General features: G+C 37.2%; 1 protein-coding gene across 1 annotated transcript; it reads left to right on the top strand.

The window, feature by feature from the left end:
* Positions 1-22,563: 22,563 nt before the first annotated feature.
* Crisp1 (cysteine rich secretory protein 1) lies at positions 22,564-51,157 on the top strand. Its single transcript, XM_021174043.2, has 7 exons — positions 22,564-22,626; positions 31,569-31,703; positions 35,133-35,223; positions 36,620-36,768; positions 41,088-41,185; positions 43,104-43,192; positions 51,030-51,157. The coding sequence occupies exons 1-7, from the start codon at positions 22,564-22,566 to the stop codon at positions 51,155-51,157; spliced, it is 753 nt and encodes a 250-aa protein (XP_021029702.2).
* Positions 51,158-72,089: the final 20,932 nt, after the last annotated feature.

Genomic DNA, 72,089 nt, shown 5'->3' with positions numbered 1-72,089 from the left:
TAGCATCTAACTTCTTGAGTTCTCTGTATATATTGGATATTAACCCTCTATCAGATAGAATGTAGGGCTGTTAAAGATCTTTCCCCAATCTGTTGGTTGCAATTTTTTCCTATGACAGTGTCCTTTGCCTTACAGAATTCTTAGGCAAATGGATGGAACTAGAAAATATCATCCTGAGTGAGGTAACCCAATCACAAAAGAACACACATGGTATACACTTACTGATAAGTAGATATCACCCCATCTCAGAAAAGTAAGGTACAATTCACAGACCACGTGAAGCTCAAGAGGATGGAAGACCATAGTGTGAGTGTTCTGGTCCTTCTTAGGAGTAACAAAATACTCACGGGATTTGCAATTCTTATGCAACCCCACAGAACAAACAACAATATCAACCAACCAGACCCCCCTGAGCTCCCAGAGACTAATCCACCAACCAAAGAGTACACATAGAGGGACCCATGGCTCCAGCTGCATATGTAGCAGAGGATGGCCTTGTTGGACATCAATGGGAGGAGAGGCCCTTGGTCCTGGGAAGACTCGATACTATACTGTATAAGAATGCCAGGATGGGAAGCTGGAGTGAGTGAATGGGTGTGGGGACACTGTCAGAAGCAGGGCAAGGAGGGATGGGATAGGGTATTTCCAGAGGGGAAACCAGGAAGGGGGATTACATTTGAAATGTAAATAGAGAAAATACTAATAAAAATGTTAATAAGAAAAGAAAAGAAAAAAGACAGGAGAGGAGAGGAGAGGAGAGGAGAGGAGAGGAGAGGAGAGGAGAGGAGAGGAAGAGGAAGAGGAAGAGGAAGAGGAAGAGGAAGAGGAAGAGGAAGAGGAAGAGGAAGAGGAGAGGAGAGGAGAGGAGAGGAGAGGAGAGGAGAGGAAAGGAAAGGAAAGGAAAGGAAAGGAAAGGAAAGGAAAGGAAAGGAAAGGAAAGGAAAGGAAAGGAAAGGAAAGGAATCAGGATGTTGAATATAAAATACCAAAATATATAACATCAATGCATTTTATATGCTGCTGTAATACCTGTAAGACCCCAAACATAGTAGAATGAAAAAAACAGGATTGTCAATGTTAAGAGTGCATAGATGTATGCATGTTCTGAACTCCAGACTCCTTATAGGCATACTGACAGGAGCCACAAGCAATGAGTGTAACCCACTCATGGTGCCATATATCTCCAATGACTGAAAGGGGCCTTGAAGACATTTAAGAATTACCAAAATAGAGCTGGGCAGTGGTGGTGCTTGACTTTAATCCTACCACCTGGAAGGTAGAGGCTGGAGGATTTCTGAGTTCCAGGCCAGCATAGTCTACAGAGTGAGTTCTAGGACAGCCAGGGCTACACAAAGAAACCCTGTCTGTCTCACAAAAAAAATGAGAGAGAGAGAGAGAGAGAGAGAGAGAGAGAGAGAGAGAGAGAGAGAGAGAGAGAGAGAGAGAGAGAGAGAGAGAATTACTAAAATAATGAGAAATAAGAGAAGATTTGGAAGCAATATTTGTAACTCTCTGACATTCCATGACTTTAAGCACCTACAAAAAGTGATCTGGGGAAACCTGGGTGTATTGTAAAGGTATTTTGAAGAGTACAAAGCAAGCTTTTTTCATTATGAAGTGTTCTAAATTCCACCTTGATTAACAGATGATTTTTAAATATTTATTTATTTTTCTTTTTTTTAGATTTTTTTATTGGATATTTTCTTCATTTACATTTCAAATGCTATCCTGAAAGTACCCTATGCCCTTCCCCGCCCTGCTCCTCAACCCACTTACTCCTGCTTCCTGGCCCTGGCATTCCCCTGTACTGGGGCATATAATCTTCACAAGAGCAAGGGCCTCTCCTCCCAATGATGGCCGTCGAGGCTATCGTCTGCTACATATGCAGCTAGAGACACGAGCTCTGGAGGTACTGGTAAGTTCATATTGTTGTTCCTCCTATAGGGTAGCAGACACCTTTCGCTCCTTGGGTATTTTCTCTAGATCCTTCATTGGGGACCCTATATTCCATCCAATAGATGACTGTGATCATCCACTTCTATATTTGCCAGGCTCTTGCATAGCCTCACAGGAGACAAGTGGGTGAGTTGGGGAGGAGGGTATAGGGACTTTCAGAGAGAAAACTAGGAAAGGGGATAACATTTGAAATGTAAATGAAGAAAATATTTAATTTTTTAAAAAAGAAATTAAGCAGAGCCAGTGAGACTGAAAAATCAGGATTGCAGAATTACCATTCTTGTACCTGACAATTTATAAGATTTATTTAAAAAAAAAGAAAAGTAAATGAAAAGAAAAAATATGTACACTTTCATTGAAGTTCTTTAACTAAAACATTTAAAAGGCAAATAAAATGAAGTAAAATAAGTTGAAAGCATATGTAGAATAAGGACATACAAATGGAAAATTTTCATACTATTCTGAAATACATTTGTGTTCTGAGAGATATGTTACCTTAAAAAGGTTAAAATGTCCAAAATCTTAAAATTATAGAGCAAAAATATAATCATAAACTAGGGTTGATTGTTTTTAAAGAAATAATTACGTTATAAATTTCATGTGTTCCAAATTCCACATTGTATAATTCTACATTAGACACAGTCAGTCAGTCAGTCCTTGACCTTCCCTTTTATTGACTAGCCACAGAGTCACCATGGGAAGGTTCCTGTGATCTTCATTCAGAGTATTCCTCTCTTACAGGTGTAATTGTTTTCTATCTTTTACTCAGCATATTTACTAACATTTTTCTATGTTGAGTTAGGTAAGCACAGTATATTACAGTTGTCTGTTATATTCATTATAATAGTACAGAAAAATGGGTTCTCCTGTGGAGTCTAGGATTACTGCAATGGATCTGCACCATCCTTATCTAAGTGTACTTTTCATGATCATACAAGGCAACTACTTAGTGATATTTCTGAGAGGGGTTCTCCATCACTAAATAATACATGATTGCATTTTGATAGTGTGATTGTATATATTTATATTTATTTGTGGTGTGTGTGTTTTGGCATGGCAGGTGTGTAGAAAATAGAGGATATCGGATATCCTGCAGGAGTCAATTATCTCTAACACATTTGTTCCTGGTATCAGTCTCTGATCTTCAGGCTTGATGGCACACACTTTTACCCAGGTCTATCTAGCCAGTCTAGAGTACCTGCTGCTAACCCACAAGCAACATGGAACTGAGTTGCTGTTGTTTATACTGCAGACTGTGTTCTGGTGTTTTTTCTTTTCTTTTCTCTCTTTTTTTTTTTTTTGGTTTCCTTTTGTTTTTTATTTGCAGATACATTTAAAAAATATTTCCAAACTTGGAAAAAATTACTCAAGGGTCCACTTCGTATTCTTAGTGAAGTATTTATAAATTGGTTAAACATATTACCACCATTGAAAATATGTGTGAGCATCATTATTTTCATTTAATTGTATTCATCCTTTTAAAACCATTAAGTGAAACCCTAGAAAATGAGGGACAACAAATTTTCTAAAACTAAAGAGACTGTATTTCAGTTTATCTGTCTTTAGTTGCTGAGACTTGCAATTAGTTGTCAGAACCATAGTCTAGTTGTTTGTAAAATGTAGGCAACCATAGTTACTATTATTCAAAATATAACTGAATTCAGAAAGTTTACAGATAGGCTAGGTGGCTGAGGCAGTACGGCAGCCTCAATTGTTATTTATTTATTATTAATTGGTTTTGGATAGTTCTTGGAACTGAACATAGGCCTTTTTACCTGTTAAGAATGGACTTTAGCAGCAAACTATAGCACTTAGAAAATTTTAAGGTTTAACTCCAATGTCCTGGCTGACCTCTAAATCTAAGGCTCAAACATTCTTCTGCTTTAGCTTCCTACTTTGTAAGATATACAGGCATGTGCTGTATTGTGGGTTTCTATCAATGTTTGCTGATCTTTAGCATATCTGGAGGCATGCTTTATGTGTCATGAGTTGTAAGTTAAACATTATGTGGATATGTAATTGCTTTGCAATTTGATTATTATTTTGGTTAGCTTTTGTTCTAGCTTTGCTGAAGAAGATGATCCCAAATTGATATTATGGAGAATTTCTTCATTTTGCTTCTCCTATGAATTAAAATTTGCTTGTAGTTATCTTACATCTGCATTTTCAATGAATACATCATTTTAGACAGAATACCTTCTGAAACTACCACAAACTGATATATTCATTGAAAATGCAGACATATTTTGCTTCTGAATTCCTTGGAATTTTTTAACCAGACAACACTATTGAACCTATAGTAAGTAACAGAATAACATGTCCACAACAGGAGAGTAGATTTATCTTTACTGTGTTTCAAAAATATCTGTAAAGACCAAAACCTAAGCAGTGAGTTGAAAAGAGATTTATTCAATCTACATCACATTTAGGCATATACCCATAGGACTCTAAATGAGCACACCACAAAAATACATGCATATTATGCTTAGCATAGTACTACTCAGAGTATCCAGGAATAAAATGAATGTATACACCCATAATCAAAAAAAATAATAAAGACTATACATATGACTCTATCTCCAAGTGATCTACTCTTTCTTCTGATATCTGTGGGTACCTACACACATGTGGCAAATATACTCTAAATACATGTACCTCATATAAATAAAAAATAAAAATAAAGTTTACAAAATATATTTTGTGGGTAGTAGAGTATGAGAGTAGCGTAGATGAGGAACACAGGGATAGTTAACCTACATTAAAGACATTTCAAAAGTCATATAGGAAACTGCTATTGTAGAAACTTCCTAATGTATCACATACATAAAAACAGTTTAAAATTAACTTATTAAATAGTAATGATGCCTTTTCCAGATATGAAGGACAATAAATTAAAGACCTAGGGAAAGAAATGGGTTTCCTCAATTTCTACTGGCTAGCTTTCTTTGGTGCTAGAAGATTCTATGCACATTTTTGGAAAAGCAGTATTGAAAACTCCTAGCAACTTATCCTTATTCCAGTAGATTAGGACATCTCCTAACCCTCATTGGAGAATACTTCTTTTGCTCTAGATAGTGATTATCATGAAAAAAAAAATCACAATCCATCATGGTATAGGAAATAAGAGACTTCAGAATGCTCAGCCTTAAACAGGACATCCATAGCATACGCCTCACCCTCATCTCTCAGGAATCATTGTAAACAGATATAAAAGGAGAAACACAGCCAGAATTGGTCAACAACTTCAAGGAAACTGTTTTCTGAACACAGGAAGCTCCATATATAACACCAGTTGAGGCAGCATTCCTAAGATGTATGCAAACTCAAGCTAGACAAATCCCAGTATGGAGAAGCGAGGATCTGATTTGTTTGCTTGATTGTTGTTGTTGTTTTCTGAAGGTTTCAGACACATATGGGTTGACCAAGCAACAGGGAAAACCACACATCTGAGCATCAAATTTTATATGAACAGTAGCATCTGTCCAAGAGAGAGATAGACAGAGATAGAGAGACTGAGAGACAAAGAGAGACATAGCAACATACAAATACACACACGAAAAGACACACACAAAGGAGGGAGGGAGAGGGAGAATACAAATTGGGTGAGGAGGAAAAGGGCAATGGTTCTGGGAAGCAATGGGTAGTTGAATATGATCAAAACACATTACCAAAAATTCTCAAAAACTTATAAAACAGATAAATAAATCTAGAATATACACATGCTTTTGATATTGATTTAGAGTTATACTTATGTTGATATCATTGGCTTTTGGAGTTCAGTTGCCATTCAACGGATTTCCTGATTCTTGTGTCCCAGGAAAAGAAAACTAACAGAGATACATGGATAGTAATAGAAGCAGATCCAGTTTATTAACAATACATTTCTTAGAAAAAGAAGTGAACCAGGAGGGTTACATAATCAAAGGTAAAATACAAAAGGGTTGGCTTTTATAGGCCATTTGTCTTTTATCAGTTTTCACAAGCACCTTTGAACCATGTAAGGAATGCCGGGTTGTCCAGTCTTTCTTTCTGCTAAGTAGTCTCTTTCATATGCTAATTGTGTAGTCCTTCAGAGATTAACCTCCACATCCAGATTCTTTAATAAAACCTAAAAACAAGTGAGGAAATTTATGATGATTTTAGAATATTACTTATTGATTTGTTTTGTTTGCATTAACTGAACAGATGCAAGCAGCATCTACATTTGTCATTTGAACTAATCTCTTTACTCAGGAGAATTCTGTTAACTGAGTTCATGCCACTCTTTGAAAACATTATTGACTCTGGAAGAAAAATTTTCATTGTGATCTGGATAATATTATGGAAGAAGCCTTGGTTTGTATCAGAGCTCTAACATATAGTAGCTGTACCATGTTAGAACCACCATTAATTATTTCCTGGACAATGGGGTTTGTAAGTATAAGACCTAAGGTTTTAACATTCCATTCCCTCATTAATTTCCTGGCTGAATGACATTGCTTTAAATCTAGGTGGAATAATATTATGGATAATATTATGGAAGAAGCCTTGGTTTGTATCAGAGCTCTAACATATAGTAGCTGTACCATGTTAGAACCACCATTAATTATTTCCTGGACAATGGGGTTTGTAAGTATAAGACCTAAGGTTTTAACATTCCATTCCCTCATTAATTTCCTGGCTGAATGACATTGCTTTAAATCTAGGTGTGTTTTCCCTCTTCTTTGCCATTGAATGAAAAAAGGTATTAATGTTCCTCTATAGTGCCTGTGAAGACATGACAAATATATGTGAAGTTCCTAAATCACACTATATGCCCTTATAGTTCAGTAGAAAGTAGTTATATGTTAATGTTGGCATTTTATTTTCTATATATCATCTAAAATGAATATTATATTACATAATTAATGAATGCATATTATTAAGGTGGGGCAGTGGGTGTGAGGAAGAAGGGGGAGGAAGAGAGCCTGCATCTGGCCAGAGTTCCTGTGCTCTGGGCGGGCGGATGCAGGAGGACTGGTGGACACTTTCCACGCTGCCCTGGGTGGGTATCTGGCTGTGTGAAGCCACTGACCCCACATGGTGTGGGGTGGACAAGGGGCAGCCCCTGGTACCAAATTCTCATTCTCTGGCACCCCACACTGGATACAGCAGAGGAGCTGAGAACAGAATAGGGGCCCCAGGGCGACACTCTCAGCCCTGGAGATACTGGAAGAGGGCAGAGGGAGAGAGGTTCCCATGCAGGCAAGAGTCCTTAGTCGGGGCCTTGATGAACAGTAACAGTCTATGGTTTTAGAGCTTTATTGTAGAAAGGCAGGGGGAAAGAGAAAAGATAGAAAGAGATGCATGGTGGGGCTGGTGGAGACAAGGAGAGGAAATGAGGTCTCCTGGATCTAGAGTTTCTGCGAGCTACTAGTGTGTTCTGGAAACAGAAGTCAGGTCCTCTGGAAAGGCAACAAGCACTCTTACCCACTAAGCTGTTTCTCCAACCTCTTAAAATTTGCTTTAAATTTTACCATAAGACATGCATGTTTGCAAACTGCAATAATCTTCAGTATTCAGTGAAACAATCAAGAATATAACCAAAGGTCCCCACAACAGAACAAAGGAACCATTCAAATTATTAATGAGTTGACTTGGACAAGCACAAAGATGATAAATGACTGTGATCTCTGCTGACACGTGACTTCCCTTGATGAGATACCAGACTCAAATCTGAGTTACCAATACCCAGAAACTGTTGAGTGTGCTTATTGTTTTAAATTGTTAAGAACTTTGAATTATTGTTATAGGAGTAGGCAGGAAATACAATTTCAAAAGAAAGATGGGTGTATGTTAGCAAATGTATAAAGTTTATAAATTATAATTGTATTAGAATTAAATTATAAAAATGCATGCTTCACTCTCTGTGGGAGATATTTAGATATTATAGAATTTAAATTTTATGGGGATAGAACCGATTTCACCAGCTAGGAGGACTTTGGATCATAAAGCAGAATTTCTCTAAGTAGTAGTCAACTCCCAGGAAACTCTCACAAAACAAACAAACAAACAAACAAAAACTAAATTATAATACCAAAAAAGTCAGAAAAAGTTTTTGTTTGTTTGTTTTAAATGATTTTTGTTTTTTCAAGTTGTTTTTCCCATGGCCTCACACTTCTGATTCACTGTCTCAAGATGTGATACCCTTGTCTCTTAACTTCTCTTTTCCTGGCTGAACTCCTTTTTGTGAGAGTTTTGAACACACAAGGCAGCCTCACAGTTCCCAGAGGAGACACCAGTTCCAGGTGCTATAACACACCCACAATCTTAGGATTTCAGGATACCAGGATACCAGGAGCTTAGTCACAACAAGATCTCAGGGTCTCAGAGGAAGCTTGACTGCCAAGAACTCTGACTCACCCAGAATCTCAGGTTCATGGGATCCCAGAATCACAGGATAAAAGAGAAATCTGGACTCTGAAGAGTCCTGAATCAACCGGAATTATAGGATTGACAGGCTCCAATCAGATATATTAAGGGTAACAAGCACTTGAGATAATCAGGTGCCAGGAAGCAGCATAACAGAAGCAACAGAAACCAAGGTTAATTGGCATCATCAGAACCAAACTCCCTCACCATTTTAAATTCTGGATAAACGATCCCACTAGAAAAGCAAGATATGGATATAAAGTCACTCCTCATGATGATGATGATGACTTTAAGAAGGAAATAAATAACTCTCTTAAAGAAATACAGAAAAAAACAGGTAAACAGCTAGAAGCCATTAAAGAGGAAACACAAAAATCCCTTAGAGAGTTAAAGGAAAACACTATCAAATAGGTGAAAGAATTGAATAAAACCATCCAGGATCAAAAATGGAAGTAGAAACAATAAAGAAATCACAAAGGGGGACAACTCTGGAGATAGAAATCCTAGGAAAGAAATCAAGGACCATAGATGGGAGAATCAGCAACAGCAACAGAATACAAGAGATAGAAGAGAGAATCTCAGGTGCAGAAGACTCCATAGAAAACATGGACACAACAATCAAAGAAAATGCAAAATGCAAAAAGATCCTAACTCAAAACATCCAAGAAATCCAGGACACAATGAGAAGACAAAACTAGTGGATAATAGGTATAGATAAGAATGAAGGCTTTCAACTTAAAGGGCCAGTAAATATCATTAACAAAATTATAGAATAAAACTTCCCTAACCTAAAGAGAGAGATGTCCATGAATATAGAAGAAGCCTACAGAACTCCAAATAGACTGGACCAGAAAAGGAATTCCTCCTGACACATAATAATCAGAACAACATATGCACTAAATAAAGATGGAATATTAAAAGCAGTAAGGGAAAAAGGACAAGTAACATATAAAAGTAGACCTATTAGAATTACAACACACTTCTCACCAAAGACTATGAAAGTCAGAAGATCCTGGACAGATGTTATACAGAACCTAAGAGAACACAAATGCCAGCCCAACAACTATACCCAGCAAAACTCTCAATTACCACAGATGGAGAGACAAAAGTATTCTATGAGAAAACCAAATTCACACAATATCTTTCCACAAATCCAGCCCTTCAAAGGATAATAAAGGGAAAACTCCAACACAAGGATGAATATGACACTCTAGAAAAAGCAAGAAACTAATTCTTAGACAAACCTAAAAGAAGACTGTCACAAGAACAGAACCCCAACTCTAACAACAAAAATAAAAGGAAGTAACAAGTACTTTTCCTTAATATCTCTTAATATCAATAGACTCGATTCCCCAATAAAAAGACATAGACTAACAGACTGCTACATAAACAGGACTCATCATTTTGCTGCATACAGGAAACCCACCTTAGGGACAAAGACAGATACTACCTCAGAGTAAAAGGCTGAAAAACAATTTTCCAAGCAAACAGTCCAAAGAAACAAGCTAGAGTATCCATTCTAATATTGAATAAAATTGACTTCCAAACCAAAATTATCAAAAAAGACAAGGAGGGGCATTACATACTTGTCAAAGGTAAAATCTTCCAAGATGAATGCTCAATTCTTTTTTTTTTTTTTGGTTTTTCGAGACAGGGTTTCTCTGTGTAGCCCTGGCTGTCCTGGAACTCACTTTGTAGACCAGGCTGGCCTCGAACTCAGAAATCCGCCTGCCTCTGCCTCCCGAGTGCTGGGATTAAAGGCGTGCACCACCACGCCCGGCTGAATGTTCAATTCTAAATATCTATGTTCCAAATGCAAGGGCATCCACATTCATTAAAGAAACTTTAGTTAAGTTCAAAGCACACATTGCACCACACACAAGTGTGTGTAGTTGGTAGACTTCAACACCACTCTCTCATCAATGGACAGATTCTGCAAACAGAAAACTAAACAGAGACACAGTGAAACAAACAGAAGTTATTAAACTAATTAAGAGGTATCTATAGAACATTTTATCCTAAAAATAAGGATATACATTCTTCTCAGCACCTCATGGTACCTTCTCCAAAACTGACCATATAATTAGCAACAAAACATGCCTCAACAGATAAAAAAAATATATTGAATTTATCCCATGCATCCTATCAGATCACCACGAACTAATGCTGATCTTCAGTAACAACATAAATAATAGAAAGCCAACATTGATGTGGAAGGTTAAGAACACCCTCCTCAATGATACCTTGGTCAAGGAAGTAATAAAGAAAGAAATGAAAGACTTTTAAGCGTTTATTGAAAATAAAGCCACAACATATTCAAACTTATGGGACACAATGAAAGCAGTCCTAAGAGGAAAACTCATAGCTCTGAGTACCCCCAAAAAGATACTAGAGAACACACTAGCAGCTTGATATCACACCTAAAGGCTCTAGAACAAAAGGAAGCATATTCATCCAAGAAGAGTATGTGGCAGGAAATACTCAAACTCAGAGCTGAAATCAACCAAGTGGAAACAAAAAGTACTATACAAAATATCAACCAAAGGAGGAGCTGGTTCTTTGAGAAAATCAACATGATAGATAAACCCTTAGCCAGTCTAAACTGGAGGACACAGGGACAGTGTCCTAATTAACAAAATGAGAAATGAAAAGGGAGACATAACTACAGAACCTGAGGAAATCCAAAACACCATCAGATCCTACTACAAAAGGCAATACTCAACAAAACTGGAAAACCTGGATGAAATGAACAATTTTCTAGACAGATATCAGGTACCAAATTTAAATCAGGATCAGATTAATGATATAATCATCCCCATATCCCCTAAAGAAATAGAAGCAGTCATCAATTGTCTCCCAACCAAAAAAAGCACAGGACCATATGGGTTTAGTGCATAGTTATATCAGACCTTCAAAGAAGACCTAATTCTAATTCTGCTCAAACTATTTCACAAAATAGAAACAGAAGTTACTCTAACCAATTCATTCTATGAAGCCACAATTACTCTGATACCTGAACCACATAAAGACCCATCAAAGAAAGAGAACTTCAGACCAATTTTCCTTATGAATATCTATGCAAAAATACTCAGTAAAATTCTGGCAAACTGAATCCAAGAACACATCACAAGAACCATCCATCATGATCAAGTAGGCTTCATCCCTGGGATGCAGGGATGGTTTAATATATGGAAATCCATCAGTGTAATCCACTATATAAACAAACTCAAAGACAAAAACCACATGATCATCTTAGATGCTGAGAAAGCATTTGACAAAATCCAACACATATTCATGATAAAAGTCTTGGAAAGATCAGAAATTCAAAGCCCATACCTAAACATAGTAAAAGCAATATACAGCAAATGAGTAGCCAACATCAAACTAAATGGAGAGAAAGTTGAAGCAATCCCACTAAACTCAGGGTTTAGATAAGGCTGCCCACTTTCTCCCTACCTTTTCCATATAGTACTTGAAGTCCTAGCCAGAGCAATTAGACAACAAAAGGAGTTGAAGGTGACACAAATTGGAAAGGACAAAGTCAAAATATTGCTATTTGCAGATGATATGTTAGTTACCCTAAAAATTCCACCAGAGAACTCCTAAACCTGATAAACAGCTTCAGTGCAGTAGCTGGATATAAAATTAACTCAAATAAATCAGTGGCCTTTCTCTACACAAAGGATAAACAGGCTGAGAAAGTAATTAGGGAAACAACAGCTTTCACAATAGTCACAAATTATATAAAATAGCTTGGTGTGACTCTAACTAAGGGAGAAATCGAAGAAGATCTCAGAAGATGGAAAGATTTCCCATGTTCATGGATTGACAGGATTAATATAGTAAAAATGGCTATCCTATCAAAAGTAATCTACAGATCCAATGCAATCCCCGTCAAAATTCCAACTCAATTGTTCACTGAGTTAGAAAGGGCAACTTTCAAATTCATCTGGAATAACAAAAAAACTGGGAGAGCAAAAAATTTCTCAACAATGAAAGAACATCTGGCAGAATCACCATGCTTGACCTCAAGCTGTACTACAGAGCAATTGTGATAAAACCTGCATGTTACTACTAAAGGGACAGACAGGTACATCAATGGAATAGAAGTGAAGACCCAGAAATGAACCAACATACCTATGGCGACTTGATCTTTGACAAGGGAGCTAAAACCATCCCTTAGAAAAAAGACAGCATTTTCAACAAATGGTGCTGGCACAACTGGAGGTTATTATGTATCGGAATGTGAATTGATTCATTCTTATCTCTTTGTACAAAGCTCAAATCTAAGTAGATCAAGGAACTCCACATAAAACCAGAAACACTTAAACTTATAGAAGAGAAAGTAGTTAAAAGCCTCGAAGATATGGTCACAGGGGAAAAAAAATCCCTGAACAGAACAGCAATGGCTTGTGCTGTAAGATCACGAATCAACCAATGGAACCTCATAAAATTGCAAAGCTTCTATAAGTAAAAGACACTGTCAGTAAGACAAAAAGACCACCAACAGATTGGGAAAGGATTTTTACCAATCCTAAATCCTAATGTGGACTCCAGAAAAATCAAATAACCCTATTTAAAAATGTGTTACAGTGCTAAACATAGAATTCTCAACTGAGGAATACTGAATGGCTGAGAAGCACCTGAAAAAAAAATGTTCAACATCCTTAATCATCAGGGAAATGCAAAACAAAACAATACTGAGATTCCACCTCACACCAGTCAGACTGACTAAGATAAAAAATTCAGGTGACAGCAGATGCTGGTGAGGAAGTGGAGAAAGAAGAACACTCCTCCATTGCTGGTGGGATTGCAAGTTGGTACAACCACTCTGGAAAGCAGTTTGGTGGTTCCTCACAAAATTGGACATAGTACTACTGGAAGATCCAGCAATACCTCTCCTGGGCATATACCCAGAAGACATCCCAACTTTTAATAAGGATACATGCTCCACTATGCTCATAGCAGCCTTATTTATAAAAGCCAGAACCTGAAAAGAACCCAGATGTCCCTCAACAGAGGAATGGATACAGATAATGTGGTACATTTACACAATGGACTACTACTCAATTAAAAGCAATGAATTTATGAAATTCTTAGGCCAATGGATGGATCCGAAGGATATCATCCTGAGTGAGGTAACCTAAACACAAAACAACACCCATGATATGCACTCACTGATAAGTGGATATTAGCCCAGAAACTTAGAATACCCAAGATACAATTTGCAAAACACATGAGACTCAAGAAGGAAGACCAAAGTGTGGATACTTCGTTCCTACTTAGAATGGGGAATAAAATACCCATGGAAGGAGTTACAGAGAAAAATTGGGAGCAGAGCATGAAGGAATGACCATCCAGAGACTGTCCCACTTGGGGATCTATTCCATAAACAACCACCAAACCCAGACACTGGGGCAGTTGTCAACAAGAGCCTGCTGACAGGAGTCTGATATAGCTGTCTCCTGAGAGGTTTTAGCAGTGCCTGTCAAATACAGAAGTGAATGCTCACAGTCATCCATTGGATGGAGCACAAGGTCCTCAATGAAAGAGCCAGAGAAATACACAGGGAGTTGAGGGGTCTGAAACCCCATAGAAGGAACATCAGTATGAACTATCCAATACCCTAAGAGCTCCTTAAAACTGTACCACCAATCAAAGAAAACACATGGTGGAACTTGTGGCTCTAGCTATATATATGTAGCAGAGGATGGCCTGGTCAGTCATCAATGGGAGGAGAGGCCCTTGGTCCTGTGAAGGCTCTATGCCCCAGTATAGGGGAATGTCCGGACCAAGAATGAGAGTGGGTGTGTTGGGGAGCAGGTAGAGGAGGAGGGTTAGGGTATTTTTGGAGGCAAAATTAGGAAAGGGGATAACATTTGTAATGTAAATATTGGATATATCTAAAACAGAAAAAATAAGCATGAGAGTTGCTTCCGATGTAAAATCCTGTACTATGAGTTTTTCAGCAAGAATATGTGTAATATTGTTGAGATAAAAAGCACTTTTGATCCTATTTAGCACATAAGTACTGAGTCTTTGTTTCATTATACATTTATGCTTTCTATACGTTTGGTAGCTGATTTCTGAGTGAATGATTCATTTTAAAGTTTTTTAAATGCATTCATTTTAATGAACAGGGTGTTCATTAAAGGCAGTTCACAAACACATTAGTCTTTATTTATGTCTCAATGGTTTTTTTGGGATAGCTCCAATTTAAAATACTCTTTCATGTTGTTGCATCATATGTTAAACCAATGTGTCTGGATTCTTTGTTTTAGGAGAAAAGTCATTGTAGATCATTTTCTACTATGCCAAAAAGTTTAAGCAGAAAGAGAACAATTTATGAAAATGGGAGAAAGATGAGCAGAAGCAACCAGCTGGCACCATTTTGGGGGATTGCATGCAAATCAAGTTATTCTGTGCTTTCCAACACTTTCCAAATTATTTTGAAACCATACTTAAAGCTGGATAGCAACTCTATATGAAGTCATCAGTGATATAAATACAGAAAGCACTGTGTTTGGTAGAATAATGCCAGAGATTGACAGGACAAACAGAAAACAAAAACAAAAACAAACAAACAAACAAAACCAACACAATTAACTTTCCATAAACAGTTGACTTGGTGTTGAGTCAACACTCTTCTTTGTAAATAGCAGTGTAGCAGGGAATAAATGACAATCATACATTTCCAATACATAAACTAGGCTGGTCTACCTAAGAAACAACATTCTTTTCCAGTTTTCTTCTTACAACTTGGGCAAATAAATTCTTCAGTAATCTGAGCACTTTACTTTGGCAATCAAGCAAAGTTCCTTGTCTACAAGGTTTAAATAAGTTTTATATAACTTTTGGTACTTTACCAACTTAGTGTCCTTCTGCAAAATTCTGACTACAGGTTATCACGTTTTGAGGGATACGTGGTTTTTATTTCTTGCAGGCTATTTCCAGGCCTTCATTACAACTTCCATATCATGGCCAGAAAATTTTGTATTAAAAGCCTAATTTTTTTTTCCTTTTAACTTTCATTTAACTCCTATGTGAGTACTAACACAAGGTAACTCTTTACTACCAATTTTGTATTTTCTTCCCTTATTGATAGTCAAATCACCCTCCCTTTTAAAAATGTATAAATAAATATTTTAATAAAATGTTTTATTAATCTACAATGGAAAATAGAAAAAAGGCATGGAGAGAATTTTTTCAATATAATTTATGCATAAAGGTGTACATGTATAAATGAATATATATATGTATGTATTGAAATATTATTTGTATATAAGCAGAACATAGATCGATTGATCTATGTTCCATCGATAGATCGATAGATAGATAGATAGATAGATAGACAGACAGACAGATAGATGGCAGGGAGATATAAATAAGGTCAAATAAACATTTGTATTTTTTATATCCTTTTCTAAAGTGTCCTGGCTTTAATCATATACATGTTAAATGATGCATAGTCAAAAGAGGATCAATAAGACAGGCTCCCTAAAAATTCACTTGAGGGAGTTTTGCGTTTTGTTTTGTTTTGTTTTGTTTTGTTTTGCTTTGTTTTGTTTTGTTTTGTTTGTTTGTTTTGTATGCAATGAGAACCAAGTCATACAATTCCTGGCCCTCTTCTGTAATGTTTCTGGAATAATAAGCAAAATTAAAAGCAATTGTATGACAAACTATGAGCACTCATTCAAGAGTAAGTTTTCTATTTTTATATGTGCTTTCAGTCCATTGGCAAGAATTGCCATTCTTTTCTTTTAAAAGCTCTTTAACTTCTTATCCTCGAACTCAAGAGATATCTGGATTCTTAGTTTTTCCTTACTGACATTTAGTACAAACCTACTTAATACTTCCAGAATTTTCAAGGCAGTGTGTCATCTCCATATACTTCTGATTTTTTTATCAGCACTTTATCTTCTTGTAGATATTTGTTTTCTGTAATCACTGAGCTCCTCATGAGAGCGGACTAGCTTTTTTTTGCATCTTTGGATCATCCTAAGCTAACTGGAATGACATTGTATCATCTCACTAATGTACTGCAAGCGCTACACAACAGGCACTAAAGAAATTCCTCAGTAGATTTCACTCTGTGTGTGTTTGTTTATGATAATCAGCCAAACATGCAGAAAAGAACATCCTTAATACTACAATTTTAATACAAGACTGGAGAAATGATGCAGTAGTTAAAGTCTTTTCCTGACCATATTATGACCAGAATTCAATCCAATACAGAGCACCCAAATAAACAGGTGGGACTGCTTACACTCTGTTTTAATCCTTGCTCTGGGGTTGTGAGATCAGGAGGATTTCTGGGATTTGCTGGCCCAGTAGTATATACTAGGTTCAGTGAGAAAACTCATCTCAAAAGGAGCAATTAAGGACAATACCCTACATTGACCCTTGACATCTGGCTTCCACTCACATATAAACCTAAGTGTACACACATGTGAAGACAAGTATATAGACACATAAACAAACATATTTGTACCACACACACATACACACACACTTAAGTAAATATTGATTTTTGAGTTAGAGGAAAAATAAAATTGATAAAATATTTCCTTTCCCACTACTGAGACTTTCAGGAATCTTTTTATTCTTTTGTGAGTCTATGCATCCTGCAGCTAAGTTTTACAGTTTGTTCTCAGTGCAAAAATTTAACACTGATCAAGTTGTCTAGGTCATTGTATATTCTAGAATATGCTCATGATCCTGACTTTAAATCTACAGGTTTAATTTTGTTGTGAACATATGAGAAAGCGTATCTGCTGTTCCTCCTTGATCTGCTGAAGCAGTTCCCCTTGTACTAATTGCCTCACTGAGCATAGCCTCCTTTTGCAATGTCATTTCGCTCGTTAGTAGGCAGTGCAGACAAAGACCAGATTTGTGTCAGCACACAATTTTAAGAGATACATGGATGTGGGTAAGTTATACATCATATTTCAGTTAATTTAATTGTAAGTGAAATGCATATATAAAAATTCAACAGCACTGTTACAAAATCAATTACATGCAAAATCTATTAATGTTGACATAATCTAAAAGCAAAGGTCCACCATTTCTGCAATTTCAGTAGGATTTATGATCAATACATTCTGTCACTTTTCAAGTTCATTCTCATAAACTACTGAGGTAAGATTTAATAACTCCAATTTGGACATCTTTACTTAAGTTTTAAATTTTATAGATGTAGTTTTTTTGAGTTTATTCCACTACTTCATGTGTCTTTCCCTTGCCTAGCTCTCCTTTTCCCTTCAATTAATCTCTTTTCACAAAAGACAGTTTTGATGTTACTTGTTTGTCATATATCGATACGTGATTTTATGTACCTATATTATATTAAAGAACCACAAAAGAGAGAGAAGATATAACATTTGTCTTATGAGATTGTCTTAACTCATTTAATACGATTATTTACAGCTTGCATTGCCATCTGAAATACATGACTATCTTCTTCTTTCTGACTGAAAAGGTGTTGATTATGTAGTTTTATATCTATGTGTGTATAGATAGAAGAAATATCACACATGTTTATAAATGTCTCTGAAATATATTGACTTGACACTCTTTGGGTAAATACTCAGGAGTGGTATAGTTGTGCCATATGATAAACCTATTGTTAGATTTTTGAGAACCCTTCATAGTGACTTCCAGAGAGGCTGGACTAGTTCACATCCCCACCAGAAGTTTAAAGCATCCAACTGTGGATTAGTGGAGTCTGGACACATTTTATTTCACATGAATCTATTTGAAACTGTGGTCAAAATAAGTAGTTAGCAGAGGAACATTATAATACTGTGCATATTTTACATTTGCAGTTTATCTTGGGGACTCATGAATTATTTTGTGGATAATAGGATAAACACTTTTACTTTACATAAGAAAAGCAATTCCCAGAAATCATAGTCTTGGGGAAGGAGGGCTAATTTTAGCTGTTCAAATTTCTTTCTGCAGATCTTCTAGTTGCTGTTCTTTGATCTTTCCTCATGGGAGATCTCATAGTCTGAAAGATCACACATGTCGCAGCCTTTCTCAGCACTGCCTCTGCTCTGTGCCTTCTCCTTTCACATTTCTCTTGTGGTGCTTTCTTTGTTCTACTATGTTTCCTGTTGTGTGTGCTGTTCTTCTGTTCTCTGATTTATGAAAATATTTTCTTCAGTACATATTCTATACTGTTTGTGAGTACATGTTTATTTCTGTACTGGACATTAGCACAGAAGATAATGAAGCAAATTTAACACAAAAATTAAAAGGGAAAACAAAAAGATGATCATTTATTTCAAAAGTTATGACTAGACACTCATACAGTAGATTATTATCAACATATGTGTGGATTTATGTCAAACAACTGTAATCTGCAGTAAGTAATACAATTACTATTAAATATATGGCATGTAAAACATAATTTTTTTGTTTAAAATGTGAGACAGAGTTCGAATTCATTATTTTTGTGTTAGATATTTCACTGAATTTTCTTTATTTGATTTCATATTAGCCTTTGTCTTAAATGAGATGATCATATGTATAAGTTTATCTTGTATCCTATAATATTCCCTTGATCAGTTTTTCTAAACTTATGACACCAGTACTGTCCATGCCCAGAATTATAGAACATTTTAATATTTAGTAGTGCAAGTGTTCAAACTTTGATGCTATTTGCCAAAATAAAGAAGATTAAATGTGGGAAATGGTCTTTTGGCAAGGTATGTTTTTATCAGTTATTCAGTCAAGGCAAGGAAGAGCCTGTTCCTCTTTTTAGTTGATTATGAGAGGTCATGTTCTAACAATTCCTAGATGAGGGCGTTTTCTCTAAGGCTTGCCACAGTGTACTGTTTGATCTTCCTCAGCTTTTCCCCACATCCTCTATATTTCCTCCCACAAAATATTAATTTTTAATTGTTCATGGCCCATTTATTAAAGCTTAAAGTTAGGACAATAAGTTTATGTAGTCAGTTTTTCAAGATCAGGCACTGTCCATTTTTTAAAAAGAAAGTTGACTACAAATTGTACATTATGGACAAAATATGTGTGTTCAAAAGAAATGCTGATTTTATTGTCTTTTGTCTCTGTTTTAACTGAGTTCAGGCAACTAGTTAGCATCTCAGATAAAAGGTAAGCTTTGTTTACAGATTTGCAGCCTGTGGTCAATGGAAAATCATACAAGATACTCTGGATGCTTTGCCCTGGTCAGTCCATGGATTACAACAAATCTCAATGATCTAGTGAACAAAACTCAGACAAGGCCTCTACCCTGAGACTATTTTTCCTCTAAGCCTTATTCAGCTTCTATTTATGCTGTCTAATACTTATCTTTAGACCAGCATCTTTGTTGATATCAGGCTCAATTTTCTGCTGAAACCACAGCCTCTTTCTGATCCTTCTCTCTACCCTTTGACTCCTGATTTTGAGTTGTGTCTACAAACACTACCCAAGAGATCTACAGTCTGTAATCTCTCATATGCATATCTAGAATAATAGCAATCTTCTGGCAATTGCATGGATTCTATTTTCATTCTAAAATCCTTAATGCATTCCTGGTGGTAAGGTATTAAATAGTATCTTCCTGTTTCAACTTGATTACTCTAAGTGCTATTTGAGTTTTAAGCAACCTAAAATAACCCCCTATGTTCTTTGTACTTTTGATTATTTAAGGAACATTAACATGAGTGGTCACATTCTACCTGCCCACAAGTCCTGAAGCCAAAGCAGGATTAGGAATTTGAGATTTTTTATTTTTTTAGCAGATCTCCTTCCTTCTGTTCAGTCAAACTGATCTTTGCTAAACCAAAGTTCTTCATATGAGACCAATGTGCTAAAGTAACCATAATCTACCTGAAACCAGTGGTCCCATGATCTTATATCAGAGGTCAGAGAGGAGTTTTTTGTGGTTTATGTCTATTGTTCACAGATAATAAGTCACAGGTATATATTATAGTGTTCAGTCCTTTATGTATGCAACATAAAACAAAGATTTTTCACCTATATGTGACAGAAGCCTTTGTATCTAATTTTCTACATGAACATGTACATATACATATGTTTCAGTTAATCTTTATGTAGTTAGATATATTTTCCAACAATGCCATTATCATTAATTAAAGGCAACGTATAGTATATTATATACCTTCATATTATGATATGAGGCAAGCTAACAGATTGTAGCATTCTGGGTTGCCCACCTTGTGTTAGATGTCTGCTAAAGATTTTGGCGGTTTCTTTTGATGCAAGCTGCTCCTCTTATTTGAGCAGATGTGTCTGCAATTTTCAGAAGATCCTCGGTTGTAATAAAGTTTTGGTGGTATAATCTATTTAACTAATATTCTAAACTCCTGGCTCTATCTCTACTCTGTCTGTTTAGGCTGGGTAATGTCTGTAGCAAGTTATTATTCAGAAATTAGTAACCATGATGCAGACACTTATTAAGTACTGATTGATTAATGGAATAAGAGGCCCTCATGTCTATTATCAGGTTAGCTATTGTAGTGATAAGTAGAAAAGAACTGAAGAGTAGGTAAGCAATTGTAGTGAGAATAGTGGTTAATATCAGATTGTTAGATGGAAGTAAAGGAAGGGAGTATACACGGGAATAGGAATAAAAGAAGGGAAAAAACAGGATGGATACATAGGGTTTTGAGTTAATGATAAACTAAAAAGAAGAGAGAAAGATGTTTTAGATATCACAAACCAAGTCTGTCTCTAGGCTTTAGGGATATAACTGTAAGAAAATGGGCACGGGTAAAAAACAAAAGGAAGAAAAAGGGGGGGAGAGGGAGTTGGGGAGTGGGAGGGTGGGAGGGGTGGAGGGGGAGAGAGGGAGAGGGAGGGAGAGAGAGAGAGAGAGAGAGAGAGAGAGAGAGAGAGAGAGAGAGAGAGAGAGAGAGAGAGAGCAAAAGACACTGTTTGTGCCGGGCAGTGGTGGCGCACGCCTTTAATCCCAGCATGTTGGGAGGCAGAGGCAGGTGGATTTCTGAGTTCGAGGCCAGCCTGGTCTACAGAGTGAGTTCCAGGACAGCCAGGGCTACACAGAGAAACCCTGTCTCAGAAAACAAACAAAAAGCAAAACTAAATTAAACTAAACAGCTGTTTAGAGCAGAGCTGTACAGAACTATAAGATAATCAAATGCCTGTCTTGAATGTTGTTCTCTTCTTCTTGGCAGCTCTGCTGCCTTGTCTTGCTGTCCTGCTCTGAGCTGGTTGTTACTGGCCCTACTCTTGTCCAGTGGATTCCCAGATCTCGTTATGTGTGATAAGTATTGCATGTGGTTGATTGTGAGGATGTGGGAAGCACTGGAGAAAATGAGCTGTAAAGAGTAGAGGTGAAGAAAAAGGCAGAGCAATGCTACATGGTTCATTTAATGAAGAATCCCACAGGTTATACTTTTTTTTTTTTCAGAGGACATGGGGCATCTGAGAGCAATGACAGGACAGCCATGTAAGTATGGAAACAAGCATAAGTACTCCTGTTTACTATTTAATTCTTCATAAACTGACTAGGTTGCTTTTAAAGATTAGAAATTTCTATAAAAGATAACTAATAGGTTTATACAAATACACATAACAGGTTGTTAGAAAAAGTGCTACCTCATTAGTATCTTAGAATTGACTAACTGTACTAAAAAAGAATAAAGATCTATTAGTATTTATTTTGTATAACACCAAGACAATTATTATTAGCCACATAATGGAAATGTACAGAATATCTTTCAGTTAAATGTACAGAATATCTTTAAATTACACAGAAACAAACATGATCACCTGCCTTCTATGTACTATTTCAAATATACATGGCTGATGGAGTCTATTTCATGTTATATTCTACAAATGTGCTCCCCTGACTTTTTCTTTCACAATTAGGCACCTTTGTTATTAACTTAAATCAATGAAGAATATATAGGATAATCTCTTTTAGCTTTAATCACTTGGTGAGAAACCTAAATGCCATCTGCTACTTTAATTCCCTATAAACACACAGTTGTGTATATTTAGACTCTGGAAATTAAGGAGTCCATATCATCTAAGTTAAGTCCATATCATCTAAATCAACTGAATATTATATTATGAGGCCCTTTAGATAAGGCTTAATATTGAACTTTATTTTCATGTCCCATTAACAAAAATCTAACAATGCAAAACCTTGCTCAGGGTTTCCTAGAAAATAATTTTTTACACACTAAGAGTAATCTAAATTTCTGTTACTTATATGTTTCAGGTATGGCAGTGAAGTTCATCTTGTTATTGTTTGTTGCTGCCTTTGTTCCTGTTGTGACTATCAGAGTATGTAAATATTATATGTTACATAACGGTAGGGCCACAAGCCTCTTCCGGTCAGAAAAGCACCTGGGTAGCTAGGGCGCAGGATAGGCTGACACTCGCCAGCTACCCACAACACCCGCCACAGGATCTTAAGACTTCTGGTGAGTGGAACACAGCTTCTGCTCCAATCCAATAGCGCGCTGGACCTGAGACTGCATTAGTTAGGGAAGCAGAAACCGGCCTGAGTAGGGCCACAGGCCTCATCCAGCCGGACCAGCACCCGGGTAGCTAGAGCGCAGGGACGGCTGACACCCACCAGCTACCCACGACCCCCACCACAGGATTTTGAGACTGCTGGTGAGTGGAACACAGCTTCTGCTCCAATCTTTAAACAGTGACAACGACAAAAACTAACCCCAGAGATTACCAGATGGCGAAAGGTAAACGTAATAATCTTACTAACAGAAACCAAGACCACTCACCATCATCAGAACCCAGCACTCCCACTTCGCCCAGTCCAGGGCACCCCAACACACCGGAAAAGCTAGACATGGATCTAAAAGCATATCTCCTGATGATGGTAGAGGACTTCAAGAAGGACTTTAATAACACACTTAAAGAAATACAGGAGAACACTGCTAAACAGGTAGAAGACATTAAAGAGGAAGCACAAAAATCCCTTAAAGAATTGCAGGAGAACACTGCTAAAGAGTTACAAATCCTTAAAAAAAAACAGGATAACATAATCAAACAGGTAGAAGTCCTTACAGAAAAACAGGAAAACACATCCAAACAGATGATGGAAGTGAACAAAACCATACTAGACCTAAAAAGGGAATTAGACACAATAAAGAAAACCCAAAATGAGACAACACTGGAGATAGAAACCCTAGGAAAGAAATCTGGAACCATAGATACCAGCATCAGCAACAGAATACAAGAGATGGAAGAGAGAATCTCAGGTGCAGAAGATTCCATAGAGAACATCGGCACAACAATCAAGGAATTGTAAAATGCAAAAAGATCCTAACTCAAAACATCCAAGAAATACAGGACACAATGAGAAGACCAAACCTACGGATAATAGGAGTGGATGAGATTGAAGATTTTCAACTCAAAGGACCAGCAAACATCTTCAACAAAATTATAGAAGAAAACTTCCCAAATCTAAAGAAAGAGATGCCCATGAACATACAAGAAGCCTACAGAACTCCAAATAGACTGGACCAGAAAAGAAATACCTCCCGACACATAATAATCAGAACAACAAATGCTCTAAATAAAGATAGAATACTAAAAGCAGTAAGAGAAAAAGGCCAAGTAACATATAAAAAGCAAGCCTATCAGAATTACACCAGATTTTTCACCAGAGACTATGAAAGCCAGAAGATCCTGGACGGATGTTATACAGACACTAAAAGAACACAAATTCCAGCCCAGGCTACTATACCCAGCCAAACTCTCAATTAACATAGATGGAGAAACCAAAGTATTCCACGACAAAATCAAATTCACACATTATCTCTCCACGAATTCAGCCCTTCAAAGGATAATAACAGAAAAAAACCAATAGAAGGACAGGAACCATGCCCTAGAAACAACAAGAAGGTAATCCCTCAACAAACCTAAAAGAAGACAGCCACAAGAACAGAATGCCAACTTTAACAACAAAAATAACAGGAAACAACAATTACTTTTCCTTAATATCTCTTAATATCAATGGACTCAACTCCCCGATAAAAAGACATAGACTAACAAACTGGCTACACAAACAAGACCCAACATTTTGCTGCTTACAGGAAACTCATCTCAGAGAAAAAGATAGACACTACCTCAGAATGAAAGGCTGGAAAACAATTTTCCAAGCAAATGGTATGAAGAAACAAGCTGGAGTAGCCATTCTAATATCTGATAAGATTGACTTCCAACCCAAAGTCATTAAAAAAGACAGGGAGGGACACTTCATACTCATCAAAGGTAAAATCCTCCAAGAAGAACTATCAATCCTGAATATCTATGCTCCAAATACAAAGGCAGCCACATTCATTAAAGAAACTTTAGTAAATCTCAAAGCACACATTGCACCTCATACAATAATAGTGGGAGACTTCAACACACCACTTTCACCAATGTACAGATCGTGGAAACAGAAACTAAACAGGGACACAGTGAAACTAACAGAAGTTATAAATCAAATGGATCTGGCAGATATCTACAGAACATTCTATCCTAAAACAAAAGGATATACCTTCTTCTCAGCACCTCATGGTACCTTCTCCAAAATTGACCACATAATTGGTCACAAAACAGGCCTCAACAGATACAAAAATATTGAAATTGTCCCATGCATCCTATCAGATCACCATGGACTAAGGCTGATCTTCAATAACAAAATAAATAATAGAAAGCCAACCTTCACGTGGAAACTGAACAACACTCTTCTCAATGATACCTTGGTCAAGGAAGGAATAAAGAAAGAAATTAAGGACTTTTTAGAGTTCAATGAAAATGAAGCCACAACATACCCAAACTTATGGGAAGCAATGAAAGCATTTCTAAGAGGAAAACTCATAGCTCTGAGTGCCTCCAAAAGGAAACTAGAGAGAGCACACATTAGCAGCTTGACAACATACCTAAAAGCACTAGAACAAAAGGAAGCAAATTCACCCAAGAGGAGTAGATGGCAGGAAATAATCAAACTCAGGGGCGAAATCAACCATGTGGAAACAAGAAGAACTATTCAAAGAATCAACCAATCAAGGAGCTGGTTCTTTGAGCAAATCAACAAGATAGATAAACCCTTAGCCAGACTCACTAGAGGGCACAGGGAAAGCATCCTAATTAACAAAATCAGAAATGAAAAAGGAGACATAACAACAGATCCTGAAGACATCCAAAACACCATCAGATCCTTCTACCAAAGGCTATACTCAACAAAACTGGAGAACCTGGATGAAATGGAGAAGTTCCTAGACACATACCAGGTACCAAAGTTGAATCAAGATCAGGTTAATGATCTAAACAGCCCTATATCCCCCAAAGAAATAGAAGCAGTCATTAATAGTCTCCCAACTAAAAAAAGCCCAGGACCAGATGGGTTTAGTGCAGAGTTCTATCAGACCTTCAAAGAAGATCTAATCCCAGTTCTTCACAAACTATTCCACAAAAGAGAAACAGAAGGTACTCTACCCAACTCATTCTATGAAGCCACAGTTACTCTGATACCTAAACCACAAAAAGACCCAACAAAGATAGAAAACTTCAGACCAATATCCCTTATGAATATTGATGCAAAAATCCTCAATAATGTTCTTGCTAACCGAATCCAAGAACACATCAAAACAATCATCCATCCTGACCAAGTAGGTTTCATCCCAGGGATGCAGGGATGGTTCAATATACGGAAATCCATCAATGTAATCCAGTATATAAACAAACTCAAAGACAAAAACCACATGGTCATCTCGTTAGATGCGGAAAAAGCATTTGACAAGATCCAACACCCATTCATGATAAAAGTCTTGGAAAGATCAGGAATTCAAGCCCATACCTAAACATGACAAAAGCAATCTACAGCAAACCAGTAGCCAACATCAAAGTAAATGGTGAGAAGCTTGAAGCAATCCCTCTAAAATCAGGGACTAGACAAGGCTGTCCACTTTCTCCATACCTATTCAACATTGTACTTGAAGTCCTAGCCAGAGCAATTCGACAACAAATGGAGATCAAAGGATACAAATTGGAAAAGATGAAGTCAAAATATCACTTTTTGCAGATGATATGATAGTATATATAAGTGACCCTAAAAATTCCACCAGAGAACTCCTAAGCCTGATAAACAGCTTCAGTGAAGTAGCTGGATATAAAATTAACTCAAACAAATCAATGGCATTTCTCTACACAAAGAATAAACAGGCTGAGAAAGAAATTAGGGAAACAACACCCTTCTCAATAGTCACAAATAATATAAAATATCTTGTCGTGACTCTAACTAAGGAAGTGAAAGATCTGTATAATAAAAACTTCAAGTCTCTGAAGAAAGAAATTATAGAAGATCTCAGAAGATGGAAAGATCTCCCATGCTCATGGATTGGTAGGATCAACATTGTAAAAATGGCTATCTTACCAAAAGCAATCTACAGATTCAATGCAATCCCCATCAAAATTCCAAATCAATTCTTCAACGAATTAGAAAGTGCAATCTGCAAATTCATCTGGAATAACAAAAAACCTAGGATAGCAAAAACTCTTCTCAAGGATAAAAGAACCTCTGGTGGAATCACCATGCCAGACCTAAAGCTTTACTACAGAGCAATTGTGATAAAAACTGCATGGTACTGGTATAGTGACAGACAAATAGACCAATGGAATAGAATTGAAGACCCAGAAATGAACCCACACACCTACGGTCACTTGATCTTCGACAAGGGAGCTAAAAACATCCAGTGGAAGAAAGACAGCATTTTCAACAAATGGTGCTGGCACAACTGGTTGTTAACATGTAGAAGAATGCGAATCGATCCATTCCTATCTCCTTGTACTAAGGTCAAGTCTAAGTGGATCAAGGAACTGCACATAAAACCAGAGACACTGAAACTTATAGAGGAGAAAGTGGGGAAAAGCCTTGAAGATATGGGCACAGGGGAAAAATTCCTGAATAGAACAGTAATGGCTTGTGCTGTAAGATCGAGAATTGACAAGTGGGACCTCATGAAACTACAAAGCTTCTGCAAGGCTAAAGACACCATCAATAAGACAAAAAAACCACCAACAGATTGGGAAAGGATCTTCACCTATCCTAAATCAGATAAGGGACTACTATCCAATATATATAAAGAACTCAAGAAGGTGGACTCCAGAAAGTCAAATAACCCCATTAAAAAATGGGGCTCAGAACTGAACAAAGAATTCTCACCTGAGGAATACGGAATGTCAGAGAAGCACCTGAAAAAATGTTCAACATCCTTAATCATCAGGGAAATGCAAATCAAAACAACCCTGAGATTCCACCTCACACCAGTCAGAATGGCTAAGATCAAAAATTCAGGTGACAGCAGATGCTGGCGAGGATGTGGAGAAAGAGGAACACTCCTCCATTGTTGGTGGGATTGCAAGCTTGTACAACCACTCTGGAAATCAGTCTGGCGGTTCCTCAGAAAACTGGACATAGTACTACCGGAGGATCCAGCAATACCTCTCCTGGGCATATATCCAGAAGATGTCCCAACCGGTAAAAAAGACATATGCTCCACTATGTTCATAGCAGCCCTATTTATAATAGCCAGAAGCTGGAAAAAACCCAGATGTCCCTCAACAGAGGAATGGATACAGAAATTATGATACATTTACACAATGGAGTACTACTCAGCTATTAAAAAGAATGAATTTATGAAATTCCTAGCCAAATGGATGGACCTGGAGGGCATCATCTTGAGTGAAGTAACACAATCACAAAAGAACTCACACAATATGTATTCACTGATAAGTGGATATTAGCCCAAAACTTAGGATACCCAAGATATAAGATACAATTTGCTAAACACATGAAACTCAAGAAGATTGAAGACCAAAGTGTGGACACTGTGCCCCTTCTTATAAATGGGAACAAAACACCCAGGGAAGAAGTTACAGAGACAAAGTTCGTAGCTGTGATGAAAGGATGGACCATTTAGAGACTGCCATATCCAGGGATCCATCCCATAAGCAGCTTCTAAACGCTGACACCATTGCATACACTAGCAAGATTTTGCTGAAAGGACCCAAATATAGCTGTCTCTTGTGAGACGATGCTGGGGCCTAGCAAACACAGGAGTGGATGTTCACAGTCAGCTATTGGATGTATCACAGGGCTCCCAATGGAGAAGCTAGAGAAAGAACCCAAGGAGCTAAAGGGATCTGCAACCCTATTGTTGGAACAACATGATGTACTAAGCAGAACCCCGGAGCTCTTGTCTCTAGCTGCATATGTATCGAAAGATGGCCTAGTCGGCCATCACTGGAAAGAGAGGCCCATTGGACTTGCAAACTTTATATGCCCCAATATAGGGGAATGCCAGGGCCAAAAGAATGGGAATGGGTGGGTAGGGAAGTGGGGGGCGCTATGGGGGACTTTTGGGATAGCATTGGAAATGTAATTGAGGAAAATATGTAATAAAAATATTAAAAATTTAAAAAAATAAATATATATATATGTTACATAACTATATTTTATTTAAGGGTAGGAGAAGGGTGTATCAGTTATTCACATACTTCATATAATGATGCAGTTAAACAAGTCTTATTCTGTTTTATAAAAAGATTTATGTATTTATTTTATGTATATGATTACACTATAGCTATCTCCAGACATACCAGAAGGGGACATTGGATCCCTTTACAGATGGTTGTGAGCCATGAGGTTCCTGTGTATTGAACTCAGAACATCTTGAAGAACAATCATTGCTCTTAACCACTGAGCAATTTCTTCTGCCCAAACAAGTTCTATTCTTAATACAGCAGAATCACGAATGAAACCAAAAAGAGAAGGCCTAAGTGAACTTTCACGTTTAGAAGAATTGATGAGGGTTAAAGTTCAACTTTCACTTTAACTCATTGGATCCAAGTCTATGTCTTTTTTATAAACAATAAGAAAACAAACAAACAAACAAACAAACAAAGGCAAGCTAGCAAAGGATGTGATAAGGGAGAGAAGGGATGGAGGAAGAGAAAGAATAAAAGCATAGGCAAGAATTTGTTTACAGTTTACCCATGTGTTTTAATAACCAGATCGAAGAAATTAGATAAATAGTATTATTTTTACTTTTCCTCCCACATAACCTTTTTGATTTTAAGAATGTTATAAATCAAAATTAAATATGAAATTGAAAGTTACAACTACAAAGATGTGAGAGAGACTCAGCAAAGGAATCAAGGTATGATGCTTGGATCTGATTGCTCATAAAAATAAAACCTTTGGGCTAGTGATATAGTTCAGTATTCTAGCACTTGAATTCTGTGTGTGTGATGTCCAGAATTAAATCCCCAGGATCACAAAGTAAGTTAATGATGGTAATGCTAATGTTGTTAATGATAAGGATGACTTCAATATTTATAGAACAAATCCAACATCTTCAGTGGTAAAATAGGTAGAGTATCCTACCAATTTGTGATCATTGAATGACAATTCATCATTAGCAACCAAAATAAGGCATGGAAAACTGATCTTAATTTACTTTATCTAATTAAAAAATGACATAGTGTCTATAGATTTTTCTTGTGTAGAACTAGATTTTTTGCGTGAGTGTGTATGTGTGTTTCTCATGAGCCACAGGGAGATGTCCACAGTTGAAAAACATCACAAAATATTATTGTTGAAAGATTATTATCATCAGCTACTGAAGTGGTGGGTTGGTATCAGTATACCACAATGTCCATGTCCCAATGATCTTCTAGGAAGCTGAATATTAAATACCAAGGTTTATGGAAGGTTTCCTTAAACTTCCCTTGATTCTCTGCTTGTTTCACTTCTTCTTTTTGTAGAAGAACATCTCACCACCAAAAGTAGAGCTAACATAAAGTATAGGCTTCATTACAAAGGAATTAAGAAAGTTGGGTAGTCAGTAACCAACATGTGCCTTTGTGGCCTGGTAGTCTACGATAATTTAGCCCAATTTTGGAACACAAATAAAAGAAAGTATGAGCACTACCAGAGTTCAGAGAAAAGTTCACAAGGAACTAAGATGTCAGAGGTTTCCAGACAGATATGTGCATACTAGACCACTGGATTGATTAAAGGAATCTAGATGTCCAAGGTGAATTTACATAAGAGATTTGATTTTCATGAAAGTAAATGAACAAACTCAGAAAAAAATAGACATTGCTTTACTGTTTTATTATAGAAGTTGTAAATATTTGTAGATGAACAGAGAGTCAAATGTTATGTTTTTCATTGAAATAAAATGCTCAAAGGAAGAAGTCTGTGCATTCTTGTGAGCCTACAAATATTTTTTAATATAAGCTAGAGCTGATTGCAATGGCAGAAGAAGCCAGCCTGTGAGGATGCTCCCAGGAAAGGAGTTGGTGTCTGTAGAAGTTCCATGGGAATGTACTCCTGACCTGAATGACTTCTGTTTGGTCAAAGCTCCATTCTGGATTCTGACCATTCTTAAATTTGCTCAATAATCCAGTAGTAGCTAAGGAAAAAACATACACCATTCAAATTACATATTACTTTTGATAACTGATAAAAGAAACCTTGGGAAGTATATGTGTTTTACACCACACATATAGAAGACTCATTATGGCAACTAATGCGAGCACAGACTATTTTAGAAAACTTTTTCTTAATGAATTACAAAGTAAAATGTATACCTTTTTAAAAAGGGAGTCATACATTCGAAGTATGCAACGGAAGTTTGAACTTTACTTACACTTTTAAATGCACCCACTTGTTTTTAAAGCCCACTGGGTTTTTAAGATACAAATATAAAAGAGCTATAAGCCTGGAGAGGGAAAAGAACATGTAGTCACATGCTCAAAATACACTCTTAATTTTGGTTCTTACACACACATGCACACACACTTTGAAAAGGACTCAAGTATTCATTGTTCATTTGTAGAGTACAGGCATTGCTTTCAACAGCTTTATAGAGAGAGAATGAGGTAAGGCAGAGATTCATTCCGTGAACAAGAGATGCCAAGCCATGGCTTTTGTGATTCCTATTGTTCAATAACAAGAACTTCTACTTGCCTCTAAATATGAATTATTAATTTGAAAACTTCTAAGAACAGTATAATTTGTGTACTGTTTTCAACACAAAAATGTAGAAATCCTTAAAACTTAAATACTAATAATTTCTAAATACTAAACATAATTGTTCACTGTTAAGTTCTAATTTCACATTGCCTATAGGTCTATATGTAATAGACTTTGTGTGACAAGGGCTACTTCAAAGAAGTGATATTAATTAATAATTTTCTGGTAGCCTCTCAAACTGGATAGAGCTCTCTATAATAAACTGATCACGGAATCACAAACTGAACCACAAGAGGAAATTGTCAATACCCATAATGCCTTCAGGAGAAAAGTGTCCCCGCCAGCCAGGAACATGCTGAAAATGGTAAGTCATCAGCATCAGTGTAGAAGCAAGAGACACTGATGGCATTTCCTACATTGTTACTTAGTCCTATGTACTGTGACTATGCCAATTGTTTGGTCATCGCAAAAAATCTATGTCATAACAGCAAAAAAAAAAAAAAAAAAACTGAGTCTAAGAGAATGTGACTAACTCTCTCATGTATATGATAGAATAACAATTCTGACTCAGCCTGAAATCAGTCTTAGGTGCCTTCAGACATGTGACATGCATTTCAGAAACAGGATGTTCAAATTCATAGCTAAAAAATTTGACAGATTTTGAAAAAAAATAGTAGTGAATTTCTTTAAATTCCATAGAAATTTAGAGATCTGACCTTGGCAGTGCAAAAACTGGTGGCTTCTATCACAAGAAAAAATTAGGGACTCAAGACAGTCAAGAGTGATGAAGTTCAGATAACAGTGCAAGCCCTGAGAAGTAGTTTTCAACCTATGGGTATCAGCCCTTTTGGGGGTCACAAAGCAGTTATGCATTATGGCTTATAACAGTAACAAAATTACAGTTGTGAAGTAGAAACAGAGTAACTTTATGGTTAGTGGTCACCACAATAGGAGGAACTGTACTAAAGGGTCACAGCATTAGGAAGGTTGAGAAATACTGCCCAAGTGGGTGGTCATAACTGGCAGTACACTCCTGTAAATGATAGAGAGGAAGCAACAATTGAAAAAGAATGTAGTTTCTGAAAAATTATCTCTGGATCACCTTAAAAATGAACAGTATTTTCTGATAAACTATTTTAAAACCATCAGTTGTCATAAGTATCCATGTTTGTGCTACTGTTAATAAATGTTCTTGAGCTAATCATAGTGATTTATATTGAGACTCCCAGCATTCAGATAGACTCCCAGGCTGAGGCAGAGGATCCCCAGTGTTCAAATCCAACCCAGGCCACAGGCTGAGCTCCAGAAAATGTATTCTTATAGTTTCTAAAAGTAATCTAGTTTATTTAATTTTGCACTACAATGGTTTCCACTGCAAGGAGTCTCAATTATATGACCTATTTTATCTTAATTATATTAAGATAATTTCCAAATTCCTATCTACCAGATGAACAAATAACTATTTCTAGGAAGGTCTCTCTATTGAGAAGTCTAATTATATACAGAAAGCAATGTTGGTCTTTTCAATTCCTTGGTTAGACACACACATCAAAAAGTAATCTATTTTTTAGGCATTTTTTATTAGATATGTTCTTCATTTACATTTCAAATGCTATCCCCAAAGTCCCTTATACACCCCCCCCCCCTTGCACCATGCTCCCCAATCCACCCTCTCCTGCTTCCTGGCCATGGCATTCTCCTGTACTGGGGCATATGATCTTCGCAAGACCAAGGGCTTCTTCTCCCATTGATGGCTGACTAGGACATCTTCTGCTACATATGCAACTAAAGACACAGTTCTGGGGGGTACTGGCTAGTTCATATTGTTGTTCCTCCTATAGGGTTGCCCACCCCTTTAGCTCCTTGGGTACTTTCTCTAGATCCTTCATTAGGGGCCCTGTATTCCATCCAATAGATGACTGTGAGCATCCACTTCTGTATTTGCCAGGCATTGGCATAGCCTCACAAAAGAGAGCTATGGAAGGGTCCTGTCAGCAAAATCTTGCTGGCATATGCAATAGTGTCTGGGTTTGGTGGTTGAATATGGAATGGATCCCTGGGTGGGACAGTCTCTGGATGGTCCTTCCATCTCAGCTCTGAACTTTGTCTCTGTAATTCCTTCCATGGGTATTTTGTTCCCCATTCTAAAAAGGAGCGAAATATCCACACTTTGGTCTTCCTTCTTCTTGAGTTTCATGTGTTTTTCAAATAGTATCTTGAGTATCCTAAGTTTCTGGGCTAATATCTGCTTATCAGTGAGTGCATATCATGTGTGTTCTTTTATGATTTCGTTACCTCACTTAGGATGATATTGTCCAGATGCATCCATTTGCCTAAGAATTTCATGAATTCATTGTTTTTAATTGCTAAGTAGTACTCCATTGTGTAAATGTGCCACATTTTCTGTATTCGTTCCTCTGTTGAGGGACATCTGAGTTCTTTGATGTCCCTCAAAAGTATTCTTTCTTATTTGAAAACCGGAAACAAATAACATGTTTTGGATGCTGTCAACTAGAAGAGTAATTCTACACAATAGCCACTAGATGGAAGCGTACACACATACAGTAATTATCTTTTCACTGTCATGCTGAGAAAGTTGACCTTTACTCTGAAGAGTGATGGCAATAATTCTAATGTTGCCTCCTACATTATTACTAAGTCCAGTGAACATAGTGTGTTCTAAAAATTTTGTTAAAATGCCAATCTCAAACCACAGAAGTAGGGTAAAACGAGTCTAAAAAGAGTTGTAACTGTCTGTACATCCTTAGAAAATTTATATTAAAGTCTGGGAGCAAGCCAAGTAAATCATGTAATTGTTGACAGTGTAACACACAGGCTGTGAGCACACTCTGATGATGCTGGTTGCAGGATTGTCAGGATGTCACTCTACTCCTATGTAGGTGTGTCTGAGTGGTTTATTAAATGATGCTTCTCTGTTGCTGTGATAAAACACTGACCCAAGGGAACATAGAGAAGGGGGTTTATTTGGTCTAAAATGCCAGATGACAATACATTGTTGAGGAAAGGCAAGGCAAGGTCTAGCAGAGACCATAGAAGAATGAATGCCTCTTACTGGATTATTCTTCATGACTTCTCCCATCTGTTTTCTTATATCACTCAGAACCACATACAATCTCTGATCAAGAATATGTCACCAAATATGTCATCAAAGACATGTTCCCAAGTCACTATGATGTAGCCAATTCCTTAGGGGCAGTTCTCTCTTTCCAAGTGACTCCAGTTTGTATCAAATTGACAAAAACTAGCCAGCACTGAGATAAAACAACTGATAAGTTGCTGGGTTAGTTTTGTGATTGTTGTTTGTTTTCCTGAAACTCTTTACATAAATTCTAAGAAACAAGTTATGGTCTGAGGGTTCTAACCTAATTTTGAATTTTTAATATCACAGGAAACTGAAATGAATTACACACTTGTTTTCTTTCTATGTTCCTATTAGAATATTTAAGGAAAATGTCACCATGTAAAAGATCAGTTTCCACAAAAAAGGACATAAGGAATTCCACATTTTTTTTTTTATAAAACACAAGAATCTTAGGTTGAGAAAGCTAATTTCATTGTATTTCTGGATATTCTTTTTTTGTTTGTTTGTTTGTTTGTTTGTTTGTTTTTTGTTTTTTCAAGACAGGGTTTCTCTGTGTAGCTCTGGCTGTCCTGGAACTCACTCTGTAGACCAGGCTGGCCTCGAACTCAGAAATCCGCCTGCCTCTGCCTCCTAAGTGCTGGGATCAAAGGCGTGCGCCACCACGCCCTGCGATATTCTCTTGTCTTACAGAGTTGGAGTTCAGCTGCTGCAGAGAATGCTAGAATCTTGGCGAGGTATTGTGACAAGTCAGACAGTGACTCACTTGAGAGGCGACTACCAAGTATGTATGGGTCTGCATGACACAACTTGCATTAAATAGTTTTCCCAACACTATAGTGAAATGCCTGGGGGTGGAGCTGATCAATTTAAAGGGAGGGGTTTGTTTTTAGTTCATGGCTTCAGAAAGTTCAGCCTGTGGATTTTTAGCTTGAATGATTTGGAACAGAACTGATGCCACATAAGATACTGGATTGAAAAGTGGAGGATGCTGTTCACCTCAAATAGAAAAGAAGTAGGAGAGAGGGAGGGGAATAATAGGTATATAGTACACTCTTGACATGAATGCCTTCAGAGATCCAACTCTGTCATATAGGCTCCAATTCTCAAAGCACCTACAACCCACTCAGTCCCAGTATCTAGAGAACAAGCCTTCAACAGGTGAGACCTTGTGATACAGTTAAGGTTCAAATAACTTTTAAACAAACAAAAATGTTAATGAACAAAATAAATCTCAAAAAAGAACATGCCTGCCAAAAACTGGACAATAGTACGCTAACAGATATAATCTACAGGGACCCTCACCTATCCTTGCTGGCAGATTGTAGCTTGATATCATCGTTTTTAATTTTTAAAATTTGGATACTTTTACTTTTGTAGTCTAAGTTCTCATCAACAGGGGGAAGCTATGATCAGCAACATTAAAGAATGAAGCACATCAGGATATCTAGGAGGTTTCCATTCAAACGTCTCTCAGTTGTCCACAATTTTAGGATGTGGTATTTCCTCAGTTTGGGGGCACTAGGATATGAGGAACTCTAGAACTACCCTAATAAACAATTTTGCGTGCTCAAAGGTAAGCTCAGTTTTGTCATATACACTAAACAAGTACTATCCAATTTTTAGTGCATCCTACAGAATTACCTAACATTTTAAGTAATGCTTTCTTCCAGACTAACTTTAAAAAATACAAATGTAATTTATACTTATAGATTATTGGAACTCTTATGCCACTGTGTTAAACAATGCGGGTATCTTGGTATTCTAGAGAAAGACAGAATTATTCCTCAACATCAAATCCTACATAAAGCATATAGGACAAATGGATCCACCATCTTTTGAGCATATGTATCCTCTTTGTAACTGAGTTTTACCTCCAGAGCTGGTTCACTTTCAGCTCTCATGTGCTCAAACAGACTTTTACCGTCATCCTTTATCAGTTAAAAGACAGAGATTGATATCTGCAGTCATGATTGTAAAGCTTTCTCATCATCTGTCGGTGCCATTGCTTGCCAGACTTGAGCACAACATGATCATTCAGTGAAACAGAGAAACAACTGAGTTTGTTTCCTGTTTTAAAACAATGCCTAGGTGACCATGAAAACATTTGGGAAATAAAATGAGGAGATCCTCTGTGTTCTAACATAAAAAACATTACACAGACTTTGTCCTCATTTCAGATACATTTTGTGGGGAAAATATGCTCATGGAACATTACCCCTCTCCCTGGTCAAAAGTTATTGAAATCTGGTTCAACGAGTCCAAATACTTCAAATATGGAGAATGGCCATCCACAGATGATGACATTGAAACTGATCACTACACTCAGGTAATCTGTATTCTTCTAGATGTACACATGACTGGATATATGTGTCAGTAAAAGATAGTTACTATTTCTCTTCTCAGGCCTAAGGAAAATAACCCAGGAATCCCAAACATCTAGTTCCTAGATTGTGGCCAGGATAATGATAATACTGCTTGAGTGACAGTGCAAACGGGAAATTCCACCTGAGCCCACCTTCTTGTCTAAGAACAAGTAGTCAATAACTGCTCAGCTATAGAGTGTCAGTCTTGAACATATTTATATATGAGTAATCGTAAAGGATCTCAGTAGGTTCAATATACAACATATATGTGTCTAAATCTATATGTAATAATATTGATTAAAGAAGGAACAAGGAGCTCATGTTTGAAATGGAAGATGCAAAGTGATATAGATATGGGGCTCATGTATGAAGTTCTCAGTTAACAGATTTTTTGTTTGTATTTTTTTCAAATACAATTTTTATTAGATATTTTCTTCATTTACATTTCAAATGCTATCCTGAAATTCCCCTATATGCTCCCCCTGCCCTGCTCCTCAACCCACCCACCCCTGCTTCCTAGCCCTGGCATTCCCCTGTACTGGGGCATATGATCCTCACAAGATCAAGGGCCTCTCCTCCCAATGATGGCTGACTAGGCCATCTTCTCTTACATATGCAGCACAATCATTAAACAGATTTTTTTTTTGGTTTGTATTTTTATGATTAAGTGGAAGCAAAAGGCAATTAGTAAGTTTATGGGTAATATACCTGCTAGAGTCTTATAAAGAATCTAAAGATCTGTACTCTGGTCCTTATGAAGAAAGGCAAATATTTTGTCTAATGACGAATTTTCCTAGCCCACTTAGCTTCATTAGCATGTTTTAGTTTGAGTAAGTTTTAGTTCAAGTAAGTTTTATTATGAGATTTCAACATGCAATGTATGTGCAGATTATAATCACTCCTTTTGTTTGCTATTTACTTTCCCTGGTCCATTTCCACATCCATCACCTCATTGTCCCTCTATTTCCATGACACATGAAATTCATGTGTGACAGAAAACCTAATCCTTGACTTAAGGAGACTATCTATATTCTCTCAATAAAAAAGATCCATAGGTCCATACATTTTCCTGAAATGGCATATTTTATTGTTCTTATTGTTTGAAAAACTTTCTTTTGTGTCTTTCTAACACATTCATATGGTAACAGATACCTAGTCTGGCTTGTCTATTGTTAATGGTACCCTTGTAAAGACAAGAGTGCATGTCAGTATTGTATGTTGATCAGGATTTCTTCATATAAACATCCAGAAAATATAAAACTTAAGGAAGTTCTCCCTTTAATAATTTAAGTGACTCCATACAAATTTCCACAAGGGATTCCCAGTTTATGTTTCCACCAGCACCATGCAGGAATCCTTCTCTTCCCACAGCATCACTAATATGTGTACTTTTATTTTTCTGGAGGGCAATAATTCTAAGAGCAGTGACATAATCTTACAGAAATGTTGATTAAATTTTTCTAACAGCTGGATATGTTGATAATTTTTCATGTATTAATTGGACATTCATATTTCTTCTAAGTACAACCAACCGATAGTTAAAATGTTCAAAACCTGACACTGTCAAGCAATAGTATCACTTTCAGACCACATCTGATCTACTTTAATTTCTTTCATTTAATATTCTATAGCTCTCACTATGAAATATTTAAGGCTCCACGCTAAAGAGTCTAAGTAGTTTATTGCCATTGTGCTTTTTAAATAGAACAATTTTCTTAATTTAATTTTGTTATTATTCATTTCGTTTTAGTGTTATAGAAAGCTTGAGAGTGATTAACAGGAATAGATAAGGTTTTCACAAGAGAGACAAAGTGATCATATTACCCAGTATAATATTTACATTTACATTAAATGCAGGATGTAATCAGTGGAGGAAAATAGACAAGGGATTGACTTAATTTGATTAAAAATTTGAATTATCATTTGCCTGCCATACAGAGTCCAAGTTAATTTTAAAGAAAAAAAAAATCCCCAGAATCTCTAATGTAACAAAATGTATGCTAGAAGAAAGAGTATTTAAATATTTAAAATGTAAAACATTAAAATATAGTTATTGTCCACAAAACAGAGGACTCAGAAGTGTTCACTGGTGATTCTCATAACTTACATGAAGTAAATTTTAGTTAGGATTGATCATATAAGTTCCCAAAGATATACCTCAAATAATCAGTTATGAATGTATGCACAGAATTATTAAATAAACATCAACAAATTTTCTTTTCTTTAAGGATCAGTACCACTGAACATAAACAGCATGTGCAAAGAATCCATGATGCCTTAAAACTTAGCAGGTTAATCCAGTGATTTATGATGCCAATGGATTAGAAGAGAACCTAAGAAAGCAAAACAGTGAAAACTATGATGATGCAACCCCAGTCTTATAACCCATTCATACAAAGTCAACCCCTTTCTTATATCATAATGGCTTTGGTTCTTTCAGTCTTGTGCAACAATTTATCCCTTTGACTTTCTATTTATCAAAATAATTCAATGCTATATCAAATAAATTTATAAAAATAACTGCTCCCATTTGCCAAAGGTGCTAGAAATTGTATAACATTATGTAAATTAATAACAAGAGAGGCCATGAATTTGAAAAAAGTAGCAAAATTATATAACAGGGTTTGGAGAAAGAAAATGAAAATACTGTAAAATTATCATAATCTTAAAAGCTAAAGAAATATTTTCAAAAGTCAAAGAAATTGGTCTTTATTTGCTTAAATTTTAAGAGAAAAATACTGTCATTATCTGTACAATGATAGGAATCCATTAATATTCATTTTCACATTATTTGTACTTTTTCTTGGATATGGACTGAATGAATAGATGGAAGAAATACACAAAATAGATATTCTAATGTATTTTTATTGCAATTTTTCAAAGTATGTGTTCTATATTAGTCAGAGGTTAACAAAGTTTCATAAGGCAAATACACATTTAGGAGAAAGAATGAGAAGAGAAACTTGCAATCATTGAGTTTTTGCCTCATCCAAAGTTTACATAGTGGATAGAGCCACAGATTTGGTGAAAGCATATTCTTATTCCCCATAGATAATTAAATGCTGTCTGGTGTGGAGGGAAACTGACACCTGGAAAAGTTGTGAAGAGAAAGTAATACTTTAAAAAATTAGCCAGAGAAAATCACTATGATAGAAAGAAGAAGAAAGAGGAGGAGGAGAAGAGGAGAAGAATAATAGGAAAAGGGAGAAGAGAAAAGGAGAGGAGGAGGAAGAGGAGGAGGAGGAGGAGGATAAGAAGGAGCAGGAGGAGAAGAAAGAGAGGAAGTAGAAAAAGTAGAATAGAAGAAAAGGCAAAAGAAGAAGAAACCTGATTAAAGATTTCAGTGTTGGTTGAGGGAAATACTAGCCAGACTCTTACCCAGGTCACAGAAGAAAGTGGGCTCCATTGCATCACCCTTATTTCCTTCTCCAGCTTTTTAAACGTTGTAATATTTAACCCTCACTATACAAATGCATGTACTGGGCAGCATTATTATAGCCATCTTACAGATGAGAAAAATGAAACCCTAATAAAGAAACTTCTAAACTCAATCCAAACAGAACCAAACCAAAACCAAAACCAGAACAACAAAAACAAAACAAAACAAAAACAAAAACAAAGTGAACAAACAAAATTATTACCCAACTTAGAAGTACAGAGGTGGAATTTAAGCTTGGTTCATTTGCATTAAAATCCATTTGAGTATTATACCCTATGCTTGACCAGTAATTAAACACTGTTCTTGGGTTTGAGTCTTATAGAAATAACCTTTATCATATTAGCATATTCAGCGCATAGGTTTGACATAGAGAGAATGAGCTGAGTAGCTGATATCAATTCTGGTTTTCATTGGGAATTAATATAACGAGATTCTTGTTCCACTCAGGTGTCCTAAACACATGAGTTTTTTTATATCTGTTTTCTGGATAAAACATGGAGAATGCAAACTTAAGACATGATTTCCTATTTAAGATTAACTTTTAGTGTGTGTGTGTGTGTGTGTGTGTGTGTTTGTGAGCATGCATGTGTGTCTGTGTATAAGTCTTATACATATAAGTAATAAGAAGGTCTTGGATACCTGGTATTGGATTTAGAGATGGTTATTGGCAGTCCAGGTGGATGGTGGAGTCACTTTCATGTCCACTAAAGAAGAATCAAGCTCTTATAACCACTAAGCCATCACTCCATGCCATGCATGCTTACATATAATAACAATAACAGTGCTGACATTGTCATTAGGGAACATGAAAATCTGTCATCAAGTCATCTCTTATCTTTGCAGATGGTCTGGGCCTCTTCCTACCTCGTTGGCTGTGATGTTGCAGCTTGTCGCAGACAAAAGGCAGCTACATACCTTTATGTGTGTCACTATTGTCATGAGTATGTAATGCCAGTTTATTATTCTTTCTAAATATCATATCTTCATAAAATAAGCTTGTCTAAGGTTTCAAATATTGTAAATTAATGTTCTAGGTTTTTTCCCCAGTTAGTTTGTTAACAAAATGTCACAAATATACCCCAAATGTTTGATTTTTCATCATGTTTTTACTAAGTAAGTTATCAGAGATATACACATTTGGACAATTTATTGGTGATTCTAGTCATTCACTGGAAAGTGTTATCATACAGGGAAGTGAATTTGAACTGGGTTAGGCTAGGAAAGTATATGCAGGCAAATGCTACTCCCTGTGCTAAGCGTTGGGATCCCTATGTTGACTTGTGCATTTCCTTTAGAAATAAATTTTATGTTACTCTGAGTGACATAAAGACAATGTTTTAACAGAGAAACAATTTTAAAGGCAATATATATATACATATATATATTATGTATACATATATTACTTGCATACAAACATATGCATACATATAATGCAAAAATAAAAACCTTTTTTAATTGGGTATTTATTTCATTTACATTTCCAATGCTATCCCAAAAGTCCCCCACACGCTCCCCCACCCACTCCCCCACCCACCCACTCCCAGTTCTTGGCCCTGTCGTTCCCCTGTACTGAGGCATATAACGTTTGCAAAACCAATGGGCCTCTCTTTCCACTGATGGCTGACTAGGCCATCTTCTGATTCATATGCAGCTAGAGACACGAGCTCTGGGGGGTGGGGGTGGGGTACTGGTTAGTTCATATTGTTGTTCCACCTATAGGATTGCAGATCCCTTTAGCTCCTTGGGTACTTTCTCTAGCTCCTCCATTGGGAGCCCTGTGATCCATCCAATAGCTGACTGTGAGCATCCACTTCTGTGTTTGCTGGGCCCCGGCATAGTTTCACAAGGGACAGCTCTATCTGGGTCCTTTCAGCAAAATCTTGCTAGTGTATGCAGTGGTGTCAGTGTTTGGAAGCTGATTATGGGATGGATAAGTTAAATGTACATAATTAAATGAGATGGATAAATTAAATGTACATATTCTAAATGCTACCATCACAGGTACTAGTCACAAAATCTAGAACATATAACCCAATTATTTCAGAGAAATCAGATGTACTTCCTTGAATTAGTGAATATATTTTTATAACTTTAAAAGTGGCACTAAGAGGGCTGGTGAGATGGCTCAGCTGGTAAGAGCACTGACTGCTCTTCTGAAGGTCCCGAGTTCAAATCCCAGCAACCACATGGTGGCTCACAACCCCCCATAATGAGATTGGATGCCCTCTTTTGGCATGTCTGAAGACAGTTACAGTGTACATGTGTATAGTAATAAGTAAATCTTTTTTTTTAAAAAGTGGCACTAAGAACTGCATATTACCTAAATAAACATTTAGATATTGATAGTCAAGAAGTTTTGCATTTCCTGAAACTTCAATATTTCATATCTATGGCTTTTTACTACACTCTTTCCCACACCCAGTACTTTCTTTAGGGTTTTTTTTTTTCATGTTTATGTGCTTTTGTGATTTATATAGTGTAAAATGAGGTAAAAAGATGCTAATGAATTGTGTACTTTTCCCACTAAACTCTGTATTTTCCACCACAATTTTCCAAGTTCTTGATTGAAGCAGTACTTGCCAGATTTGACTGTAAAAATATCCAGAGCCCTATTAGCACATGACTGCTCAAAGATAGGGAGAAATGAGTCCAAGTGTACATACACAGAACTGCTAGGGGATGAGTGCAAAGGCAGTGCTCCTAGCCACGAATCTATATCACAAAACCCTTGTAAATACTAGCTCTGTTTGCAAATACACTTAAACACCATCTTTTGAATTGGCTGCTGGCAGTAGATGTAAGTTAGTATTTTCCCATGGCAGTTTTCATTATACCTCAACTTCTTTTCTTTTTTTAAAGGGGAAATCATCAAGATACACTAAATATGCCCTATAAGGTGGGCTCAGCATGTAACGATTGTCCCAATAACTGTGAAGATGGACTGTGCAGTGAGTGGCCTTTGTTGTTTAATTTAGGTTGCCTGAAGTTGGCATACTAATATGGGGAACACACATCCTTTAAGTGGAGCATTGACCTGCGGTCTATATTTCTGTGACTTTCATCTTAATATATCCATTATTTCTGCTTCTCTTCTAACACCCAGAGTAATCCAGCCTCTTTGACCTTATCACTGGAGGGCAGAGTTAGAATATCTATATATGAAAACTTACCTTCTTACCCAAAAGTTTAAAATTATGAATTAGAGGCATTCTAGATAAATTATTAATATGTGTGACTACTTTTCCCAGACACTTCCTGAGATACCTTATTGCTGACCACAAACTATTCCTTTAAGTTTACCAGTCTCTCTGAAATGCTTACTGTTCTATAACCCTCAACTTGTCTGTAATAGATCAGTGTGGATTTTTTTTTTATTATCACTTTTATTTTTTTTTAAAGTCAAGTCATGGCATTTCCCCATTCCACAGTTCCTCATCCCATTTCTCCTCCCCCCATCACCAACAGGATGTCCATCCCAGTGGCAGGCCTCCCCACTTCCTGGGTCTCAAGTCTCTGGAGGGTTAGGTGCATCTTCTCCCACTGAGGCCAGACTAGGCAGTCCTCTGCTGTATAAGTGTCGGGGGCCTTGGACCAGCTCATGTATGGTGCCTGGATGACTCAATCTGAGAGATCTCAGGGGTCCAGATTAGTTGAGACTGCTGGTCTTGTTATGGGATCACCCTCTACCTCCATCCATCCTTCCCCTAATTCAACCACGGGGTTCCCTGACTTCAGTCCAATGTCTGTTCTAAGTGTTTGCCTCTGTTTCACTCAGCTGCTTATTGGACCTCTCAGAGAACAGCCATGCTTTGCACACCATAGCATTAGTAAGTGACAGGTCTTGGAACCTTCCCATAAAACGGATTCTGAGTTGAAATGATCACTGGACCTTGTTTCTCTGTCTCTTCTCTGTAACTGTGGGTTAGTAACCTATCCCTCCACTTGATGCCCTGTCTTTCTGCTGGAGGTGAATTCTACAAGTTCTCTTTTCCCATTGTAGGGCATTTCATCTAAGGTTCTTTCCTTTGATTCCTGACAGTCTCTAACCTCCCATGTCTCTGGTACTTTCTAGATCCCCCCCCCACCTCCTACACCCCATGGTTGCATATTTCCATTCATTCTGTTGGTCCTCAGAGTTTCTCTTCTCTTTCCCCCACCTCATACCTTATCATATTCCCTTTTCCTCTTTCCCCTCCTTTTCCACCCAGGTCCCTCTCTCCCTTTGCCTTCCATGGTGATTTTCATCTCCCTCTCAAGTGGGATTGAAACATTCTCACTTGGTCCCTTCTGCTTGTTAACCTCCTTGAATTCTGTGAATTGAATTCTCTACTTTTTTTTTTTTTTGACTAGTATCCACTTATTAGTGAGTACAGACCATGCATGTTTTCAGGTCTGAGTTACCTCACTCAGGATGATATGTTCTAGTTCCATCCATTTGCCTGCAAAACTCATGATGTCCTTGTTCTTAATAACTGAATAGTATTCAATTGTGTAAATGAACCACATTTTTGTATTAATTCTTTGTGCATCTGGATTGTTTCCAGCTTCTGCCTATTATAAATAAGGCCACAATGAACATAGTGAAGCAAGTGTCTTTGTGCTATGGTAGGGCATATTTTTGGTATATTCCCAGTAGTGGTATAGCTGGGTTTTCAGGTAGAGATATTTCCAATTTTCTGAGGAACCTCCAGATTGATATCCAGAGTAGTTGTACCATTTACAATCAGTGTGGAATTTTTGTAAGCTGACCATTATTCTTCTTCATTAGCTCAGGATCTATCCAATACTGGATTTATCTGATCTCTCTTATATTGCCATACAGATATACTACTCCTTAGCATATGCCTAAGGAACTTGGCATTCTTCTCCACATATTCTTGTGTAATAGTTGTCATTGGCACTCCACTCACAATAACTAGGAAATGAAAATATGAACCTCTTCCATAGATTAATGGATAGTGAAAATATGGTATGTGTATACACTATGGAATTCTGTTCATCCTGAAAAAAAAACTTGAAATAAAATATTTTTCAGAGAAATTGGTGAAACTGGAAAATACTGATTGAGGTAACCCAGGCCCAGAAATTAAATGCTGCATGTTCTCTCCTGTTTGTGAATCTTAATTCCAAAGTTTTGGATGCATGTACCTCCTGAGGTAACCTACAGAAATAAGGAAAGTAAGAGAGACCACAGTGTGGATGCATGTACCTCCCGGGGTAACCTACAGAAATAAGGAAAGTAAGAGAGACCACAGTGTGGATGCATGTACCTCCTGAGGTAACCTACAGAAATAAGGAAAGTAAGAGAGACCACAGTGTGGATGCATGTACCTCCTGAGGTAACCTACAGAAATAAGGAAAGTAAGAGAGACCACAGTGTGGATGCATGTACCTCCTGAGGTAACCTACAGAAATAAGGAAAGTAAGAGAGACCACAGTGTGGATGCATGTACCTCCCGGGGTAACCTACAGAAATAAGGAAAGTAAGAGAGACCACAGTGTGGATGCATGTACCTCCTGAGGTAACCTACAGAAATAAGGAAAGTAAGAGAGACCACAGTGTGGATGCATGTACCTCCTGAGGTAACCTACAGAAATAAGGAAAGTAAGAGAGACCACAGTGTGGATGCATGTACCTCCTGAGGTAACCTACAGAAATAAGGAAAGTAAGAGAGACCACAGTGTGGATGCATGTACCTCCTGGGGTAACCTACAGAAATAAGGAAAGTAAGAGAGACCACAGTGTGGATGCATGTACCTCCCGGGGTAACCTACAGAAATAAGGAAAGTAAGAGAGACCACAGTGTGGATGCATGTACCTCCCGGGGTAACCTACAGAAATAAGGAAAGTAAGAGAGACCACAGTGTGGATGCATGTACCTCCCGGGGTAACCTACAGAAATAAGGAAAGTAAGAGAGACCACAGTGTGGATGCATGTACCTCCCGGGGTAACCTACAGAAATAAGGAAAGTAAGAGAGACCACAGTGTGGATGCATGTACCTCCTGGGGTAACCTACAGAAATAAGGAAAGTAAGAGAGACCACAGTGTGGATGCATGTACCTCCCGGGGTAACCTACAGAAATAAGGAAAGTAAGAGAGACCACAGTGTGGATGCATGTACCTCCTGGGGTAACCTACAGAAATAAGGAAAGTAAGAGAGACCACAGTGTGGATGCATGTACCTCCCGGGGTAACCTACAGAAATAAGGAAAGTAAGAGAGACCACAGTGTGGATGCATGTACCTCCCGGGGTAACCTACAGAAATAAGGAGAGTAAGAGAGACCACAGTGTGGGGCTGACAGCTCTAGAAAAGTGAATAGTGGGACACAGGCACGATGAAGGTGAAAATGGCAAATATAAAAAGGAGACTATAACTGGGGATAAAGGAAGAAGGGCAATATGTAGGGAGAAAGACGACTGAGGAATATATAACAGTAAGGTTGTTTTAAAAATATGTGGAAATATTTTATGTTTAGTTCAAAATACATACACAGTTTAAATCTAATTATATGACTTGGAGTAATAATGCTTCCCCCAATGCTTCTTTCTCCCCAAATCATAGACTATCTAACAAAATCTTGAGAGCCAGGAATGTGACACCTTCCTTCCAATTGTTGGTCAGGAGTGTCTAAGAGACTCAAACACAATAAAGTCTATTTCCAATGCCTTGCCTGCCAGCCAGAACTTTAAGGGAAGACCCTGATGCTGAAGATAGTACAGGCTTTGGACACAAAAATCAAAGAAATTAAGCTTGGATTGTGAATGTCACAATCTGACAAGGCTCCAACTCTATAGACAAAAACCTATAGGCAATTAGTGATTGTTTTAAAAGGGAGTATAGTCCTGCAACTTGGAGACCTCTCCTTTTCTAAAGAGAAACAGGGGAGGAAAAGTAGACGAGAGATTGCAGGGAATGGAAGTTGTAGAGGGAGAGAGGAAAAATGGGAGAAGAGGAGGATAGAAAGTAGAAACATTAGTTGGGATGTAAAATAAATAATAAATTAATTAAAAATAGCCAAAGCATTCTTGAGAAAATGTGAGGGACCAGGCCTTGCAATACCAAGCTTTAATATATACTACAAAACTATATTAGTCAACAGGACAGTATTAATAGAAAAATATGCCTCTAGAGCATATGGGACAGAATACAATGGGCAGAATATAAGTAAAGTTGTGCAGCTATAAAGAGAAAGTAATAAAAAATTTAAAAAGGAAAAAGAAAAGGAAATAAGTGGAAAGGGAAGGAAAGAAGGAAGGAGAGAGAGTGAGAGAGAGAGAGAGAGAGAGAGAGAGAGAGAATAAATGAATGAATAAGGAAGAAAATCAGATTTTTTTAGGGATGAGACCCATAATAGGTTATCCAAGTCTTGACACATATATAAAATGTAAAGAAGAGTCATCAATTAAAGAGAGACAGAGGAAGAAACATTGGTGGGATCCTATGAGGAAGAGTAAAGGATAAAAATGATAAATACTATACATAAGTATCAAAATTTAAAATATTTTATTATTAATTTAAATTATAAGTTAAATATTATAACATATAATTCATGCCACTTATGAAACTAGCACTCATAAAGAGAGTCCCATTTTTTTCCCATTCTATCAGTCATTCATAAATAAAGTATGTGTGTTTGGTCTACATCTTAAATTTACTCCTCTGTTTGTTGAATTTCTTCATGGACAATATGTCCGTTGATGACAATGGAGTGTTAAAGTCCTCATGCATCACTTCTTGGAAAGCTACTAATATTTGGTTTGTATATTTAGAAGCTTTTATGCATATGCACTTAGAATTTTTATTATTTTACCCACTTACTGTTTATCATTACATAACGACCTTCTTTGATTTTTCCTGAAGTCTATTTTATCTGATATTAATGGAGTGACACTTGCTTTCATCTGAATTTTATTAACATGGAATATCTTGATTCATTAATATACTATCTGTTAGTGTGAATCCCCAGAGATTTTCTTGCAACCAACATATATTTAAGCATTGTCTTGTTTTCTGTTTGTTCACTTCCTATGTCTTTTAGGTGGAAAATGAAGATTAATTTATTTACATCAATAATGATGTCATTGTTCAAACTTGCTTTTTAGTTTTCAAATAACCCATTTTCTTCCACTCACAGAGCCTTCTTGCAGTTAGATTACTTAATATAATAGTACATTTTGATATCTGACTTATTTGTTTGTTTTCTATTAAAGATGTTTTCTTAGCAATTGTTGTCAAAGGAACTTAGCACCAGATGTGAGGTACCCCCTGTTACATTTTGTATTATAGAATTTAGAAATAACAGAAACTTAGATAAAATAATAAAAATAAATGGAGGATACTTTGATTTTTTAAAAGACTATATTTGCAGACTGTTTTCTCTTCTGTTAGATTCTTATTACATGTCAAACTTTACATCTTTCTAAATCTCTTACTTCAGTATATTAAAGAACCTGTTATTAATTTTACTATTTTAGTTTTAGTATTTATACTAAAGAGATGGGTAGCTTATGCATTACATTTGTAATATTGGAGTATCCTGAATTTGTGTGCAGAATTACTATTTTCACTGAATTTTATACTTCCCAGGATTTCCACTGTTCATTTTATAGGTAAATTTGTTCAGCTTAAAGAATCACCTGCAGCATTTTTTTTCTATAGGACAGGCATAGTAAAAATTCCCTTTGACCTAATTTTTCTCATTTTGTATTTATCTTTCCTTCATTTACAAACATAACATTGGCAGATACAGAAACCCTGCTTCACAGTTTCTTTCCTTCCACACTAAAAAAATGTTCAAGTCCCTGTTTTCCTAAGATGCGGGGCATGGAATATGTCAGCACACTGCTCTTGAGAATCTCCTTTCTAACTTTCCATTTTGAGTCGCTGATTATACAACGTATCACGATATATGTTAGGTTAATTAAGGAGGGCAAACGTGACTTTCCTATACTTGGATAATATTACTTTGTACTGGTTAAGAGTGAACACTGTCTTTTGCGACATCAGAGGGATGGTGGAGGATGTTTATAGTGACCTGAATGACACAGGTCTAGAGACTCTGTTCATTAACAGTGACTTAGACGTAGGAGCTGGACAATTCCTGATACTGGATTTCTCCATGTTGAGTTTCTTTTTTTTTTTTTTTTAATTAAGACATTTTTATTAGATATTTTCTTCATTTACATTTCAAATGCTATCACCAAGGTCCCCTATACCCTCTCCGGCACTGCTCCCCAACCACCCCCCCACACTCCTGCTTCCTGGCCCTGGCATTCCCCTGTACTGGGGCATATAATATTCACAAAAGCAAGGGCCTCTCCTCCCATTGATGGCTGACTAGGCCATCCTCTGCTACATATGCAACTAGAGACACGAGCTCTGGGCGTACTGGTTAGTCCATATTGTTGTTCCTCCTATAGGGTTGCAGACCCCTTTAGCTCCTTGGGTACTTTCTCTAGCTCCTCCATTAGGGGCCCTGTGTTCCATTCAATAGATGACTGTGAGCATCCACTTCTGTGTTTGCCAGACTCTGGCATAGCCTCACAAGGGAGAGCTATATCAGGTCCTGTCAGCAAAATCTTTCTGGCATATGCAATAGTGTCTGGGTTTGGTGGTTTATGAGTTTCCTAAAGAGATCCAAGTACATGGCCTGGACTTAATTCTTTGCCTCACAAGCAGGAGGATCTCTCTTTATGCTGTATTTCTTTATGTTGAGGAAGAGGCTAGCATGGCAATTCTTCAATTAGTTTGAATGCTTTCCCTATTTTCATACCATAAAACCAAGTACTGAGATCTCACAGATGATGAATTTCTTGTGATGATAGTTTCATGCCTGATTAGGCACTGAAATGAATGTGTCTTTAGAGAAAGTTGGTTGGAAAGCACTTTTTCTTTTTTCTTTTTCTTGGATCTATGGGAGTCATGTGGAAGCATAGGGAGAAGTATTGCAGGCCACAAGGGGGATAGGGAGTCCACAGGAAGACCAAAAGAGTCAATTCACCTGGACCCTTGGGGGCTCCCAGAGACTGAACCACTAACCAAAGAGTGAGGATGGGCTGGATCTAGGCTCCTGGAAATACATAGCAAATGTGTAACTTGGTCTTCATGCAGGTCCCCAAACAACTGGAGCAGGGGCTGTCCCTGAACCTGTTGCTTGGATATAGTTCCCCCAGCTGGGCTGCCTTGTCTGGCCTCAGTGGGAGAGGATGAGCCTAATTCTGTAGAGACTTGATCTGCCAGAGTACAGTGATACCAAGGGGAAGCATCTACCCTCTCAGAGGAGAAAGGGATGGGAGAAGGAGGAGGAAGGAGGACCTGTGGAAATGGGATCCTGGCAGGAGAGGGGGACAGATATAGGGATGTAAAGTAAAGAAAAAAATCAATTAGTGGAAAAAGAGTAGATCCTTCAGTGATAAACCTCAAATACATTTTTAAAAGTGACTGAAATGTCAGTGTCTTATCATAATGTTAATGGTAATATTGTTCTCAAAATGACAGAGAAATTGCAAAGATTACTTATCTCCAGTCTGTTCAGGTGCAGTGTCACCAATTACAAAACTGATATTGAATAAACATGCTTCATAGCATGTCAAGCACTTTCTCCTTTCCTTCATGAGGATCTGATTCAACATGTCAATTGTTTTGCATTAACCTAAAAAACTAACCTTAATCAAGTTAATCCTTTATTATATAGAGCTTTTTTCTTGACGTATGATGTCTTTATTTAATGGTTACAACTGTTTTAAGCACATTGTTGCATACCATTCTTTTTGTTTTCCAGCTAACCCCTGCATTTATTATGATGAATACAACAACTGTGATAAGCAAGTAAAACTTTATGGGTGCTTACATCCAGCTGTCCAGCCATTCTGCAAGGCTTCTTGTCTGTGTACAACTGAAATAAAATAACCTAATGTTTGCTACTATGCTCTGAAGATAAAGTATGTTTTCAGGATCAATTATTTCACCTTAATGTAATGTACTGTAAGACTTTGTACTGAATTTCATTTGTTTTGCTTTTTAATTATGCTCAAGAACTTAATATTTTACCATCATTTATAGACATCAATATATTTTCATCAATTCTGTGCCCAGTGCATGTAGTAAGTTTTGTTAAGCTTTAAATTTCATTGTTTAATGAAAGGGCAAGTCAAATGCTTGCCCCAAATTTAATACATGTGATTTGTGATATGTAGCTAAACTTAATCTAGCCAATGAATGTTCTTCATCTGTAACTTGCAGTAAAATAGTTTTTACCTAACCCTTTTCCCAACATCTCCACTTCCCAACAACCCTAATATTTTTTTGTTTTAATGTTTAATTTTCATTCTATTTTAAATTGGACATTAAAAATATTTAGCAAACAAACAAGAGTCAGTCTTCAACTTGAAGTATAGATATGACTCAACTAAGAGTGGTCAAAATGTCTTCCCAACTCATTAGTATCTCAGCATGCATGTTTGTGATGTGGAAAATGAGAGTCACGCTGTCTTTGGGTTCCTTGTCCCTTCACCTATATTTCTCCTGTGCTCTCCTACACACTCCTGTTGCCCTGAGCACCCCATTCCTAGATTGTTGTGTATCTAAAACCATAATGAAATGACCATAACACCAGGCTGCCAAATTATTTGAAATACCTAATCCTTTAAATTATATTGCTTTACTAGAAAAACTATGTCCTAAAATTGTTCTGTATTACAGTTCTAATCAAAGAAAAAAAGTGTGTGTGTGTTTATTCATTTGCAGTAGGGAATCCCTGTAACCATCACAGTTAGCAGGAAAGCAATCACATGAAATTAAGACTATGCTGATGCTGGGTTAAAATTGGGTCCTATAAATGGCCCTGTGTAGAGTATAAATCAAACAAAACCTATAAAGGAACATAATAAATGATGATGCTGTGATATCTTCTTCATATACTCGTTTATTTTGAAGCCTTGAACCTTGTCAGTTCAAAAGGGATATAAAAGTCTGCAAATCTGAATAACAAAGGAACATTGCAAGAAATACAGAAATGTACAAAGTCTGATATTTTGTATTTTTCTTTGCACTGGAAATTTTTTTAAAAAATCACCTTATTCTTCTGAAAATGGTTCTAGTGCAAAGTTCCTCAAGGTCCTGCTTCTTTCTTGATTTGTCTTTTTTTTCATACACACAGTAAGTGGAAGTGAATTCAGCCATGTTTACCTTCAAAGATGGAGTTTTATGTAATCCAAATGTGATTTATTGGGATGTATTTCCATAAACTGCGAGGCACACAGTAGGGCACATTTCTACACAATTCAGAACCATAGCTCTAGGGGGAGGGGCTTTTCTTTTTTTTTAATAATTTTTTATTAGGTATTTTCTTCATTTACATTTCCAGTACTACCCCAAAAGTCCCCCATAACCTCCTCCTCCATCACTCCCCTACCCACTCACTCCCACTTCTTGGCCCTGGTATTCCCCCTTAATTAGGCATATAGAGTATGGAAGACCAATGGGCTTCTCTTTCCACTTATGGCCAACTAGGCCATCTTGTGATACATATGCAGCTAGAGTCAAGAGCTCGGGGATACGGGGTAGTTCATATTGTTTTTCCACCTATTGGGTTGCAGATCCCTTTAGCTCCTTGGATACTTTTCTTAGCTCCTCCATTGGGAGCCCTGTGATCCATCCAATAGCTGACTGTGAGCATCCACTTCTGTGTTTGCTGGGCCCCAACATAGTCTCACAAGAGACAGCTATGTCAGGGTCCTTTCAGCAAAATCTTGCTAGTGTATGCAATGGTGTCAGCGTTTGGAGGCTGATTATGTGATGGATCCCCGGATATGGCAGTCTCTAGATGGCCCATCCTTTCGTCTCAGCTCCAAACTTTGTCTCTGTAACTCCTTCAATGGGTGTTTTGTTCCCAATTCTAAGAAGGGGCAAAGTGTCCACACTTTGGTCTTCATTCTTCTTGGGTTTCATGCATTTAGCAAATTGTATCTTATATCTTGGGTATTCTAAGTTTCTGGGCTAATATCCACTTATCAGTGAGTATATATCACGTGAGTTCTTTTGTCATTGGGTTACCTCACTCAGGATGATGCCCTCCAGGTCCATCCATTTGCCTAGGAATTTCATAAATTCATTCCTTTTAATAGCTGAGTAGTACTCCATTGTGTAAATGTACCACATTTCTGTATCCATTCCTCTGTTGAGGGGCATCTGGGTTCTTTCCAGCTTCTGGCTATTATAAATAAGGCTGCTATGAACTTAGTGGAGCATCTGTCCTTCTTACTGGTTGGAAAATCTTCTGGATACATGCCCAGGAGAGGTATTGTGGGATCCTCTGGTAGTACTATGTCCAATTTTCTGAGGAACCGCCAGACTGATTTCCAGAGTGGTTGTGCCAGCTTGCAATCCCACCAACAATGGTGGAGTGTTCCTCTTTCTCCACATCCTTGCCAGCATCTGCTGTCACCTGAATTTTTTATCTTAGACAGTCTGACTGGTGTGAGGTAGAATTTGAGGGTTGTTTTGATTTGCATTTCCCTGATGATTAAGGACACTGAACATTTTTTCAGGTACTTCTCAGCCATTCCATATTCAGGTGAGAATTCTTTGTTTAGTTCTGAGCCACATTTTTCAATGGGGTTATTTGATTTTCTGGACTCCACCTTCTTGAGTTCTTTATATATATATATATTGGATATTAGTCCCCTATCTGATTTAGGATAGGTAAAGATCCTTTCCCAATCTCTTGGTGGCCTTTTTCCCTTATTGACCATGTCTTTTGCCTTAAAGAAGCTTTGCAATTTTATGAGGTCCCATTTGTCGATTCTCGATCTTAGAGCACAAGCCATTGCTGTTCTATTCAGTAATTTTTCCCCTGTACCCATATCTTTGAAGCTTTTCCCCACTTTCTCCACTATAACTTTCACTGTCTCTGGTTTTATGTGGAGTTCCTTGATCCACTTAGATTTGACCTGAGTACAAGGAGATAGGAATGAATAAATTCACATTCTTCTACATGATAACAACCAGTTGTGCCAGCACCATTTGTTGAAAATGCTGTCTTTTTCCCACTGGATGGTTTTAGATCCCTTGTCAAAGATCAAGTGACCATAGGTGTATGGGTTCATTTCTGGGTCTTCAATTCTGTTCCATTGGTCTACTTGTCTGTCACTATACCACTACCATGCAGTTTTTATCATAATTGCTCTGTAGTACAGCTTTAGGTCATGAATGGTGATTCCACCAGAGGTTCTTTTATCCTTGAGAAGAGTTTTTGCTATCCTAGCTTTTTGGTATTCCAGATGAATTTTCAGATTGCTCTTTCTAATTCATTGAAGAATTGAGTTGGAACTTTGAAGGGGATTGCATTGAATCTGTAGATTGTTTTTGGAAAGATAACCATTTTTACTATATTGATCCTGCCAATCCATGAGCATGGAAGATCTTTCCATCTTCTGAGATCTTCTTTAATTTCTTTCTCCAGAGACTTGAAGTTCTTATCATACAGATCTTTCACTTCCTTAGTTAGAGTCACGCCAAGGTATTTTATATTATTTGTGATTATTGAGAAGGGTGTTGTTTCCCTAATTTCTTTCAAGTGTTTATCATTTGTGTAGAGAAAGGCCATTGACTTGTTTGAGTTATTTTTATATCCAGCTACTTCACTGAAGCTGTTTATCAGGTTTAGGAGTAGTTTGGTGGAATTTTTAGGGCCACTTATATATATTATCATATCATCTGCAAAAAAGTGATATTTTGACTCTTTCCTTTCCAATTTTTATTCCCTTGATTTCCTTTTGTTGTCAAATTGCTTTGGCTAGGACTTCAAGTACAATGTTGAATAGGTAGGGAGAAAATGGGCAGTCTTGTCTAGTCCCTGATTTTAGTGAGATTGCTTCCAGCTTCTCACCATTTAATTTGATGTTGGCTACTGGTTTGCTGTAGATTGCTTTTATCATGTTTAGGTATGGGCCTTGAACTCCTTATCTTTCCAAAACTTTTATCATGAATGGGTGTTGGATTTTGTCAAATGCTTTCTCAGCATCTAACTAGATGATCATGTGGTTTTTATCTTTGAGTTTGTTTATATAGTAGATTAAGTTGATGGATTTCCACATATTAAACCATCCCTGCATCCCTGGAATGAAACCTACTTGGTCAGGATGGATGATTGTTTTGATGTGTTCTTGGATTCAGTTAGTGAGAATTTTATTGAGGATTTTTGCATCGATATTCATAAGAGAAATTGGTCTGAAGTCTCTATCTTTGTTGGGCCTTTCTGTGGCTAAGGTATCAGAGTAATTGTGGCTTCAAAGAATGAATTGGGTAGAATACCTTCTGCTTCTACTTTGTGGAATAGTTTGTGCAGAACTGGAATTGAAGATCTAATAGATCTCTGCACTAATCCCATCTGGTCCTGGGCTTTTTTTTGGTTGGGAGACTATTAATGATTGCTTCTATTTCTTTAGGGGATATAGGATGGTTTAGATCATTAACCAGATCCTGATTTAACTTTGGTACCTGGTATCTGTCTAGAAATTTGTCCATTTCATCCAGGTTTTCCACTTTTGTTGAGTATAGCCTTTTGTAGAAGGATCTGATGGTGTTTTGGATTTCTTCAGAATCTGTTGTTATGTCTCCCATTTCTGATTTTGGTAATTAGGATGCTGTTCCTGTGCCCTCTAGTGAGTCTGTCTAAGGGATTATCTATCTTGTTTATTTTCTCAAAGAACCAGCTCCTCGTTTGGTTGATTCTTTGAATAGTTCTTGTTTCCATTTGGTGGTTTTTGCCCCTGGGTTTGATTATTTCCTGCTCTCTACTCCTCTTGGGTGAATTTGCTTCCATTTGTTCTAGAGCTTTTAGGTGTGTTGTCAAGCTGCTAGTGTGTGCTCTCTTTAGTTTCTTTTGTGAGATACACAGAGAGAGCTATGAGTTTTCTTCTTAGATATGCTTTCATTGTGTCCCATAAGTTTGGGTATATTGGGGCTTCACTTTCATTAAAGTCTAAAAATTCTTTAATTTCTTTCTTTATTCCTTCCTTCTTTGACCAAGGTATCATTGAGCAGAGTGTTGTTCAGTTTCCATGTGAATGTTGGCTTTCTATTATTTATGTTGTTATTGAAGATCAACTTTAGTCCTGGTGATATGATAGGATTCATGGGACAATTTCAATATTTTTGTATCTGTTGAGGCCTGTTTTGTGACCAATTATATGGTCAATTTTTGAGGAGGTACCATGAGGTGCTGAGAAGAAGGTATATCCTTTTGTTTTATGATAAAATGTTCTGTAGATATCTGTTAAGTCCGTTTGTTTCATAACTTCTGTTAGTTTCACTGTGTCCCTGTTTAGTTTCTGTTTCCACGGTCTGTCCATTGATGAAAGTGGTGTGTTGAAGTCTCCCACTATTATTGTGTGAGGTGCAATGTGTGCTTTGAGCTTTTCTAAAGTTTCTTCAATGAATGTGGCTGCCCTTGTATTTGGAGCACAAATATTCAGAATTGAGAGTTCCTTTTTGAATATTTTACATTTGATGAGTATGAAGTGCCCCTCCTTTTCTTTTTTGATGACTTTGGGTTTGAAGTCGATTTTATTAGACATTAGAATGGCTACTCCAGCTTGTTGCTTCAAACCATTTGCTTGGAAAATTGTTTTCCAGCCTTTCACTCTAAGGTAGTGTCTGTCTTTTTCTCTGAGATGGGTTTCCTGTAAGCAGGAAAATGTTGGGTCCTCTTTGTGTAGCCAGTCTGTTAGTCTATGTCTTTTTATTGGGGAATTGAGTCCATTGATATTAAGAGATATTAAGGAAAAGTGATTGTTGCTTCTTATTATTTTTGTTGTTAGAGTTGGCATTCTGTTCTTGTGGCTGTCTTTTTTTAGGTTTGTTGAAGGATTACTTTCTTGCTTTTTCTAGGGCTTGGTTTCTGTACTTGTATTGGTTTTTTTCTGTTATTATCCTTTGAATGGCTTGATTTGTGGAAAGATAATGTGTGAATTTGGTTTTGTCATGGAATACTTTGGTTTCTCCATCTATGGTAATTGAAAGTTTGGCTGGGTATAGTAGCCTGGGCTGGCATTTGTGTCTCTTAGTGTCTGTATTACATCTGTCCAGGATCTTCTGGCTTTCATAGTCTCTGGTGGAAAGTCTGTTGTAATTCTGATAGGCCTGCCTTTACATGTTACCTCACCTTTTTCCCTTACTGCTTTTAATATTCTATCTTTATTTAGTGTATTTATTGTTCTGATTATTATGTGTTGGGAGGAATTTCTTTTCTGGTTCAGACTATTTGAAGTTCTGTAGGCTTCTTGTATGTTCATGGGCATCTCTTTCTTTAGGTTTCAGAAGTTTTCTTCTATTATTTTGTTGAAGATATTTGCTGTCCCTTTAAATTTAAAATCTTCATTCTTATCTACTCCTATTATCTGTAGGTTTGGTCTTCACACTGTGTCCTGGATTTCCTGGATGTTTTGAGTTAGGATCTTTTCACATTTTGCATTTTCTTTGATTGTTGTGCCAATGTTCTCTATGGAATTTTTTGCACCTGAGGTTCTCTCTTCCATCTCTTGTATTCTGTTGCTGATGCTGGCATCTAGGGTTCCAGATTTCTTTCCTAGGATTTCTATCTCCAGCGTTTTCTCACTTTGGGTTTTCTTTATTGTGTCTACTTCCCTTTTTAGGTCTAGTATGGTTTTGTTAATTTCCATCACCTGTTTGGATGTGTTTTCCGCTTTTTCTTTAAGGACTTCTACCTGTTTTATTGTGTTTTTCTGTTTTTCTTTGAGGACTTGTAAATCTTTAGCAGTGTTCTCCTGTATTTCTTTAAGTGAGTCCTTCTTGATGTCCTCTACCATCATCATGAGATATGCTTTTAAATCCAGGTCTAGGTTTTCAGGTGTGTTGAGGTGCCCAGGCCTGGCTGAGGTGTGAGTGCTGGGTTCTGATGATGGTGAGTGGTCTTGGTTTCTGTTAGTAAGATTCTTCCATTTGCCTTTCACCATCTGGTAATCTCTGGAGTTAGTTGTTATAGTTGTCTCTGGTTAGAGCTTGTTCCTACTGTGATTCTGTTAGCCTCTATCCACAGACCTGGGAGAGTAGCTCTCTCCTGAGTTTCAGTGGTCTGAGCACTCTCTGCAGGCAAGCTCTCCTCTTGCAGGGAAGGTGCACAGATATCTCGAGTTTGGACCTGACTCCTGGCAGAGATGAAGGCCTGAAACAGGACCTGTCCCAGAAGCTGTTAGCTTCTGTAGTCCACACTCTCGACTGAGCAGACTTGTCTCAGAGGGATCCGGGAACCAAGATGACTTCCCCAGGTGCTCTAGTAAAGCCCTCCTGGGTGGGGAGTACACCTGTCCTCTGGCAGGGATGGTGCCCAGATGTCTGGAGCCTGAAACGGGATCTGCCTCAGAAGCTGTCCTCTAGGGACCTTAGGGGTGTCCTCTGATTCCTCACCCAGGTGACCTCCTGGTGCTGACGCCGACCTGAAGGGACTTGTGACCCTGGTCAGGCCGGGCTTTCTGCTTCCCTAATGCTGGTCCCGTGAGATTGGAATGGAACAGAAGTTGTGTTCCACTCACAATTGTTCTTAAGTTCGCCGACTCCGAGCCCAAGGTGTCCCGGTGCTGTAGCAGACCGGAAGGGACTTCAGGGCTTTTATTTTCTCAGCAGTGACTTACATTATAACATGGTGAATGCTTTGAGCGTTTCAGGAGAGGATTATCATCCCTGATTCCAGCATGTAACACATATGAGTATTTATGGATACATGTAAACATATCAATTAAAAGCAGGAGAGTTGCATTCAGAATAAATAGACCAGTAAGAGGTTTGTTACATCATAGCAAAGAGGAGGGAAGCAAAAAATAAAAAAGATATAGAAGACAGACATTTGGGGGGAAAAAATCCAAAAATGGTCTGTGTCACATCCTTGATTTACCTCAGTATCAACAGCTAATAGCACACTGTCCTCACATTTTATGTGGGTTCAAAAATCAAGCGGCTTGTTCAAATGTCTGGAGTGAATACTGATCACATAGATGTTAATTAATTCTACAATTTTACGGTTTTCTTGACATAGAAAGGCACTACTACATCACTGCAATAGGACCATATCTAATATACAATTATGAGTTTATTCATCCAAACCACTATTACTAATGGGGATGTAGCACAACTCCAACGTTTATATGAGCCTTTGGTGTTTGAATACTTTTATGGGAAAGAGGAGGAGAATTCAACATGGAACTTTACTACTGTAAAGCCATTAGCCTAACAGAGGGAATAGTTTTTCAGCTTTTGTTGAACAGAAGTTCAGATCCTGACCACTTAAACCACAGCAAATTTTCAGGAAAGTTAATCCAGCAGACCACTAGATGGCAGACTATACACACTGTTTAGTACTCCTTCCAAAAGGTGTCATCGTGGTGAAAGGGGATCATTTCTAAACTTTGACTTACTTTGTGGGCTATCTGATGGAGGTTTGGATAGTTCATTTATCTTAAATGCCATGGGGTATGAAAACAAGCCTTTTTATTAGCTTATAATGTTTTGCAAATACCAGAGTTACTTTAATAAGATGTAAAACAATGTATAAAATATATAAAGTAGTTTGTCTACTCTAAATAAAACCAAGTTATGTATGAAAAGGGCATGGAGGTAATTTGTATTCTAAAGTCAATCTCATTTGTGTTCAAAGCATGGTATCTCACTTTTGAAATCCACTCATCTGTAGTAACATTTGATTTTTCATAGCATAATTTGGGATGATGTGTTAGACAACATGTTATTCTTAATATACAAAAAAGTGGAGAAGAGGCTTATCTTCTTTTTGCTATGAAGATGGCTATTCTTATTTTAAGCAGATCCTGGAAACAGCTCAGAAGATAACAGGTCTTAAACAAGAGCATCCACTGTAGAAATTTACATGTATTGATGTACCGCACCAGCAGAGGGCTCTGTTGTATTTCTTAAGCAATTTTTAACAAGCAGGAGCCTGAACTTTGTTCCTAGTCTGAATTTCTTTTTTTTTTTTCTTCTTTTTTTATTTTTATTTTTATTTTTATTTTTTTATATTTTTATTACATATTTTCCTCAATTACATTTCCAATACTATCCCAAAAGTCCCCCATAGCGCCCCCCACTTCCCTACCCACCCATTCCCATTCTTTTGGCCCTGGCATTCCCCTATATTGGGGCATATAAAGTTTGCAAGTCCAATGGGCCTCTCTTTCCATTGATGGCCGACTAGGCCATCTTTCGATACATATGCAGCTAGAGACAAGAGCTCCAGGGTTCTGGTTAGTACATCATGTTGTTCCAACAATAGGGTTGCAGATCCCTTTAGCTCCTTGGGTACTTTCTCTAGCTTCTCCATTGGGAGCCCTGTGATACATCCAATAGCTGACTGTGAACATCCACTCCTGTGTCTGCTAGGCCCCGGCATCGTCTCACAAGAGACAGCTATATTTGGGTCCTTTCAGCAAAATCTTGCTAGTGTATGCAATGGTGTCAGCGTTTAGAAGCTGATTATGGGACGGATCCCTGGATACAGCAGTCTCTAAATGGTCCATCCTTTCATCACAGCTACTGAATTTCATTTTCATTTCTTCTTAGCTCTTTATAGGCAGGATTATCTTATATGTGTTTCCATCTAAGACACATGTTGAGCTACTGACTCGCTACATATGGTTTTGAAAGAACCTGTGCCTGCCTCAACTTGAAGTTTCTCATTCAGTTTAAAATCCTGCTAGTCAAGTCCCAGCAATCATGCCAAACCCGGTTTCCAGATTTTTTTTTAACTTCTCTGGTAATATACTGGGCAGTGTTGCCTTAGCAGAGCTCATACTGTACCCACATTTCAAATGCAGTGCTTAGCTGAAATAGGTCACTATTTCCCAAGGATTCCTTGACTACCTTTCTTCTCAAAACATCACTGATGCTTAACTATTATTATGTTAGGTCTCTCTCTCTCTCTCTCTCTCTCTCTCTCTCTCTCTCTCTCTCTCTCTCTTTCTCTCTCTCTCTCTGTGTGTGTGTGTGTGTGTGTGTGTGTGTGTGTGTGTGTGTGCATGAGCACACCCTTATTTGCGCAAGCATCACTAATAGCAGAAAAGCAATTTGCATGAAATTAAGACTGTGCTGGTGCTGGATTATAACTTATGGAGCCTGACCAGTTTATATGTCTTACACATTTAAAAACAAGGAGAAGTTAGGGAAAATGATCTATATGACAATTATCACAACAAAGCATTAGACATGGCTATACAGATATTCTCTTGCAAATTACATCTCCCTAGTTGAGCACCTGTGACTATTACCATAAGAATAGATTACAATTGACAGAGAAAGTGTTCAGGATGAGGGCCTAAGGAGAAAGGATTTGTAATAAGCAAATGGGATGGATTCTATTAATTCATAATGCAAAGTTCAAAGGAACTTTCCATAAGGGTGGTTTCTATTCACTGAGAGCAGGGCTCTTGACAAGGGCCTAAACAATGCTAAGGATTTGGTGGAATTTAGGTTAAAAGCTAGCTCCATTGAACAGCAAATGGTCCCCAGGTTTTTAGATAAGTGAACAAGCCCTTTCCTTTTCTGAAGAAAAAGCCTGCCTGGTTAACAGTTGTGACTAGTTTAGTGCTTTCTGAAAGCTGTGCCCTTTACATGTGTTTAGAAGGGTGTGGGTGAAGTATAGTGGGTATGAGTGTAGGCCTGTCTATACACATATAATTGCCAATCACAGTGATTACTTCATATTTAAATGAAGTATAGACAGTTCATTTCTTGGAATTTTCTTTATCCTTTTCATTTCAAATGTGTAATTATTTCTCTGTTTGCATAATGCATTCCTGCAAGTAGTTTTTAAGTTTTTCTTTCAACTCAAATATTAAGAAATTCACTCTTCTTCCTGTGTTCCCCCAGATCGAATCCCTAACTCTTATCCCCAGCTCTGCATCAGAACCAAATCAATTTTCAGCAGTGTTTATTTACAAATTCAGCCCAATAGAAGAAAAAATACACCTTGAAGGTTAGCTACAAACATGAAAATACAGTGAATAAATAATATCAGACCATGAAATTACAGAAAGGGAAACACACAAATACAAACACAAACCATCACTACTACCAATACCACCATCAGTATCAACAATAACAAAGTAACAGGAATCCACAATCAGTGATTACTGATATCTGGCAAAACCCATGGTCTCAAGTTCTCATGAAAAAGATACAGACTAACAAAATAGATGAGAAAACAGGACCCATCCTTTTGCTGCTTACAAGAACCATTCCTCAACATTAGAGATTATCACAGGATGAAGGGTTTTTTAAAGGTATTTTAAGTAAATGGACCTAAGAAACAATCTTTGTAGCCATTCTAATATCTAACAAAGTAGACTTCAAACCAAAACAAATCAGAAGAGATTGGGAAGGACACTAAATTCTCATCAAAGAAAAAATCCATCCAAGGTGATATTTTAATAGGACATCCATGTTTGTCAAAGGAACAGTACTACATCTTAAATCACAAATTGACTGTCACACAGTGATAGTGGAAGACTTTAATATTCCACATTCACCAATATGCAGGTCATCTAGACAAAAACTAGAGAAATGCTGCAGCTAAAATATGTTATAAGCCAAATAGTTCTAAGAGATATTTATAGAACATTTCATTCAAATACCAAAGAATATACCTTTCTGCACTTTATAGAAAATTCTCCAAAATTGATGATATTCTCAGACACGAACATAACAGGAACAAGAAAACCGAATTAACTCCCTGCATTTTATCAGACTATCAGAGATTAAATATGCATTTCAAGAACAACAAAACAAAATAAAGCTTACAAACTCATGGAAACTGAACAACTCTCTGTTGAATAAAACATGTTCAATATAGAAAAATAAAGAAATTGCTAGGCAGTGGTGGCACATGCCTTTAGTCCCAGCACTTGGGAGGCAGAGGCAGGCAGATTTCTGAGTTCAAGCCCAGCCTGGTCTAGAGTGAGTTCTTGGACATCCAAGACTACACAGAGAAACCTTGCCCCCCCCACCACCACCACCAAAAGAAAACAACCTCCCCCAAAAAAAGGTAGAAGAAGAAATAAAGAAATTAAAGATTTTCTAGAATTACATAAAAATACATCATCACACTCAAATTTCTGAAGTGTGAAATGGAAGTGGTGCTAAGAGAACAGTTCATAGCAGCTAAGTGCACATGCACAATTAAGAAAGTTCATACTAAGCTAGGCATGGTGGCGCACGCCTTTAATCCCAGCACTCGGGAGGCAGTGGCAGGCTCCATATAAAAAATATCAGTAGATGCAATATAATTATAGACAAGCTGAAAAACAACAACAAACAACACATAATCATCTTATTAAATGGAGAAATGGCATTTGACAAAATCCAATACACCTTAAAAATAAAAGTTCTGAAGAAAACAGGAGTACAAGGGACATGAGTAAAATAAAAGTCTCACAAGAGACAGCTTTTGGAGGCTGATTATGAGATGGATCCCTGGGATAGCACTGGAAATGTAAATGAAGAAAATATCGAATTAAAAATAAATAAATAAAATGAAATGAGTTTACAGCAAGCCAATAGACAACATCAACTAAAATGGAGCGAAACTCAAAACTCAAAGTAATTTCACTAAAATAAAGAGCATGATAGGATCCACCCTTTCTATAAATAACCAGTATAGTACTTAAAGTCTTAGCTGGAACAGTAAGATACTTGAAGGATATCAAGGGATACAAATTGCAAAGGTAGAAGTCAACATATCTTTATGTGAAGATGATAAGATTGTATATATAAGGGATAAACATATTGCAGATAAACACATTCAACAAAGTAGTTGGATACAAAATCATTGGCTTCCTATATAAAAATGACCAACAGCCTGAGAAAGAAATCAGGAAAACAAATCCTTTTCCAAAGCCTCAAATTATATAAAATATCTTGGGGATAACTTCAACCTAGCCAGTGAAAGACATGCATGATATGAAAGTCAAGACTTCTTTTTACTTTTTACATATTTTTTTTTTATTTTTTACCATCCATGTTTTATTCCCCCACCCAACCCCTGTCCAACCTCCAACTGTTCCACATCGAATTCCTCCTCCCCAGCCCCCATTTCCACATGGATGTCCCCACCCCCACCCCACCTGGCCTCTAAACTCCCTGGGTCCTCCTCTCTCTTGAGGGTTAGGTGCATCATCTCTGAATGAACAAAGACTTGGAAGTCCTCTACTGTATGTGTGTAGGAGCCTCATATCAGCTGGTGTATGCTGACTGTTTGTTGGTCCAGTTTTAGAGAGATCTTGGGGGTTCATATTAATTGAGACTGCTGGTCCTCTTTCAGAATTGCCCTTCTCCTCAGTTTCTTTCAGCCTTCCCTAATTCAATAAGATGGGTCAGCTGTTTCTGTTCATTGATTGGGTGCAAATATCTGCATCTGACTCTTTCAGCTGCTTGTTGGGACTTTTGGAGTGCAGACATCCTAGGTCCCTTTTGTGAGTGCTTCATAGCCTCAGCAATAGTGTCAGGTCTTGGGACCTCCCTTTGATCTGTACACCACTTTGGCCCTTTCGCTGGACCTTCTTTTCCTCAGGCTCCTCTCCATCTCCATCCCTGTAATTCTTCCGGACAGGAACAATTATGGGTCAGAGTTATGACTGTGCAATGGCCCTGTCTTATTCATTTGATACTCTGTCTTCCTGCTGGAGATGGGTTCTATATGCTCCCTCTCCCTACTGTCAGACATTTCATCTAAAGTCTCTCCCTTTGAGTCCTGAGAGTCTCTCACCTCCTAGGTACTTGTGCATTTTGGAGGGTTCCTCCAACATCCTATCTCAACCATTCTTTCTTCTGGCCCACAGGGATACAGTACTTTTCCCTCACAAAATACCAGAAAAGATTCCCCTCCCCCCCCTTTACAACTCCCACCCAGTCCACTTTCCTTCTCAGGTCCCTCCCTCCCTCCCTACTTGTGATTGCTTTCTTCTCCCTCCCAAGTCAGACTGAGGTGTTCTTATGTGGGCACTTCAGCTTGTTGATCTTTTTGAGTTCTGTGGACTGTATCTTGCACACTCTGTACCTTTACTTTTTTTGGATAACATCCACTTATTAATGAGTACATACCAGACTTGTCCTTTGGGTCTGAGTTACCTCACTCAGGATGACATTTTCTAATTCCATCCATTTGCCTACAAAACTCAGGATGTTCTCATTCTTAATAGCTGAGTAGTAATGCATTGTGTAAATGACCTACATTTTCTCTATCCATTCTTCTGTAGTTGGACATCTACATATTTGGATGGACATATTTCCACTTTCTAGCTATCAGAAAAAAAAAAAAAGCCACTATGATCATAGTGGAACATGTGCTCCTGTGGCTTGGTGGGGCATCTTTTGGGTATATTCAGAAGAGTGGTATATCTGGGTCTTCAGGTAGGTCTATTTACAATTTTCAGAGGAACCTCCAGATTGATCTCCAGAGTGGTTGTACCAGCTTGCAATCCCAGCAGCAATGGAGGAGAATGTTCCTCTTTCTCCACATCCTCTCCAACATGTGTTGTCATCTGTGGTTTTGGTTGTAGTCATTCTGAATTATATAAGGTGGAATCTCAGGGTCACTTTTGATTTGAACTGCTCTGATCACTAAGAACTTTGAGCATTTCTTTAGGTGCTTCTCAGGCATTCGATGTTCCTCAGCTGTGAAATCTCGGTTTAGTTCTACACTCCATTTTTTGGGTTTAGTTCTACACCCCAGTTTTGATTGGGTTGTTTCTTGAGTTCTTCATATATTTTGGATATTAGTCCTCTGTTAGATGTGGGACTAGTGAAGATTTTTTTCAGAATCTGTAGGTTGCCTATTTGTCTTATTGATTATGTCTTTTGCCTTACAGAAGATTTAGAGTTTCATGAGATCCCTTTTATCAATTCTTTACCTGGAGTTCTGTTTAGGAAAATTTCCCCTGTGCCAATGAGTTCAAGGCTATTTCCTACTTTCTTTTCTATTGTATTCAGTGCATCCGGTTTTATATTGAGGTCCTTGATCCACTTGGACTTGAACTTTGTGCAATGTGACAGTATGGGTCTATTTTCATTTTTTCTGTATTCAGAGAGTCAGTTAGCCCAGCACCATTTATTAGCGATGCTTTCTTTTTTTCCATTGTGCATTTTTGGCTTCTATGTCAAAGATCAAGTGTTTGTAAGTGTGTGGTTTTATTTCTAGGTCTTCAATTTGATTTCATTGATCAACATGTCTGTCTCTGTACCCATACCACACAGTCACTATTGCTCTGTAGTAAAGCTTGAGGTCAGGGATGGTGATTCTCCCAGCCGTTCTTCTTTTGTAAAGAATTGTTTTCACTATTCTGGTGTTTTGGCCTTTCTAGATGAATTTCAGAATTGCTCTTTCCATATCTTTGAAGAATTGTGTTGGGAATTTGATGGGGATTGAATTGAATCTATAGATTGCCTTTGGTAGGATAGTCATGTTTTTACTATATTAATTCTGCTAATCCATGAGCATGAGAAATTTCTCCATTTCCTAAGATCTTCTTTGATTTCTTTCTTGAGAGTATTGAAATTATTGTCATACAGGTCTTTCACTCGTTTTGTTAGCGTTACTCTAAGATATTTTATATTATTTGTGGCTATGGTGGAAGAGATTTGTTTCTTTAATTTATTTTTCAGCCTGTTTATCACTTGTATAAAGGAAGGCTAGTAGTTTATTTGAAATAATTTTATACCCATCTACTTTGCTGAAGTTGTTTATCAGCTGGAGAAGTTCCCTAGTTCTCTGGTAGAATTTCTGGGGTTGTCTATCTATACTGTCATATCATCTGCAAATAATGATCTTTCTTTTTTCTTGCTTGCTTTCCTTTCTCTCTTTCTTTCTTTCTTTCTTTCTTTCTTTCTTTCTTTCTTGCTTGCTTGCTTGCTTGCTTGCTTTCCTTCCTCTCTTTCTTTCTTTCTTGCTTTCCTTTCTTTCTTTCTTTCTTTTTCCTTTCTTGCTTTTCTTTCTTTCTTTCTTTCTTTCTTTCTTTCTTTCTTTCTTTCTTTCTTTCTTTCCTTTCTCTCTTTCTTTCTTTCTTTCTTTCTTTCTTTCTTTCTTTCTTTCTTTCTTTCTTCCTTCCTTCCTTCCTTCCTTCCTTCCTTCCTTCCTTTCTTTCTTTCTTTCTTTCTTTCTTTCTTTCTTTCTTTCTTTCTTTCTTTCTTTCTTTTTTGCAGGGTTTCTCTGTATAGCCCTGGCTGTTCTGGAATTCACTCTGTGGACCAGGCTGGCCTTGAACTCAGAAATCCACCTACCTCTGCCTCCCAGGTGCTAGGATTAAAGGCATGTGCCAACACTGCCCGGCTTTCTTTATTTCTTCTTTGACAATTTGTATCCTCTTGATCTCTATTTGTTGTCTCACTGTTCTTGTTAGCACTTTGAGTGCTATATTGAATAGACATGGGGAGGGTTGACATCCTTCTCTTACCTCCAATTTCAGTAGGATTGCATCAACTATCTCTTCATTTAATTTGTTATTGGCTGTTTGTTTGCTGTATATTGATTTTATTATGCTTACATATGGGCCTTGAATTCTTGATCTCTCCAATGCTTTTAACATGAAGGGATGTTGTATTTTATTGAATGCTTTTTCTGCATTGAAGGAGATGCTCATATGATTTTATTTTCTTTGAGATTGTTTATATAGTGAACCATGTTAATGGATTTTTGTACATTAAACCAAACTTGCATCCCTGGGATGAAGCCTGTTTGATGGGTGTGAATGATGATATTGGTGTGTGTTTCAGAATTTTCTCTGTCCAATCACATTAGGGCAGTGGAGGACTGTGATTGGACAGGAAAAGGGAGGCAGAGCTAGGAATTTGGTGGACAGATAGAGAGGTATATGGAAGAGAGTGAGAGATGCTTACACGAAGACAGATGAACAAGAAGATGATCCTGATCCCACGTTGTTTTAAACAGCCACAAGCAGCTAAGATTTTCACAAGGTTAGAATAATTGGGTTAAAGCTTTATCTTTATCAATTGGCTTTGAAATTATTGTGTTGGCATCTTGTAAATTGTGAGCTTATTTTCATATAAATCTTATTGGATAATTAAGCTTTAAGAGTCCTGTTTCTACTGGGTAACTAGGTTTTGAGATGGCTGATCTTGAGGTGTGTGGGGTGTTGTATGAAAGTGAGATGAACTTGCTAGCTGGGAGAGAGTAGTTCAGCAGTGAGAACACACTAAACAGAACTCCACAATTACGTAGTGTTGAGGCCCACCAATACCAGCACTAGAATGGGAACACGAACTGGCAGGGCAGGAGAGATGGCAAGTCGACTATTTTAATATTCCCCATAACAGATCTGTTCTTGGATTCTGTTTGCGAGAATTTTATTGACTACTTTTGTATCAATATTCATATGTGAGATTGGTCTGAAATTCTTTTGGTTTGGTCCTTTTGTGGTTTAGGTATAATAGAACTTGTCCATCATAGAACGAGTTAAATAGTGTTCCTTCTCTTTCTATTTTATGGAATCATTTGAGGAAAATCGATATCAGGTCTTCTTTGACAGATTGGTAGAATGCTGCACTAAATCTGTCTGGCCCTGGGCTTTTTATTTTATTTTTTTATTTTTAGAGGTTTTTAATGACTTCTATTTCTTTGAGTGATATGGGACTGTTTAGATAGTTTACCTGCTCTTGACTTAACTTTCGTATGTGGTATCTGTCTAGAAAACCATTCATTCATCTAGATTTTCCATTTTAGATTTTGTTGAGTATAGGTTTTTATAGTAGGATTTGATGATTTTTGGAATTTCCTCTGCTTCTGTTGTTATGTGTCCCTTTTCATTTCTGATTTTGTTAATTTGGATACTGCCTCTTGGCCCTTTAGTTAGTTTGGCTAGGACATTATCTGTCTTGTTGATTCTATCAAAGAATCAGCTTCTGATTTTGTTGATCCTTTGTATTATTTTATTTGTTTCTATTTGGTTGATTTGGGCCCTAAGTTTGACTATTTCCCACCTTCTACTCCTCTTGGGTGAGTTTGTTTCTCTTTGTTCTAGAGCTCGCAGGTATGCTCTTAAATTTTTAGTGGAAGATTTCTCCAGTCTTTTTACCAGGGCACTTAGTGCTATGAACTTTCCTCTTAGCACTGCTTTCATTGTGTCCCCTAAGATTGGGTATGATGTGTCAACATTTTCATTAAATTCCAGGGAGTTTTTAATTTATTTCTTTATTTCTTCCCTGACCAAGTTATCAGTGAGTTAAGAGTTGTTTAGTTTCCACCTGTATGTGGGATTTCTGCGTTTTTGCCATAGGCCATAGTGATCTGATAGGATGCATGGTATTATTTCAATATTCTTGTATTGGTTAAGAGTTGTTTTGTGACGAATTATATGGTCGATTTCAGAGAAGGATCCTGAGATGGTGAGAAGAAGGTGTGTTATTTTGTTTTAGGGTGAAATGTTCTATAGATGTCTGTTAAATCCATTTAGTTCATAACCTCTCTTAGTTTCACTGTCTCTGATAGTTTCTGTTTTATTGAACTCTCCATTTGTGAGAGTGGGGTGCTGAAGTCTCCCATTATTATTTTGTGGGATTCAGTGCATGTTTTGAGCTTTGTAAAGTTTCTTTTATGAATTTGGGTGCTCATGCATATGGGGCATAGGTGTTCAGAACTGAGACTTTCTCTTGGTGGATTTTCCCCTTGATGAATATGAAGTGTCCTTCTTAATCACAATTGATATCTTTTGGTTGAATGTCTATTTTATTGGATATTAGAATGGCAATACCCACTTGTTTCTTGGAAGCATGCTTGGAAAATTTATTTCCAAACATTTACTGTGATGTAGTGTCTTTCTTTGTCATTGAGTTATGTTTCATGAATTCAGCAAAATTCTGGATTCTGGTTGTGTATTCATTGTGTTAACTTATGTGTTTTATTGGGGAATTGAGTCCCTTAATAATGAGAGATATTAGAGACATATGATTTTTACTTCCTGTTTTGTTTGTTCTTGGAGGTGAAATTATATTTGTGTTATTCTTTCCTTTTGGGTTTGCTATAAGATGATAAATTTCCTCCCTCCCCCCCCCTTCGGTGTATATACTAGTGTTAGAGTTTTCCTCTAGAATCCTCTGTAAGGCTGGATATTTATCTCGGGTTAGGATTTTTTATGTGTGTGATGTTTATTTTCTTTGACCTTTGTGGCTATATCCTTTATAGTATCTTCTACACCTGAGATTCTCTCTTCTATCTTTTGTAAGCTGTTGGAGATGCTTGCTTCTGTAGTTCCTGATTTATTTCCTTCGTTTTCAATTTCCAGGATTGACTATTTTTGTGATTTCTTTATTGATTCTTCTTCTATTTTTAAGTCTTGGACCATTTTGTTCAATTCTGTCACAAGTTTGAATGTGTTTTCCTGTATTTTTGAGCGATTTATTTGTTTCCTCTTTAAGGGCTTCTACCTGTTTTACTTTGTTTTCCTGTATTTCTTTAAAGGAGTTATTGATATCTTCCTAAAAATCTCTTTATTCTTCATGAGGTCAGCTACATGCTTTTAATTGTATTGGAGTATCCATGATTTGTTGTATGCACAGAATTGGATTCTGATACAGTCAAAGTATATTGACTTCCTTTGCTTATGTTCTTGTGTTTGCCTCTTGTCATGTGGTTATATCTGGTGTTAGGTGGCCTGAAAGCCTCTGTTTGGAGCCTGCCTCCTCTGTCCCTGGGTTTCAGCTGATTTTCTGGGAAATCTATGGCCTTAGATGTAGCAAATATCCTGGGAGCTTTGTGGATAGTGCAGTATTGAGAGGGGGAGAAAGGATTATCTACTCCAAAGCAGGAGCACACCTGAAAGGTCTGACATTTGCAGATAGAGTAAGGAGACCCCATCCACTGGGCATTTGGAGAGAGAGTGTCCTCTCTAGTGTATTTATTTGGGTGGGTATACTACCTATTGGAGTGACTGCAGCAGATCTATTATGAGTGTCTATGATAAAACCAAAGAAATTGATATATCATTCCAAATTAATGTTAAATATAAGAAAACTTAAGGAAATCCAAGGGATCCGAATTCAAAAGGATGGAATCAAAGTATCACTATTTGAAGATGATATGTTAGCATACATAAGCAACACTAAAAATTTGACCACAGAACTCCTACAGCTGATCAAAACTTTCAGCAAAAAGATTGGATAAAAAATTACTCAAAGAAGTAAATAGTCCTTCTTTATACAAATGAGAAACATATATGGGTCAAAAAAGAAAGCATATATACAACACTCTTTATAGTAGCTACAAATAATATAAAATGTCTTGGTGTAACTCTAACCAAACAAATACTTCAAGTCCCTGAAGAAAAAATTGAAGATAATATCACAAGATGGATATATCTCTCATTCTCATGGATAATTAGATTTAACATAATAAAATGGTCAACTTACCAAAAAAAAAAATCTCCAGATTTAGTGGCATCCTAATCTAAATTCTAGCATAATTTTTATATACCTTGATAGAGCAATTTCACAACTTCAGATGTAAAAGCAGAAAATACAGAAAGCAGAAATAATCCTGAACAATAAAAGAACTTCAGTAGGAATTACCATACCTCATCTCAAGCCATGAAAAGAGTGATAAAGAAATTGCATGGTGTTGATAGAGCAACAGATCACTGGAATTGAATCAAATACCCAGAAATATACCCACACAGATATGGACACCTGATTGTTGATAAAGAAACCAAAACCATTCAATGAAGTAAAAAAAGAATCTTCAACAAATAGTGCTAGTCTTACTGGATGTAAACATGTAGGAGAATGAAGATAGATTACCACCCTCCCTTTCTCCCTG

This window comes from Mus caroli, unplaced genomic scaffold (genome assembly GCF_978045245.1).
Source record: "Mus caroli unplaced genomic scaffold, Mus_caroli_1 scaffold_1, whole genome shotgun sequence".
Lineage (NCBI taxonomy): Eukaryota > Metazoa > Chordata > Mammalia > Rodentia > Muridae > Mus > Mus caroli.
The sequence above is the reverse complement of the archived record's forward strand: the minus strand, read 5'-3'. Positions and strand labels throughout refer to the sequence as shown.

Bases quoted from the DNA above. Each gene is read 5' to 3' on its own strand.
- Crisp1 (XM_021174043.2), top strand. From the start codon at position 22,564: ATGGCAGTGAAGTTCATCTTGTTATTGTTTGTTGCTGCCTTTGTTCCT. The intron at 35,224-36,619 runs GTATGTATGGGT...TCCTCATTTCAG, and splicing joins ACTTGAGAGGCGACTACCAA to ATACATTTTGTGGGGAAAAT. The intron at 43,193-51,029 runs GTGAGTGGCCTT...TTTGTTTTCCAG, and splicing joins CTGTGAAGATGGACTGTGCA to CTAACCCCTGCATTTATTAT.